Genomic DNA, 71,914 nt, shown 5'->3' on the forward strand with positions numbered 1-71,914 from the left:
ATTTTTCCTCGAGTTGGCACGCAGCAAAAATCATGTCCGCCGTCCCAAGTTCAGCACGGAAGCCGCACTGGCTTTCTGGGAGCAGAACTTGCTCAAGATGTTGGAGAAGGTGGTTGAGCAGGACGCGGGCCAGAATCTTCCCCGCAATGGACAAGAGGGAGATGCCTCGGTGGTTGTCGCAAGACTAGCCGTTGCCTTTCCTCTTGTAGATGTGGACTATGCTGGCATCTTTCAGCTGTTGCGGGACCTGTCCCTTTTTCCACATGGACTGGAAGAGAACAGTCAGCTTTTGCATCATGACAGGGCCTCCTGCTGTGTATACCTCAGCAGGGATTGCATCGGGTCCTGGCACTTTGCCACAGGAGAGTTGCTTCACTGCCTTCCTGACTTCATCTGCTGTGGGGAAAGTGTCGAGGTTTTTGTTGATCTCTACCTGGGGCAGGCGGGCAATGGCCTCGTCGTTGATGTCGGCAGGGCGGTTAAGGACGTTGTTAAAGTGCTCAGCCCACCGATCCAGAATCTGCTTCTTCTCTGTCCGCAGCTGCGTCTCATCTGCGTTGAGGAGAGGTGAGGAGCCGGAGGATCGGGGTCCGTATACAGCCTTAAGCGCATCGTAGAAGCGCTTTACTCGTGGCTGTCTGCATAGCCCTGGATTTCATCGGCCTTCTTGCTGAACCAGCTGTCCTGCATCTCGCGAAGTTTTTTCTGCACCTTTCTTCTTGCGTTGGTAAAGGCATCTTCCTTGGCTAGCGACGTGGGGTCGTTCTGATGCGCTCTGTAATGTTGATGTTTCTCCGTTAGTAGTGCCTGTATTTCTTCATCATTCTCATCAAACCAGTCTTGGTGGATACAGGTTCTCCTGGAGCGGTCGCAGCAGCGCTGAACGACGAGAAGCAGGCGTGGGATTTGCCATCAATTCTAACCTCGCCCGTAAATTCACCAAGCACCCAGAGAGCATCAACGACCGCCTGATGACACTTCAGCTCCCACTTGCAAACAAGAAGAGTGCTACGCTGATTAGTGCCTACGCTCCCACCATGACCAACCCAGATGACATTAAAGACAAGTTCTATGAAGAACTCGACGCCCTCATCTCAGCAATCCCACAGTCAGAGAAGCTCATCGTTCTCGGGGACTTCAATGCCAGAGTAGGGACAGACTACCAAACCTGGGAAGGGATCATCGGAAGACACGGCACTGGCAAGTGTAACAACAACGGCCTTCTGCTCCTCAAGACATGTGCCACACACGACCTTGTCATCACCAACACCCTGTTCCGCCTACCCACCCGCAAGAAGACGTCATGGATGCACCCACGCTGGAAGCACTGGCATCTGATTGACTGCATCATCACCAGGAAGAGGGACAGGATGGGTGTCAGAGTGACGAGAGCCATGTGTGGTGCCGACTGCTGGACCGACCACCGCCTCATTGTGTCCAAGTTCAGGCTTCACATTCTGCCCATGAGAAGACCCCAAGGGCAGAAGATTGCAAAGAGGCTGAATGTCTCCAAGCTGAAAAGTAGCAGGGTTGCAGAAGAACTCGTCGATGACCTTGAAGGCAGACTGCCAGACACACCACAGGATGACGGGACCAGCGTTGAGGAACAGTGGACGGCCTTCAGTGACGCTGTCTACACCACCACCCTCGAACACCTCGGATCAGCAACCCGAAGAAAGCAAACTAAGTCTCCATTAATTCCCACGTGGCAGACCAAATGCAAAGATTACTCGCATTGGCAGTCTTAAGACACAAAATGATTCCCAGAGACACAGGATCTACTTTTTACGATCGCAAGTGACCCTCAGAGCGTTATATTCGGGTTACCTTACTTCATAATTTCCATTTGCGCTCACCCCGCCATGTCCCCCCGCCCCATCTATCCCTCTTGCTGACAACTCCCCCTACCTGTCACTTTTCCACCTGGTTTTCACTGCTTTCCATGCGTGTGTTTTTTTCTTCTGTTGGGAACTTCAATACATGGACCGTGTGCAATCAATTTCAGATCATCATGTAATCTGCTCACGGGTAGTGTAGCCGAGTGGTTTCTGTCTCCAGTCTTTAAAGTGAAGGGGCTTCGAATCACAACACAGCCACGGCTCGAATGTCCCCCTGTGCTTTTTCGAGAAGCTGTCGTTGGGCGGATGGTCGCAACCGACATTCACCAACCTACAGTTGTAACAGAAATCTCTCATACCTCTGATGATCCCGTACATCGATTCTCCTTCCACCCCAGCGCAGTAAAACAGTGGCTAAGATTGTGTCACTAAATTGAACGTAGATTGTTTTTTACAAGTGGAGTCCTCATGTTGTAATTAATTTTGGAAAGAGCTGACCATCCACTCTCCAAACAGACTGGCCGGAGCTCTCATCATTGAAGCCAATCTGTTCTTTACATAGGTGAACCCAACGTAAAAGAACAGGTCGAGGAGAGAATCTCTCTGCCCACCAAAGTCCGCCCCTCATTGAAACATGCGATAGAAACACCATTACAGTTTCTCCACGTTGCTAAAATTACCTCTGCATTGAACGGAGTCACGTCCACGTTTCACTCACGTAATAAATATGTGCACTGATCTGCCAGCGTAAATTAAAACAATATACTATCCATAATCCCGATAAAACTGTTCCTGCTGTACATGACATTAAATCAAAGGTGGAGTCCCGGCCGATATGCAAGCTATCAGTTACCCAGCGAAACCGCGCGACATGCGATGTACCCAGCATACGCGCCGCGCCGCAAATGCTTGGAGGACAGTATCAAACTCCACCTTCCAGCACCCTGACATGGGGTTAAACTGGAGGAATTATCCATGTCATTGCGGCTGTCGTTACAAGACAAGGTGAGCGCACGGAATGAAAACTGAAAGGTCCGGAAATGGGCAGTTCCTTGGTTACTTTTCACACTAAACTGTTGAAACCTGAAGTTGAGACGATTCCATTCTGGAACAGAATTATAAATCAGTTCTTCCATGTCCAGTGTAATCCGATTTCTGACTTGCTTTACCAAGCTGCTGTTAAAGAATGGAGCCCTCCACCAAATCTACTGACACGCCGATTATCAGATCCTTCAGGCTCTCTGTGACCTGCGACCTCTGATGTGACCGACTCAGCGCTGCTGTAAAATGCTCACATTCCCGCTCTCCTGTCACACGGGGCTCGCTTCCTGATGGTTATTGTGATTAATATAATTTTCCATCCAAAAGAGGTTGTTTAATTATCCGCAGATGAGTGGGTCTGGTTCAGATACGACGGAACAGATTGGAAAATGAAGATTAAGATGGAATTAATGAAACATTAGTGTGATTGTGTGTTTAGTAATAGCTCGCGTGTGCACTAGGCGGGGCTAAAAAGACATTGGTTTCTGACTCTACAGATGCTATTTCCTCTTGTTTTCACTACTTCCGTTGTCTATGAATTATTTCCTTCAATTAACGTTCCGGCGAAAGTGACGAGAACGGAAAATTGGCGAAGACTGGCGAAGAACTAATCGATAGCGAGAAATGTCAAAATTACAGCTGAATTATCCTTGAGAGGCGGGGAGCCACCATGTGGTGACTGAAGGACATTGCAGCGGCCGATACGTTTTTTGTTGCAACACACATAAAAGTTGCTGGTGAACGCAGCAGGCCAGGCAGCATCTCTAGGAAGAGAACCAGTCGGATGTTGTTGGATGTTGCGCCCTGACCAAAACATCACAGCAAATTCGTCGTGAATTTAATAAATATGCCCTATAAAGTTGGCCCTTGTTCCTGAAGTGGGAACGAAGAGTGGGCAAAATTTCGTTTTCTATTGCTTGCGGGCAGAAAAAAATTGTCCTTAAGAGCAGAATGAATAAATAGAGAGTCGGAGGTGCAGGGTGTCTGGTCAGTGCTCAAAAGCGTAGAACATTGAGCTCCTGACAGCGTTTCTGTGGTGTAGTGGTTATCACGTTCGCTTTACACGCGAAAGGTCTCCAGTTCAATCCTGGACAGAAACACTCCTTAGGCTCCAGGATTTAGGAGGCATGTGATCTCAAAGATCCCGGGAACTTTTACGTTCGTATTTACATTTATTATCATGGGAATACCCCTGCGGGAAATTGAAAAGGAATGCTCAAAAATCTCGTGCATAATCTACAGAGCAAGGGAATTGGGAACCGTTTTGTTTCGAGACAAGATGATGATGCGAGATCGTATATCGGTATAGAGTTATAGTCAGTATATTTTAATATGTCGGTCTTGCTGAGTACTGATGCAACATGTAACTACTTACGGAATATCCCACGCGTGCATGCAGATGAGTAATTAACCAGTGATGTTTTTCTTTTCTTCGTCGTTAACGTCACGAATAAGTTTATATTTCGGTTTACACTTTGCCCTGTGACTCAACACATAGCTCCCGATGTTCCCTCGGCACCCTGTTACCTCTATTACATTATTAAAACATAAGGGTCAGTTATCCTCATCAAACCGGCCACTGTTACGTACATTATTCAATGTCTTGATGGCGGATTTACCACTGATGTTCCAGTCTGCCCACAGTCGATATAAAATATGTATCACTGAAGTTGCAGAAATGTCAGTCAAAATGTATCCGGAGGTATCAGCAGAATGGAAGGGAGAAAACATAAAACTGTACATCGGAAGTAAAGAGACAGATGGGTGGGGAAATCACGGTTTAATCGGTGCCGCCCACAGTATTCATGCGCTGTATGGAAATTCCTTCAGTTTGTGTCTTACTTGTAGATTCCTCGCCTGCGTGGCCGCGGTTGATGCATTTCACTTACTCGGTCCGGACGTTGTGCCGCTCTTCTGCTGTCTCCGGAATCGGATGACGAGAACATACTCCGCTCGATCTGTCTTTGATATCAGTTCGGTACACTCGAGTATTAATCGACACCGCGCTGTGTTTAAACGTTTCTGACGCGTGTTCTGCAGGAAGGTTTGAAAATCACCTGCTTCGGGATCTGTGCGCTCAACTCCCAGTTCAGAATTTCCGCATGCACCTCCATCCGCCCTTCATCGTTGCGAAGAGACGTAGGCTGAATGGGGAAACTGATAAACATCGCAACTTATAGTGACACTCACACATTTTCCCCTGTAGGCGCATTTGTACTGATCGTTCAAGGAACAGCAGACTTTGGAACAGTTCAGGAGAACTGGAAAATTGGAAATGTCTCTCCACTCTTTAAAGGGAGAGAAACAAAAGACAAGAAATTTTATTCCCATTCCCATTCTGAACACATCTTAATTCCACGTCCCATTCCCATTCTCATGTGTCTATCGACGCCCTCCTCTACTGTCAAGATGAAGCCACACTCAGGTTGGAGGAACAAAACCTTATATTCTGTCCGGGAAGCCTCCAACCTAATTGCATGAACATTGACTTCTCTAACTTCTGCTGACACTCTATCTCCCCCTCTAACCCCATCCGTTATTTATTTTTATACACACATTCTTTCTCTCACTCTCCTTTTTCTCCCTCTGTCCCCCTCACTGTACTCCTTGCCCATCCTCTGTTTCCCCCATCCCCTTTTTTCTTTCTGCCTAGGTCTCCTGTCCCATTATCCTCTCATATCTCTTTTGCCAATCACCCGTCCAGCTCCTGGCTCTATCCCTCCCCCTCCTGTCTTCTCCTATCATTTTGGATCTCCCTCTCCCCCTCCCACTTTCAAATCTCTTACTAGCTCTTCCTTCAGTTAGTCCTGACGAAGGTTCTCGGCCTGAAACGTCGACTGCACCTCTTCCTAGAGATGCTGCCTAGCCTGCTGCGTTCACCAGCAACTTTTATCTGTGTTACAGGAAATGTTAGGCCCGTTAGTCTTCTTCCGTGTTTAGGACGATGTTGCCCATTATTAAGGATGAAATTTCGGGGCACTTCGAGGCACATATTAAAATAGGGCAAAGTCAGCATGGTGTTCCTCAGGGGAAATTTAACCTGACAAATCTGTTGGAATTCCTCGAGGAAATAACAGACAGGATAAATGGAGAAGGGTCAGTGGATGTTGCTGGCCTAGAAAATCAGAAAGAATGTCACAGGGTGCAACTCTTGAGGTTTCTTAACAAGAGGAGAGCCGATGGTATTACGGGAGTTATACTAGCATGGATCGAAGATTGGCTGAATGGCCGGAGGCAGCGAGTGGAATTAAATGGAGCGTTTTTCTTGTCGGCTGCCGGTGACCAGTAGTTGTTTGGACCACTTATTTTCACGTTATATGTCAATAATCTGAATAAGGGGATTGATAGTTTTCTGGCCAGTTTGCAAACGGTATAAATATAGGTTGATGGTTATGTTGTGTGAGTGTTGATCAACAGGAACTTGGCAGAAGGAACTGAACTGATTAGGAGAGAGATGTAAAATTATATTGGGATGTGTATGGTCGTTCACTTAGGCAGAAGCTATAAAGGCGTGGTCTATTTTCTAAACGGTGAGCATGTTCAGAAAACAGATGTGTAGAAGGAAGCGGGAGACCTGGTACAGGATTCCCGAAAGATCAACTTGCAGGTTGGCTCAGTATTAACGAAGGGAAATGCAGTGACAGTTTACATTTCGAGAGAACTGGAAAAGGAAAACAAGGATGTAATGCTGAGTCTTTATAAGGCATTGGTCAGACCGCAGTTGGAATCTATTGAGCAGCGTGTGTTCCTTAACCAAAAGCGGGCGTGCTGGCATTGGAAAGCGCCCAGGAGACATTCGCGAGAATGATCCTGGGAATTACAAGGCGAAATATGCAGAGCGTTTAATGACTTTGGGACTATACTTGCTGTAGTTTCGGAGAATGACGCGGGTATCCCATTGAAACTTATCGAATAATGAAAGGTCTGGAGATAGTGGACATGGAGAGGATGCTTCTTGTCGTGGAGAAGTCTAAGAATAGAGGGAACTAACCCAGAATATAAGGAAGTCATTTTCGAACTGGGGTAAGGAGAGATTTCTGTAGCCTGATGGTTGTGAATTTGTGGAATTTATTGCTACAGATAGCTGTGGAGGCCACTTCATTCGATATATTAACAGTTTCATGATCAGTAAGGGGGTCACATGTGACGAGGAGAAGGCAGGAGAATAGGGTTGAAAGGGATAGTATATCAGCCTGCTGGAATGGCAGAGCAGACCCGATGGGCGGAATGGCCTAATTCCTCTCCAAATGACCAAATTTGGAGACAAATTCCAATTGTGAACATTATTTTTCATGACTCACAAAGCAAACTATCTGGCAAATATTGGAGACTTGGAAGCTTTAAAGTACAGTAATAGTTCAACAGATGGCCCCTCACATAAAGAGGTCTCGACGAGGATGGGATTCGAACCCACGCGTGCTGAGCACAATGGATTAGCAGTCCATCGCCTTAACCTCTCGGCCACCTCGTCTGTTCTTCTGTCTCTTGTGTTACAAAATTCTGAATTTCTTCACAGCACTTAGAAACTCCGCTTATGTTCGAAATATTTGTTTTCAGATACCATTTCTATTTACTTCGTCTGTAATGCTTACCAGAATTTCTGGATATTCGGAAGAAAGACTTAGTGGGATAGGTGCTAACCATAGGGAAAAACAGAACTCGCTATTACTGGCATTTCAGACACCACCGCCGTGCTATGCCGAATTGACCGATTCCGTGTGCTGTTGCTCTAAGAAATAGTGTGTTTTGGGTAGTGCAGTGAGATAAAATTATATCGAATTTAGTAAACGTCTAGTAACTTGTTTATCAAATTGTTTGATTTCAAGAAACACGTATTATTGTAAATTATCATCTGGCTCCAAAACAACGGCGTTTCGTGTATTGGCAATTATGAGAACCCGATAGCTATTAAATTACAGAAACGCTGAAGAGCACTTAGCTCTGTCTGCGGCAGCAGATCTGAATATCCCAACCTTAACCGACACAATGCGTGGCTGCTCGGTTCTGGTATATGCATATGATATATAAAAAGAAATCACGCCCGATGATGTTTTGAATGAACTGGACCGTTTTGCTGATTCCACTCCCAGAATTTAGGGCCGCCTCAAAAGTCAGAGGCGCGTGCCTTTAAGGATGGCTTTTTATGTAAGAGAAACAGAGATACAGAATATTAAATCGTTGTAAATGAAAGTCACAAAATGTAGTGATATGAACAACATTGGCCGAACGTTCATCTGGACGTGTGTAGCAGCATTGGGCCGGTACCGAATTTAAACGAGAGCCGATGGTGGTACGGCCTGGGGGAAGTATCTGAGGGTGAGACCCTCTTAGTGGAAGCTCCAAAATACCACGAGGGAGGGGAGTTGACCGCTGAAGACACCTCGGTGAGAGAGAGGTCGCGGCGACTGGCCCCTGCAGCCGTGAAGGACGTGTGTGTGGATTATAGGACTCTGACAAGGCGCACTGTCATTGACCTGAATACGGGTCTGACGGCCGAAGACGCGATGGTCTGTCTGAATGGTGCGATGTGGTTTAATGTGCTGGATCTGAGGAGTGGATGTTGCCAGATCCCGATGAGTGAGGCCAATGAGGAGAAGACGGCAGTTATAGGTCCCCTAGGATTCTTCCAGTCCGAAAAGATGCCACAGGGCATATCCGGAGCCCTTGCAACCTTCCCGCGGGGGACGGGGGATGTGGACTTGTTTGGAGTTTTGGTGTATTTGGATGATCTCCTAGCATTGGGATTCACCATGGAAAGCTATGAATTGAGGCGAGTGAGGGATCCCGGGCGACTAGGGATAAACTAAGTAAAACTTTCTTTGGACGAATGCCAGCTCTGGAGAAGGACGCAGATCCTGAGTGTTTGGCTGAGAGAGGAGATTTGTACCGCTGAACTGAACGCTCAGAAATGCAGGATGGAGACTGAGTGCTGCAATTTTGGGACAACCATTGAAGGATTGGAGTCCACGCTCATCAAACTGGAAACGGGGAAACGGTATTCCGAGCCGAAACTGCGGTCATTACTGATGAATTAATCCAAAGAGACGCTGCAATGACCAACCTTCGAAAGGATCAGCAGAAGCTCAAGAAATCGACCCAGAACAGATTGGAAGAAGCTGGTGGTGTAATTGCGTCCCAGATAGAGATGGACACGGAGCGTGGGTCAGAACTGCTGCGACTGCGGGTGGAGGTCGAGGAGTCAAAGAGTCAGAGGACGTCTCGATTGCCGGAGGTTGAAGAGGCCGCAGTGGCAGCCCAGGCTAAGTGCTTCCGTTTGGAGAGCATCAAACAGCATTTACCAATCGAGGAAATGGGGAAGAATATGGATTCGAAGGATGGTGTGCTGGTTGTGTGGCACATACTAGGTGAGAGTAAGCGTTCGGCACGGACTAGAAGGGCCGAGATGGACTGGTTCCGTGCTGTAATTGTTATATGGTTAAATGGTTATAGAAGGAGGTGGGACCATGAGGGAGGTGGTAGGCAGCAGGGGGAGGGAGCAGAGTAAAACTGGGATAGGGGAAAGGCTGGGGCAGGAATTTCGGGAAGGTGGGGAATTCAATGTTCATACCAAGGGGCTGGAGACTACCCAGACGGTGTATGAGGTGTTGCTCCTCCAACCTGAGTTTAGCCTCATCATGGCAGTAGAGGTGGCCATGTATGGACATATCCGAATGGGAATGTGAAGCAAAGTTGAAGTGGGTGGCAACCAGGGGATCCTGTCTATTGTGCTCGACGAAGCAGTCCCCCAATCTGCATCGGGTTTCACCGATGTAGAGAAGGCCGCATCGGGAGCACTGGATGCAATAGTTGACCTCTCATGGTATTTTCTAATTCAAATCAGCCCTGTGTTAAATGTTTAACCATCACGGTGACTGAAGGCAGCTGCAGGTTCATGAGGGACTGTTACTGTCAGATTCTGCAGTTCTTGCGGCTGCTTATCGCACCCAGGAGTGAACCCTGGTCACTGAGCATTGGAGGAGTCTGTTCTGCTGATGTTAGCCTTAAACTAGACTGATGTTTAATATTGTGGATCTGTGAAAGATAAATCAGTTCTGTATGAAATCCCGTGTCTCAGGTACTTACTGTATCTACCACACTCACAATGTACACTAGAGAGGTCAGTCGGCCCATCTGGTCCCTGCCCAGGTTTCTGTTCCATATCAGTATATGAAAATCTATCCCTGCCGTTCCCCTCTCACTCTCCCTGTGATGACAGGTTGCAACTAGTTACTACTCCGTGGGATAGGAGATTTTCTTTGAATTTCATGGAATCATAGAAATCTACAGCACATTACAGACCCTTTGGCCCACAATATTGTGTCGACCATGTAACTTACTCTAGAAACTGTCTAGAATTACCCTACTGCATAACCCTCTATTTTCCTAACCTCCATGTATCTATCTAAGAATCTCTTAAAAGACCCTATTGTATCCGCCTCTACCACCATCGCTGGCTGTGCTTTCCACACACACACCACTCTTTGTGTAAAAACTTAGCTCTGACATCTCCTCTGTACCTACTTCCAAGCAGCTTAAACCTATGCCCCCTCGTGTTAGCCGTTTCAGCCCTGGGAAAAGCCTCTGGCTATCCACACGACCAGTGCCTCTCATCATCCTATACACCTGCATGAATTTCCTGCATGCTTCTCTCCAGGCTGAATAAGAAGATGAGCTCACTGTGGTTTTGATGTCCTTTAGAGCTCTGAACTAAGGTGGTTAAACTCCTCCTTCCCCGCTCTTTTCAACGTTTTCTGTCATTTTCACTCATTTCAAAGGACTGTGCCATAGACAGCTGGGTTGCTGCAATGCACCTCTAAAGTCTGACAGCAGACCAGCGAGTGAATTTTCGATGGAGCAGAGACAGAAACCAAAGAGTTTCCAGCCTGAGTCAGGGCTTTGGGGCTCCAGAAAGAGATGGGGTCTAGAGTTTATGAGGAGGAGGAAGAAGAGGAATCAGACCAGCAGGATGTGGCTACAGAAACATTTGGAAGCTGATTGATTTTTAAAAAGGTGGTTAATGTCTGCAAAATACTGGAGAAAATCAACAGATGAGGCCGCAAATGTGGAGAGGAATAAATAGATAACGATTAGGCCGAGCCCCTTCGGCATGGCTAGACTGTGTACTCCTCTGCTTAGTTGCTGCCCGAACTGCAGAGTTCATCCAGAATAGTGTGTGTGTGTGTGTGTGTGGGTGTGTGTGTGTGTGTGTGTGTCTACATTTCCAGCAACAGCAGAATCTCTTGTGTTTTATATCTGCATTTTGTAAGAGGATTGTACCTTGGCTCCTGACACGCGAAATGCCTGTTGATATTGAGTATATTATTTATGGAAGCTGCTTTCTGCGTGAAAACAGCTGCTGAGTTTTCTACACACAAAACACAGTGAGGCATGGACATGGAACCGGTGCCTGCAGAAACCTAAAGTCACCGTGATCACCCAGAAAGCGGTGCCTTAAAAATAACGCCCGCGCTGCAGCACCGATTAAATGCGCAGGCGTCAGGGTTGTTGACGTTCCCGAATATCACGCATGCGCGCAGTACACAAAAGGCCGCGGAACAATCAGCTACAGGTAAGAGTATATACCGGGCGGGGGGTTTCGACTCTGACTGAGGGGCAATTGCTCCTGCCACCGTGGCCCGCAATCCCGGGGCAGTCCTGTTCTCTTCCCTCTCTCTCTCTCTCAGCCCCAGCATCCGTACACGGGCCCCGGGGATCTTCCGGCTGATGAGGGAGTGGGAACCGATGGATCTCTCAGACAGAACTGAGCTCCAGCTGTCTAAATACAAGGATTGGGAACTCGGGGAAAGGGAACAAAATCTTTTATATCAGTAGTTGAGAAAATCACCTTTGTTCTACCTTCAACCACAAACAAGAGAAAAGCTGCAGATGCTGGAAATCCAAGCAACACACACAAAATAAGTAAAACAGAATTATTTTCCATAGATGCTGCCTGGCCTGCTGAGTTCCTCCAGCATTTTGTGTGTGTTGCTTGTTCCACCTCCTCTTGTTCTGGATGTTTCTACCCGTGGGAACATATTTTGACCCGTTCTCTCCGGGTACACAATGATATCAAACACCTTTGTCCTGGGCAACATACTTTGACATAACAAACGTGCCAGACTCCAAAGAGACAGACTGCTGCCCTTCCCTTCATATTCATTGGCATTGCCATCAATGAGTTCACCACCGTCAGTCACCCGGAGGGTTCAGGAGAAATATTTATGTACAATACAGAAAATGGTGTTACCTGTGTGTATTGTGGCAATGCAAAAGTTGCTGGAGAATTTGCAAGTGGGAAGAAGTGGAGTGATATTGGGAAATCTGACTTTTTAAAGTATCATTTTGCAAGCAAATCAGATATAGACAGCGTGCAAAATTTCTGTTGAGAAGATCCTTCATTATCCGCTACAGGCCTGCTACATAGGTTGTGTGAGAGTGCAGATGAACATGATCAAACCTAGGGGAGATCAAAGTTCTCATTGATTGTGATTTGCTAGCTGTTAAAATCAATACCTCTCTATATAAAATTCAGTGTGCACATTTTTGTTACTGTTAACAATTGCACAGCACAAGATATTTGCACACACTTGTCATTACAAATTTGAGGGGGCATTGGTGGGAAGGTGGGGAGACCTCCAGTGTCCCTGACACCCTCACCTACAAGATGTGTATCCAGCTACACTTTAAGGAGTTGGAACTCAAAATCGATGAATTCCGGATCATCTGGGACTCGGAAGGGTTGATAGATATGACATGAAGAGAGGTGATTTACACCCAAGGTACAGGACAGAGGAAACTGGGTGAGAGTCAGGAAGGGGAATGAGGTTAAATAGCCATCGCAGAGTGCTCTTGTTGCCATCCCTCACAACAGCAGGTAGACCACTTTAGAAACTTATTGGGTGGGGAGGGGGGAATTACCTTGCAGAGGAAAGTCAAAGTGGTGATAGGGGATTCGTTAGTTAGGGAAATAAAACTAGCAGAGGTCTAATATCCTAGTGGTAAGGCTTGCTAGTGCTAGTGTGGGGGTGGGAGTGTTGGTTAAAGTTGCAGGGGGGTGGAGGGGGTGGGAGCCAGAATGATAGAACAGATAGTGGAGAGGGTGAATTGAATTGAATTGATATGATTACATACATCCTTCATATACATGAGGAGTAGAAATCTTTACGTTACGTCTCCGTGTAAATGTGCAATGTGTAATTTATAGTAATTTATAACAAATAGTTTGTACATAGGACAGTCTATATAACATAGAAATACAGTTCTATCAGCATGAATTAATCAGTCTGAAGGCCTGCTGGAAGAAGCTGTCCCGGAGCCTGTTGATCCTGGCATTTACGCTGTGGTACCGTTTCCCAGATGATAGCAGCTAGAACAGTTGGTGGCTGTTTCTGTAAATGTCCTGTCAGTGGAAAGTTCACATCTACAGATTCACTGGGCTGCCCGCACCACTCTCTGCAGAGTCCTGCAATTAAGGGAAGTACAGTTCCAAACCAGGCAGTGATGCAGCCAATTAGATTGCTCTCAATATTGCCCCTATAGAGTGTTCTTAGGATTTAGTGGCTCATAACAAACTTCTTCAACTGTCTGAGGTGAAAGAGGCGCTGTTGTGCCTTTTCCACCACACAGACGGTATGTACAGACTACATGAGATCCTTGGTCCCATGATCCTCTCATATCCCCTTTTGCCAATCACATGTCCAGCTCTTGGCTCCATCCCTCCCCCTCCTGTCTTCTCCTATCATGTTGGATCTCCCCCTCCCCCTCCGTCTTTCAAATCTCTTACTAGCTGTTCCTTCAGTTAGTCCTGACGAAGGGTCTCGGCCTGAAACGTCGACTGTACCTCTTCCTAGAGGTGCTGCCTGGCCTGCTGCGTTCACCAGCAACTTTGATGTGTGTTGCTTGAATTTCCAGCATCTGCAGAATTCCTGTTGTTTGAGATCCTCGGTGATGTTTATGCCGAGGAACTCAAAGCTGTTCACCCTCTCAACACCAGATCCATTGGTATCAACAGGGGTTAACCTGTCTCCATTCCTCCTGTAGTCCACAATCAGCTCCTTTGTTTTTCTGACATTGAGGGAGAGGTTGTTTTCTTGACATCAGACAGATGTTGTTCAGACCTATGACAAAGTCAGCAATCAGAAGGTTGAGCATGGTGCGATGGATGTGCTGAGCTGTGTATATCGCAATGCAAGAAGCATCGTAGGAAAGCCAGATGAGCCCAGGGCATGGAATTATAATATTGTAGGCATTACTGGGAGCTGGTTGCACCCAACAGTCTGAGGGATTTAGAGGAACAAATTTGTAGAGAGTTCACAGACTATACCAAGAAACAAAAGTTGATATTGTAAGTGATTATAACTTCCCATATGTAGCCCCCGGGTAAGCCTCAGGCTCCCTCAACTCACTTACATCTAGGGGAAGCGGCCTTCAGCCCCGCCAAACTGGGTTTGTGTGGATGCTGTGGCCAGTTAGAAGATGAGGTTTTGTTCCTTCAAATTAATCACGGAAATGGGCACGTGACCAGGCTCTTCTTGTAGCGTATGGTGCGCTGTCTTCTCCAGCATCTCCACCTCCACATTCAAGGATCAGTGGCATTCCCGCAAAATAACAGACAATACACCATATGCCATTAAATGATTACGATTTATAGATATTACTGGAACTATGTAATTAATAGAGATAAAATAAAAAAGGAAATAAAAGGCGCCAAACTTATCAAAGTTCAATCCCTTCATGCACAACAGTTGGGGCTCAAGTAGCGGGGTCTTCTTTCCACCATTCAATTCCCTCTGACCACCTCGACGCACTGCCCGGGACCAACCACAGTGGTCGACCAGACGCTCCACACGAGTCTATCTTCATCTCCTCTCCTCGCTGAAGACCCTGGGCCTCGAACTCTGGCTCGGGGTCCATCCTATCAGCCAGCTCACAGCATCGTGTCCACTCTCTCTGACCCCATTGTGCCTTCTGTGCCAAAGCCCGCGCATCACAATAGCTTACAGACACACAAGAAAGAATAACATCTATCCCAATTGGTTAGCAACTGAATACAACTCTCTTTATAACCCAAACAAGCTGCTAGAGAGAGAACTTTCTCAGCAGTTAACATAACAAAGAAGCCATTTTGATTAGCCTACATAGTAACATAAAAGAAGAAACCCCTTACACATATATTGACTGGGACTCCCATACTGTAAAAGGACTAGTTGAGGTAGAGTTCATCAAATGTGCATTAATCAGTACGTAAAATTTCTGATGTTGAAGTGTGCAGTAAGCTATTAGGAAATGGTCCAGGGTTGGTGACAGAAATTAGTGTATGGGAACATGTTGTGTCTAGTGATCATAGTGCCACGAGATTCCAAGTAAATACGGAAAAACAGAGGTATGGACCAGGGGTTGAGATTCTAAATTGGAGAAAGTCAATTTTTATGGTATTTGCAAGGATTTGACAAGTGTGGATAGGGACAGGCTGTTTTCTGGCAAAGGAGTACTTGGTAAGTGGGAGTTCTTCAGAAGTGAAATTTTGAGGGTGTAGAGTTTGTATGTGCCTGCCGGAATAAAAGTTGAATTGTAACTAGTGCAGGGAACCTTGGTTTTCAAGAGATATTGAAGCCCCAGATATCTTGTTCCCGTAAATGCCTCAGGCTGTTGGGTGCTACCAAAACACATTAATGACTACAATATCATATTTCCACACCCTGAGCTCACCTTTCTTTAGTTGTCTTCTGTTGGTTTCTGAAAGCTTCTCAATCTTTTTTACTCATTATTTGCCCTCTCTTTGTTTTTTATGTTGGCTTTGGCTTCTCATTTCAGCCATGGTTGTGGCCTCCTGCCTTTCCAATGCTTCCACTTCTTTGGGATGTGTCTATCACTCAGCTCCCGACTTGCTCCCAGAAACTCCAGCCATTGCTGCTCCATCGTCATTCCTGCCAGTTTCCCTTCCAAACAAGTTTGGCCAGCTTCTGTGTCACAGAAACATGGAGAAAGTCAGTGCAGAAACATGCCCACTCTGGAAGATCCGAATGGTAATTTATATGAGGAGACAAAATAGAAGTGGGAGATTTTACATAGTATTTTTGCATCTGTATTTACTCAGGAGATGGACACAGAGTCTATAGAAGTGAGGCAAAGCAGCATCAACTTCATGGAATCTGTGTTTGCTGTCTTAAGGCAAATAAGCGTGGATAAATCACCAGGGCCTGACAAGTTGTTCTCCTGGGACCCTGCGGAAGACAAGTGCAGAAATTGTTTGAGCCCAAGCAGAGATATTTAAATCGTCCTTAGGGACAGGTGAGGGACTGGAGGATTGGAGGACAGCCAATGTTGTTCTGCTGTTCAAGAAAGGCTTTAAAAATAAATAGGAAATTCTACATTGGTAAGCTTGACATCAGTTGTGGGGAAGTTATTGGAACGTATGTGCAGGAAATCAATATCTAAGTATATGGATAGATGTGGACTGATTAAGGATAGGCAGCATGGCTTTGTGCACGGTAGGTCATGTCTAACCAATCTTATAGACTCTCTCGAGGAAGTTATCAGGAAAGTGGATGAAGGCAAGGCAGTGGATGTTGTCCACATGGACTTTAGCAAGGCACTTGACAAAGTCTCATCTGGGAGGTTGGTCAAGAAGGTTCAGTCACTCAGCATTCAAGATGAGATAGTAAACTGGATGAGACACTGTCTTTGGGAGAAGCCAGACTGTGGCAGCAGATGGTTGCCTCTCCGACTGGAGGCCTGTGACTAGTGGTGTGCCACAGGGATCACTGCTGGATCTGTTGCTGTTTGTCATCTATGTCAGATATCTGGGTGATAACATGGTTAGCTGTATCAGCAAATTTGTGGATGACACCAAGATTGGGGTGTAGTGGACAGTGAGGAAGACTATCATGGCTTGCAGTGTGATCTGGACCAGCTGGGAAAATAGTTTGAGAAACGGAAAAAGGAATTTAATGCAGACAAGTGTGAAGTGTTGCACGTTGGTAGGAACAAGGTCTTACACAGTGACTGGTCGGGCTCTGAGGAGTGATGTAGAAGCAAGGGATCTGGGACTACAGGTCCATAATTCACTGAAAGTGGTGTCACAGTTAGATAGGGATGGAGAGAAAGATTTTGGCACATTGGCCTTCATCAGCCAAAGTACTGAGTACAGGAGATGGATGTTATGTTGACATAGTACAAGGCATTGGTGAAGCCTAATTTGGAGTATCGTGTACAGTTTTGGTCACCTACCTACAGGAAAGATGAAAGAGGTTGAAAGAGTTCAGGGAAAAATCATAAGGATGTTGCTAGGTCTGGAGGACTTGGGTTATAAGGAAAGCTTGAACAGGTTAGGTGTTTATTCCTTGGAATGTAAAAGATTGAGGGGAGATTTGATGGAGGTGTACCACAATTATGAGGGGCAAAGATAGGGTAAATGAAAGCTGGCCTTATCCACTGAGATGGGGTGGGACAACAACACGAGGCCATGGGTTAAGTGTGAAAGGTGGAATGTTAAGGGGAACGTGACGAGAAACTTCTTCACACAGACGGTCATCCGGGTGTGGAATGAGCAGACAGCACAAGTGGTGAATGTGACCTCAATTTCAACATTTAAGAGGTTTGTGTCAGTACCTGGATAGTAGGGATATAGGAGTAGAAAGTTCAAATAGTTCAGCACAAACTAGATGGGCTGAAGGGTCTTGTTCTGTGTTGTACTTTTCTATGACTGTGACAAAAACCTTAAATAGTATTAATATTCACTCTAATTCCTTTTATCAGACCGACCGTTCATCTCAGCAGCAAATTTTTATATGGCGTTAAAACTGTGGCACTTTAATCTAACAGTGCATAAAAAAAAGTCCCAGCTGCAGGTCAACAAAGGCTATTTGTGTGAGAGTGCTTCAGTCACTGTGGAACGAGACACCCATGTAGCTCGGTGGGAAGAGGGAATAATACCAATGGAGAGACTCAAACTGAGGCAAAGAACAGATTGGAGATGGCAGAAATGCCCCATTCTTATAGAGACAGGAAAGGCATCAGGGAGATTGATTCCAGTTAACATTTAATCCTAGATACCAGCACTGTGCCAGTTCGAAGATGAATTCTCTCTCCAACTTGGGTTGACCCTCACTGTAACAGTGTGATGTCAGATCACAGCTTGCTGACTAAAGTGATCTCATCTGAAATGTTGTCCTTCAGCCATTGATGGATTTTGTAAATGTTTTCACAGGTTAAAAACGACAAGGAATTTATCTGCAGGAATCTCGAACACAACACGCCAGATTTTCTGACACTGTCCAGATATTTAAGAATTGGAGCAAGGGCTTCACTCGATCGTCCTTCCTACTCAGACTGGGCAGGGATTCACTCGATCATCTGACCGACTGGCATGCCAGTCATTTTACACTGGGGAGAGGCTGTTCATCTGCTCAGACAGCAGGAATGGATTCACTCGGTCATCTCAACTGAAGGTACTTCAGCAAGTTCACACTGGGACAAGGCCATTCACCTGTTCTGTGGGTGAGAAGGGATTCAGTCGGTCTTCCCACCTGTGGACGCACCAGTCAGTTCGCACTGGGCAGAGGCTGGTCATCTGCTGAATTTGTGGGGAAGGATTCACTCAGTCATCTGACCTAATGGCTGATCAGCGAGTTCACACCAGGGAGAGACCGTTCACCTGCTCAGACTGTGGGAAGGGATTCCATCAGTCATCCACCCTACTGGTACACAAGTCAGTTCACACTGGGGAGAGGCCGTTCACCTGCATCAACTGTGGGAAGGGATTCACTCAGTCATCCAATTTAATAGTGCACCAGCGGGTTCACATCAGGGAGAAGCCATTCACCTGCTCAGACTGCGGGAAGGGGTTCACTCGGTCATCTGACCTACTGGTGCACCAGCGAGTTCACACTGGGGAGAGGCCATTCACCTGCTCAGACTGTGGGATGGGATTCACTCAGTCATCTAAACTGAAGGAACATCAGAGAGTTCACACCGGGGAATGGCCATTCACCTGCTCAGACTGCGGGAAGGGATTCACTTGTTTATCTAAACTGAAGGTACATCAGCGAGTTCACACTGGAGAGAGGCCGTTCACCTGCTCAGACTGTGGGAAGGGATTCTCTCGGTCATCCAAGCTACTGGCACACCAGTCAGTTCACACTGGAGAGAGACCATTCACCTGTTCAGACTGCGAGAAGGGATTCATTTGCTCATCTAATCTGAAGGCACATCAGCGAGTTCACACTGGAAAGAGGCTGTTCACCTGCTCAGACTGTGGAAAGGGATTCAGTCGGTCACCCGACCTACTGGTACACCAGCGAGTTCACACTGCGGAGAGGCCGTTCATCTGCTCAGACTGTGGGAAGGGATTCACTCGGTCACCCGACCTACTGGCACACCAGAGAGTTCACACTGGAGAGAGGCCGTTCAGCTGCTCAGACTGTGGGAAGGGGTTCAGTCGGTCACCCGACCTACTGGTACACCAGCGAGTTCACACTGGGGAGAGGCCGTTCACCTGTTCAGATTGTGGGAGGAGGTTCACTCAGTCCTCCACTTTACAGAGACACCAGTCAGTTCACACAGGGGAGAGGCCGTTCAGCTGCTCAGTCTGTGGGAAGAGATTCACTCGGTCATCCAACCTAGAGAGTCATCAGCGAGTTCACACTGGGGAGAAGCCATTCACCTGCTCAGAATGTGGGAAGGGATTCACTCATTCATTCACCCTACTCAGACATCAGCGAGTTCACACTGGGGAGAAGCCGTTCACCTGCTCAGAATGTGGGAAGGGATTCACTCGGTCATCCAGCCTAGAGAGTCATCAGCGAGTTCACACAGGGGAGAAGCCGTTCACCTGCTCAGAATGTGGGAAAAGATTCACTTGGTCATCCCAACTACTGGCACACCAGTCAGTTCATACGGGAGAGGCTGTTCCCCTGCTATGAATGTGGGAAAGCATTCACTCAGTAATCTAACCTTGTAACACATCACCGGGTTCACACTGGGGATAAAGTTTCAATAAGCTTCATGCTGGATATTTGTCCATCATTGTTTCTCAATGCAATTTTGAGAGCGACTGTCGGTGCTGAACTCTGCAATTATTGCTGCTGCTCACCACACCCAGTTCTGCACCCTGGTCACTGGGCATGGGAGGAGTTTCTTCTGCTGCACATTCACCTTTAATGGGACTGGAATTTAATATTCTGGATCTGACACAAATAAATCAGTTCTATTTTGAAGTCTGTCTCCGGTACTTAGTGAATTTATAACACACCTAATATAGAGTAAAGAGGCAACTCAGGCCGGCTGGACCCTGCCAGTGATTCTGTTCCACGACGGTCCTTTTAAATCCTCCCCTGTTGTTCATCTCTCGCTCTCCCTGTGGTGATGGGTTCCAAACAGTCACCACTCTGTGGATGAAGAGGTTTCCCTTGAATTTTCTGCAGACTGACGAAATCGAGCTGACTGCAGTTGGATGTTCAACGAAGCAGGGTCAGAAACCAGAGGCAGGTCTGCATCACATTGAATTAAACTGCTGCAGGATCCTGGAATGTATTGGATTGTGTCTGGTTTCTCTTGGCATTTTCTGTACTTTCTGCCTTGTTTGTTTGTATTTCATGTATTTTCGATTTTCCCCCCCTTTTTTTAAACCACCTTGTCCTGTATTTCTGCAAAGAACCCCTCATGGAGGGTCATACTCATTCCACTGGTTAATGTTTTCTTCCATAGTGGTGATTCATTTTTCTGAGTTGGCCTCTCATTTAACTTTTCTGGTCTGTATTTCTTATCACGATTGCATAGACACACATGGAGTGCTGAATTCTGTTCATTTTTGATGAAAATATATACTTTCTGTTGCGTGATTTTTTTTTTCAAGTGTGTTATTTCTCTACCTTATTCTGTCCAAGGTAGTGTTAATCTAAGTGTGTTTGAGTGTAAATAGTCTTTTCTAAAGTTTTCTAGAGTTATTTATCTTTGTAAAATTTACTGATTGAAATGGGGCAAAGATATTTTTATATAAAAAAGTCAATGTCGGTATTGATACAAGTGTTTATTGCCTTTGTTGTATTTGCTAACTTTGAACTTTGTTTGGCAGGTTTTTTAAAGCCTTGAATGAAATTTTGTCAAAGGTTTTCCCTATTTTGCACTACTTTCTATTTTCTTTGCTTGTTGATATTCCAGATACATGGATATCAAGAGTCCCGATGAAGGGTCTTGGCCCGAACTGATGATTCCCATCCATAGATGCTGCCTGACATGCTGAGCTCCTCCAGCACTTTGTGTGTAGTTCTCTAGATTTCTAGCATCTGCAGATCCTCTTGTTTCCCAGATACCTACATGCTTCTTGAAAGAACAAACTGGTAGTGGCTTTCTTTGGCTGTGTTTGTAAAATATTAAATAGAATCATTAGAAAGAGGTGGCATAGGGTTGGAAGGTGTAGAACCTGTGGGTAGAATTAAGGAACAGCAAATGTAAAAAAAAATCCCTGATGGGAATTGTATAGAGACCTCCAAACAGTAGTGAGTATGTGGTCCACAAATTACAATGGGAGATAGAAAGTGCGTGCCAAAAGGGCAATGTTACAATAGTCATGGGGGATTGTCATGCAGGTGATTAGGAAAATTAGGACGGTGTTGGTCTCAAGAGGAGGAATTCCTAGAATGCGTACAAGATGCTTTTTTAGAGCAGCTCGTGATTGAGCCCAGTTGGGGATCAGCTATTCTGGATTGGGTGTTGTAATGAACCGGATTTAATTAGGTCACTTCAGTTCAAAGAACCCTTAGGGGCAAGTGATCTTAATATGATCAAATTCACCCTGACATTAGAGAAAGAGAAGCTAATGTCAGATGTGCAATAAGCAGAATTAGAGAGGCATGAGAGAAGAAAAGATCAAAGTTGATTTGAAAAGAACACGGGCAGGGATGAAAACAGAGCAGCAATGGCTGGAATTTCTGGAAGCAATTTGAAAGGCCCAGGATATATAAATCACAAAGAGAAAGTAGTATTCTAAAGGTGAGGTGACAAAACAGTGACTGATAAGAGAAATCAGAGACAACATAAATACCAAAGAGAGGGCATGGAGCAAAAATTACTAGGAAGTTAAAGGATTAGAAAGCTTTTAAAAACCAACAGAATGCAACTAAAATAAATAAGTAGGGATAGATGGAATACATAGGTGAGCTAGCCAGTAATATTAAAGAGGATACCACATTTTTCTTCAGGTACATATAGTGTACAAGAGAGGCAGAAGTGAATATCAGACCACTGGGAAATGATGCTGGAGAGGTAGTAATGGGGTGGGGGTGCAAGGTGATGGCAGGTGAACTGAATAAGTATTGTACATCACTCTTATCTGTCGGAGACACTGGCAGGAATATGAAAGTCCCAGATGTCAGTGGTCAGAATGTGTAAAGTTACGTTACTCAGGAGAAGGTTCTTGGGAAACAGAGATGGTCTGAAGGTAAGTAGGTCACCTGGACCAGATGGTGTACACCCCAGAGATCTGAAAGAGGTGGCTGAAGAGATGTAGAATCATTGGCAATGATCTTTCGAGAATCGTCAAGGAAATGATATCCTAGAAAGTTTTTCCCTTCACTACTCCCCCTCTCCCAGTTTCACCTATCACCTACCACTTTTTCAACCCCTCTCACCCCCACACTTCTTCCTCTGACATCTCATCTTTTTTCTCCCCCAGTCCTGATAAAGGGTCTCGGCCCGAAACATTGTCTGTTTACTGTTTCCCATATATGCTGCCTGGCCCGCTAGATTCCTCCTGCATTTTGTGTATGTGTTGCTTGGATTTCCAGCATCCACAGATTTTCTCCTGTTTTTGATAATAAATGCAAAAGCGGGGTCATATGGTATAGCAAGAAAATAGTGGGAAGTTAGAGGATTGGAAACTTTTACATAACCAACAGGAGACAACAAAAAAAGACACACAGGAGAGACAAGATGAAAAATTAAGATAAGTGAGCCAATAATATCAAGTATAAAAATTTCTTTTTCAGATATATAAAGAGGAAAAGAGAGGCAAGTATGGATATTGTGCTGCTGGAAGGTGATGCTGGCAAGTTAGTAATAGAGCAAAGAAATAGCGGCCGAATGTAATAAGTATTTTGTGTCAATCTTCACTCTGTAGGACACCAGCAGTATCAGACCATAAGTCATAGGAGCAGAATTAGGCCATTCAGCCCCATCAAGTCTGCTCCGCCGTTCTATCACGGCTGATCCCGGTTCTTACTCAACCCCATGCACCTGCCTCCTCGGCATATCCTGTACTGCCCTGACTGATCAGGCAATATTTCCCTGCACAGAAGCTATGCTGGCTTTGACTTATTTCATCATAAGTCTCCTAGTACCCCAAAACCTCATCTGTTATAATAGACTCCAACCCTTCCCCAGCCACTGACGTTAGGCTAACAGGACTATACATTGCTTTCTTTTGCCTTCCTCCCTTCTCAAAGAGTGGATTGACATTTGCAATCTTCCTGACCTCCGGGACCATGCCAGAATCAAGTGATTCTTGACAGGTCATGACCAATGCATCTGTTATCTCTTCAGCAACCTCTACCAGGACTCTGGGATGTAGTCCATCTGGTCCAGGTGACTTATCCATGTTAAGAACCTGAGTTTGCCTAGCACGTTTTCCTTTGTAATAGCAATGGCACTCACTCCTGCTCCCTGACACTCACGGATCACTGGCACACTGCTAGTGTCTTCCACAGAGGAGACGGATGCAAAGTCCCTATCAAGTTCATCTACCATCTCTTCCCCATTTCTATCTCATGAGCATCATTTTCCAGCAGTCCAATGTCAACTGTCGCCTCCCTTTCACATTTTTATAACTAGTTTATATTATTGTCTAGTTTCCCCTCTTATTTTACCTTTAGCATTCTTATCTATTTTTCATTGCCTGTTTTGGATTTTAAAAGCTACCCAATTATCTAACTTCCTACTCACTTTTGCTACCTTATATGCACTTTACTTCACATTTATACAGTCCTTAACTTCCTTTGTCAGCCACAGTAGCCTAGCCCCGCTGTTTGAGAGCTACTTCGTCGGGACATATCTATCCTGTACATTATGAACTATTCTCAGAAACGTCAGCCATTTCTGCTCTGGCGTCATCCCCACCAGTGTCCTTCTCCAATCCACTTGGGAAATCACCTCTCTCATGCCTCTGTAATTCCCTTTGTTCCATTGCGATACTACACATGTGACCTATGCTTCTTCCTCAGAAATTGCAGTAGGAATTGAATCATATTATTGTCCCTGCCTTCTAATGGTTCCTTTACATTAACCTTCCTAATAAGATCTGGGTTATTACACAATACCCAATCAAAGATTGTAGTTCCCCGAGTAGGCTCCACCATCAGCTGCTCTAAAAAGCCCTTTTGTAGGAATTCAATACATTCCCTCTCTTGCGATCTGACACAAATCTGACTTTCTCAATTGTCCTGCAGATTGAAGTCACGCACTACAATTGTGTCATTAAATTTATTACATAAATGCCAACTATTCGGGAGTATCTGTGGCAGAAGTGAGGATACATGCTTTTTACCAAGGAGCGAAGGTGTTTTGGAAGCTGAAAGGTCTGAAGGTAGATAAGACTCCTGGACCAGAAGGTGAACACCCCAGGATTCAGAAAGAGGTAGCTGAAGAGATTGTGAAGGCATTAGAGTCATAGAACACCACAACATAGGAAAATGCCATTCGGCCAATCTAGTCCATGCCAAAGCATTAATCTGCCAAGTTCCAACAACTTCCACCTGGACCATAGCCCTCCATATCCTTCTCATCCATGGACCAAAGCAAACTTCTCTTAAAGGTTGAAATCGTCCCTGCCACTTGCTCTGGCAGCTCGTTGCACACTCTCCCCGCCTCTGAACAAATAATTCCCCCCTTAGTTTTCTCTTAAAGTAATGAGTAATGATGTATCACCAATCACCAGATTTTGGAATGGTTCTGGTGGACTAGTAAGTACAAATGAGAGGGAGACAAAAGAAAGAAAATTATAGGACAGTTCGGCTGACCACAGTGGTCAAGAAGGTGTTTGTGTGTATTAAGGGTGAGTTTTTTGGGTACTGTAATTGGGGACGCCTGATGAAGTAGGCCAAGGTCAGCATGAATCCTTTAGACGAAATTATGTCTGACAAATCACTTGGAATTCTTTGAGGAAATAGCAGGTAGGATAGATAAAGCAGAGCCAGTGGATGTTGTTTGCCTGGATTTTCAGATGATCTTTAACAAGGTACCCCATGAAAGGCTCACTGAGAAAGTAAGGAGGCAGGAGATCCAAGGTGACATTGTTTTGTGGATCCAGAACTGGCTCTCCCACAGAAGGCAAAGAGTGGTTGAAGATGGGTCATATTCTGCATGGAGGTCGGTGACCAGTGGTGTGCCTCAGGGATCTGTTCTGGTACCCCTATTCTTTTTATAAATGACCTGGATGAGGAAGTTAGTAAATTTGCTTATGACAAAAAAGGTTGGGGGTGTTGTGAACAGTGTGGAGGCCTGTCAGAGGTTACATTGGGACATTGATAGGATGCAAAACCGGGCTGAGAAGTGGCAGATGGAATTAACCCCAGATAAGTGTGAAGTGGCTCATTTTAGTAGGTCAAATATGATAGCAGAATATAGTATTAATGGTAAGACTCTTGGCAGTGTCGAGGATCAGAGGGACCTTGGGGTCCGAGTCTATAGGACACTCAAAACTGCTACGCACTTTGACTCTGTGGTTAAAAAGGCATATGGTGCATTGGCCTTTATCAATCGTGGAATTGAATTTAGGAGCTGAGAGGTAATATTGCAGCTATATAGGACCCCGGTCAGACCCCACTTGGAGTACTGTGCTCAGTTCTGGTTGCCTGACAACAGGAAGGATGTGTAAACCATAGAAAGGCTGCAGAGGAGATTTACAAAGATGTTGCCTGGATTGGGGTGCATGCTCTATGAGAATAGGTTGAGGGAACTCGGCCTTTTCTCCTTGGAGCGACGGAGGAGAGGTTACAGCGGGACTTTGACAGGGTGCAAAACTTGGCTGTGAAGTGACAGGTGGAGTTCAAGCTGGAGGATGAGAGGTGACCTGATAGGGGTGTACAAGATGATGAGAGGCATTGATCATGTGGATAGTCAGAGGTTTTTCCGAGGGCTGAAATTGCTATCACAAGAGTACACAGGTTTAAGGTGCTGGGGAGTAGGGACAGAGGAGATTGTCAGGGGTAAGTATTTTACTCAGAGAGTGGTGAGTGTGTGGAATGGGCTGCCGGCAATGGTGGTGGAAGCGGATATGAAAGGGTCTTTAAAGAGACTTTTGAATAGGTACATGGAGCTGAGCAAATTAGAGGGCTATGGGTAAACCTAGGTAATTTTAAGGTAAGGACATGTTCGGCACAGCTTTGTGGGCTGAAGGGTCTGAATTGTGCTGTAGGTTTTCTATGTTTCTATGAACACACATTTTGTGTCAGTAACAGATTTGGAAATGTTGGATTTGGTCTCTCAGCCAAATAGTTGACACAGTTTGGGAACAACTGGGTTCGAAGCACCGGTCCCAACAACACCGACTGGGACATCCTGCAGGCCCGGGGAGGGTCTGGTTATTCCTTGTATTTAGACACCAGGAACAGGAGCAGACCACTCGGCCCCTCCACACCGTCCTGTCATTCAATAAAACCTCGGACCGGTCCACCCGGGCCCCCAATGCGACTCCCATCCCCACTTTGCCCGGACCATTGGCCCCGCTTGCAGGGCAACAGTCTGCCGGTGTTTGCCCCCCAATGTGGTGAATCGCCACCACCGTGGGCTCAGACATTTCCACAGATGAGCCCCTCCTGTCCCCACCGGGACAAACATCCTGTCCGCCCCCTCTCTCACCGTCTTCATCCTCTCCCTCCCCGGGGAACCGGCATCAAACCGACGGGCCGAGCGGTCTCCTCCTACCTGTCAGCGATACATCAGACTCCGGCCGCAGGAGACGCTTCACAAACGCCCCAACTTCCCTCGGAGGGAAATGGAAATAAATCAGAAAGCGGACATTTACTTTGGGATTTGTTCCTCTTTGAGAAGAGATGTCAGCGGGGTAACGCCCTCTCGGCTGCTCCGCCTCCGCTATTGGGCGGAAACAATGATTGACATCGCCTCGGGCCAATGACTACAGCGCAGCGGAGGAGCTGGGTGGAGGGGTCTCGTGGTGGGTAGCTCAGCCGTTAAACCGCCTCAGCGCGAGCAGAACAGCGCGTGTGTGACGTCAGGTACGCGCGAGGGGAAACCATGTGTGACGTCAGGCGCGTGAGCGTGAACGTATTTAAAAACACCTTAATGGACGTTTCTTCTGATTTCAGTGGGACAACAACATTAATCACGGGTTTCATCACTGAATCCAGTGTTGTGAGATGTAAAGTCCCCTGTTATGTGTCCGGCTGTGCCGTGTTGTTGGTGGAGTGGGCAGCGTGGTGTTTGTCTCGATTCGGGTCACAACACCAGAATTGCCAGCGGGGTCCACACACAGTGTATTAGTGACCAGAAAACCTCCCGTCCCTGCAGTCTTTGTCTCCTGGTAAACTCAACACCCTGACAATGTGGATCATAGACACCCCTTCCTCTCAGAGTCAGGGAATCATTCAGATAGCTGATCAAAGAGAGGAATTATATTTATTGGTCATTAAAGTTATCGATGTTATTTTTCCCATTTGTGGGAGGGGTGGGTTTTGGGGGGGTTGATGATCGGGATGCCGTTCTTTTTTATACGGGGGTGGGGTGGGAGTCCGATTTTTTTCGCTCTGAAAGCCTTTTTCTTTCTTTGTTTCGTGACTCTCTGGAGGAGAAAAAAAACTCAGAGTTGTTTATGGATACCTGCTTTGATAATGAATTAACCTTTGAACTATCCGTCCCGAGCGGGACTTCCCGTGTCCAAACATTTTCATTCCCCTTCCCATTCCGACGTGTCAACCCATCGTCTCCTCTTGTGCCAAGATGTGGCCACCCTCAGGGTCCAGGATCAGCACCTTATATTCTGTCTGGGTTCTCTCTCTCTCCCCGACTGCCTGTCTGCAGATATATATATATATATATCTCCAACTTCCCGACTTTTCAGCTCAGTGCTTCAACTAATAAAGACAACCACGCCATTTGCCTTCTTAACCGCCCGATCAATCTGTGCAGTCTCTTTCAGGGAGCATTGAACTTGGAGTCTAAGATCCTTCTGATCATCAACACTGTTCAGGGTTTTGCATTTAACAGTGTACTGTCCAATACATTCGACCTACCAAGCTGCCAAGATGATCATCACTAATCAAAACTCACTGAGATTTCTCAGGTCGTCTTGAATTTATTGCCAAGTGCACAAGTACGGGAAGGTGCAGGTACAGAGAAACACTGACTTGTGGCAGCATCACAGGCAAATACATTCAGATAACACACGGAACACAAATTATACGATTCTCTGTCAGTCACAATCTATAAATACGTTTTATGTCATTAAAAGTATATAAAATACATTGTGTCGTGATCAATATTAAAATGTGCATTTTGTGTCAATAACAGACTTGGAAATGTTGAATTTTGGTCCCTGTCTCCATTCCTCCTGTAATCCACAACCAGCTCCTTTGGTTTTGTGACAATGAGGGAGAGGTTGTTTTCTGGACACCACTGTGTCGGGGTGATGACTTCTTCTCTGCAGGCTGCCTCGTTATTATTTGCGATTAGGCCAATCAATGTAGTGTCGTAAGCAAATTTAATTAGCAGATTGGAGCTGTGGGTGGCGACACAAGTCATGGGAATACAGAGAGTAAAGGAGGGGGCCAAGGAGACAACCCTGTGGGGTATGAGTGCTGAGGGTCAGAGAGACAGAGGTGAGGGAGCCCACTCTTTCCACCTGCCGGCGATCTGACAGGAAGTCCAGGATCCAGCTACACAAGGCAGGGTGAAGGCCGAGGTCTCTGAGCTCCTTGTTGATACCTCACGCCTTCGTATGGCTACTGCTCTGCCCGTGACTGCAAGGAACTGCAGAGAACTTTGGAGAGCAGAGAACATCAGAGAAACAAGCCTCCCCTCCATGGACTCCCCCTGCCTTGGAAAAGCCAGTCATATACTCAAAGATCCTCACAACCCGGACATTCTTGCTGCAAACCTGCTCCCCCATCGGGGAAGAGATACAAAAGCCTTAAAGCGCATACAACCAGGCTCAAGGACGGCTTCCTGTCTGCGGTTATAAGCCAAATGAATGGTCTCCAGTCCGATAAAATGGACTTGATCTCACAATGTAATTCGACATGACCCTGCACCATATGTCTATCTGCACTGCACTTTCTCTGCAGCCATAATGCTTTGTTACAGTTATTGTTTTGTCGTATATCAGATCAATGTACTGCCGTAATGTATAGATCTGTGTGGATGGTACGTCAGGCAAGATTTTCACTGTAGCTCAGTACATGATAATGATAAACAAATTCACCATTTTAATTGTGTGTAAATATTAGACAGACCGAGCTTCTGCTTTGGAATCACAGAAGGAAACTTAACTGAACTATTGTTATTTCTGAGGAATGCAGATAAATAGAAAAGGCTTCAATCTCGCATTACGATCTGCGGTAACAACTATGAATTGCAATAATGTACATATTAAATTGTTAAATTATATAACTGTTGTAAAACTAGAAATAAAAGATGTAATAAACTCTTTTAATTGTGTGGAAATTCTGGAGCAGAACTTAACTAAACTGTACACATTTATGAGAAGCTCAGAAAAATAGAAATGTCTAAATTCTCAACTGCATGGCTTTGTGTTAAATGTTTAACCATCACGGTGACTGAAGGCAGCTGCAGGTTCATGAGGGACTGTTACTGTCAGATTCTGCAGTTCTTGTGGCTGCTTATCGCACCCAGGACTGAACCCTGGTCACTGAGCATTGGAAGAGTCTGTTCTGCTGATGTTAGCCTTAAACTGGACTGATGTTTAATATTGTGGATCTGTGAAAGATAAATCAGTTCTGTATCAAATCCCGTGTCTCAAGTACTTACTGTCTCTACCACACTCACAATGCACACTAGAGAGGCCACTCGGCCCATCTGGTCCCTGCCCATGTTTCTGTTCCATATCAGTATATCAAAATCTATCCCTGCCGTTCCCCTCTCACTCTCCTTGTGATAACAGGTTGTAACTAGTCACCACTCCTTGGGATAGGAGATTTTCCTTGAATTTCATAGAATCATAGAAATCTACAGCTCATTACAGACCCTTTGGCCCACAGCGTTGTGCCGACCACGTAACTTACTTTAGAAACTGCCTAGAGTTACCCTACCACATAGCCCTCTATTTTCCCGAGCTCCATGTACCTATCTACAAGTCTCTTAAAAGACCCGATTGTCTCCACCTCTGCCACCGTCGCTGGCAGTGCATTCCACACACACACACACACCAAACACTTTGTTTATAAAACTTAGCTCTTCCACCTTCTCTGCACCTATTTCTAGGCAGCTTAAACCTGTGCCCCCTCGTGTTAGCCGTTTCAGCCCTGGAAAAAAAGCCTCTGGCTATCCACACGACCAATGCCTCTCATCATCCTATACACCTGCATGAATTTCCTGCATGCTTCTCTCCAGGCTGAATAACGCGATGAGCTCACTGTGGTTTTGACGTTCTTCAGGGCTCTGGACTAAGGTGGTTAAGCTCCTTCTTCCCTGCTCTTTTCAAAGTTTTCTGTCATTTTCACTCATTTCAAAGGTCTGTGCCTCAGACAGCTGGGTTGTTGCAATGCGCCTCTAAAGTCTGACAGTAGACTAGTGAGTGAATCTTCTATGGTGCAGAGTCAGAAACCAAAGAGTTACCACCCTGAATCAGGGCTTTGGGGCGCCAGAAAGGAAATGGGGCCTAGAATTTACAAGGAGGAGGAGGGAGAGGAATCAGACCACCAGGATGTGGCCACAAATGAAAGATCAGAAACATTTTGAAATTGTTCGATTGAAAAAAAAGGTGGTTAACCTGTGCAAAATACTGTAGGAAATCAACAGATCGGGCCGCAAATGTGGAGAGGAATAAATAGACAACATTTAGGCCGAGCCCCTTCAGTATGCCTAGACTGTGTACTCCTCTGCTTAGTTGCTGCCTGAACTGCAGAGTTCCTCCAGCATTTTATGTGCATGTGTCTACAGTTCCAGCAGCAGCAGAATCTCTTGTGTTTCATATCTGCATTTGTAAGAAGATTCTACTTCGGCATTAAACACGCGGAAAGTTTGCTGATATTAAGTGCATTGTTTATGAAAGCTGCTTTCTCCATTAAAAGAGCTGCTGAATTCCGCCCCCCCCACCAAAAAAAAACTGAGGTATGAACATGGAACCGGTGTTTGCAGAAATGTTTAATGGCACCGTGATTACCCAGAAAGCTCTGCGTAGGAATTGTCGCTGTCGCTGAAGCGCCGATCGAATGCGCATGCGTCAGGGTTGCGGATGGTCCCGAATGTCACGCATGCGCGCAGTACATAAAGGCCTCGGAAAATCAGCTCCAGGTAAGAGATATTCCCCGGTTGCCGGATTCGGAACAATTGCTGTGAGCTCCGGATACCGTGGCCCGCAATCCCGGGACAGTCGTGCTCTCTTCCCTCTCTCTCAGCCACACGATCCGTACACGGGCCCCGGGCAGCTTCCGGCTGATGAGGGAATGGGAGCCGATGGATCTCTCAGACAGAGCTGAGCTCCAGCTGTCTAAATGCAAGGATTAGGAACTCGGAGAAAGGGAACAAAATCTTTTACATCAGCTGTTGAGAAATTCACTTTTGTTCTGCCTCCAATCACAAATAAGATAAAATCTATAGATATTGAAAATCCAAGCAACACACACAAAATGCTGGAGGAATTCAGCATTTGTACTGTTTTCCATAATGCTGGCTGGCCTGCTGAGTTCCTCCATCATTTTGTGTGTGTTGGTTGTTCTACCTCCTCTTGTTCTGGACCTTTCTACCCGTGGGGACATGTTTTGACCCATTCTCTCTGAGGACACAATGATATCAAGCACCTTTGTCCTTGGCAACAAGTGCCAGACTCCAATGAGACAGACTACTGCCCTTCCCTTCATATTCACTGGCCGCCAGTCACCTGGGGGAGGGTTCAGGGGAAATATTTATGTACAATACAGAAACTGGTGTTACCTGTGTGTATTGTGACGATGCAAACGTTGCTGGAGAACTTGCAAGTGGGAGGAAGTGGAGTGATATTTGGAAATCTGACTTTTTAAAGTGTCATTTAGCAAGCAAATCAGATATGGACGGTGTGCAAAAGCTGGTGTGAGAAAATCCTTCATAACCCTCTACAGGCCTGCAACACAGATTGTGTGAGAGTGCAGATTAACTTGATGAAACCCAGAGGATATCAAAGTTCTTATTAATAGTGATTTGCTAGCTGTTAAAATAAATCCCTCTCTATTTAAAGTTCAGTGTGCACATGTTGTTGTCACTGGGTAAAAATTGCACAGCACAAGATTTTTTGGCACACTGGTCATTACAAATTAGAGAGGACATTGGTGGGAAGGTGGGGAGACCTCCAGTGTCCCTGATGCCCTCACCTGCAAGATGTGCATCTAGCTGCAGCTTCGACATACCCACCCCACAGAATCCACAGCCTCCCGTAACTTCCTGTCGTCTATCACGCAGGTCTTAGACGACGGCAAGCAGGAGAGTCTGGATCCGCCACTGACCCTGGACGAGCTGACAGGCTCCATCCGTTCCTTTGGGTCGGGTAAGACTCCCGGAAGCGACGGCCTACCGGCTGAGTTGTACTCGGCTCTGTGGAACTGGATGGGCCCAGACCTGCTGGAAGTGTACAACGCTATGCTTCTGGCCGGCAGTATGTCTGAGTCCATGAGGAAGGGCATCATCACCCTCATCTGCAAGCAGAACGGGGAAAGGGAGGACATTAGAAATTGGAGACCCATCTCTCTCCTGAATGTGGGCTACAAGATCCTGTCCAAGGCTATCGCCAACAGGGTCGAGTCTGCTCTAGGACAGGTGATTCACCCGGACCAAACCTGTGCTGTACTGGGCAGGAAAATCTCAGACAACCTCGCGCTGCTGAGGGACACCATCGCCTACGTGCAGGACAGTGGGGTGGACACCTGCCTGGTCAACTTGGACCAGGAGAAAGCCTTCAACAGGATATCACACACGTACATGGCGGACGTGCTTTCCAAAATGGGATTTGGGGAGGGAATCCGGAATTGGATTAGACTGCTCTACACAGACATCCGTAGTGCAGTCCAGGTCAACTGGTGGGAAACAAACAGCTTCCCCATCAGGTCGGGAGTCAGGCAGGGCTGTCCCCTCTCCCCTGTCTTGTTTGTCTGCTGCATAGAACCCTTTGCGGAAGTCATCGGGAGGGATGAGGGCATAAGAGGGGTGACGCTGCCAGGCAGTGGAGGGACCCAAGTGAGAACCTCCCTGTGCATGGACGACGTCACCGTCTTCTGCTCTGATCCGAGGTCAGTTCACAGGTTGATTGGCACCTGCGAACAGTTCGAGCTAGCGTCGGGGGCCAGGGTCAACCGCACGAAGAGCAAAGCCATGCTCTTCGGCAACTGGCCCGACCGATCCAGCGTCCCCTTCACCATCAGGTCTGACCACGTGAAGGTGTTGGGGATCTGGTTCGGAGGGGCTGAGGCATGCAACAAGAACTGGCAGGAGCGGACTGCCAAGGTGAAACAGAAACTGGGACAGTGGGGAGGGCGCTCCCTGTCAATAACGGGCAAGAACCGGGTCATCAGGTGTGAGGTGCTCTCAGGGCTGCTGCACTTGGCGCAGGTGTGGCCCGTCCCCCGCTCCAACAGCTCGAAAATCACCCGAGCTGTCTTCAGATTCGTCTGGGGATCCAAGATGGAGCGGGTGAGACGGACTGTCATGCACAAGTCCCTGGACAATGGGGGCAAGAACGTCCCCAATGTCGCCCTCACCCTAATGGCCAGCTTCGTATGTGGCTGCATCAGGTTGTGTGTAGAACCCAGGTATGTGGGCACCAAGTACCACTATGTGCCCAGGCTCTACCTGTCGCCCTGGCTACGAAGGATGGGTCTGGCCCCACTCCCGCACAACGCCCCAGTCAGCTGGTTGTTGCTGGCATACCTGTCGTACGTAGCAGAGTTCTTCCAGGAGAACGCCTTTGACCACGGGGCCATCAGGCAGTGGTCGGCACGTAATGTCCTGCAGGCACTGCAGGAGAAGGACGTGATGGACACAGTGGTGTGGTTCCCTAAGCAGACCGTCCAGTTCATCTGGCAAAATGCCTCATCGCCAGATCTCACCAACAGGCACCAAGACCTCGCCTGGCTGGCGGTGAGAGGGGCCCTCCCAGTCAGAGCCCTCCTATATGCCCGGAACGTCGTCTCCGCACCCCACTGCCCACGGGAGGACTGCAGTGAGGAGGAGTCTGTGACAGTTCGCAGAGAGGGTGTGGAGGAGGATGGACGGGCTAGTGTCACGTTTCATCCCCAGCAGCTGCGTAACAGAGGACTCTCTGATCTACGGGCTGTTCCCGGGGACGCACACGGAGACCAACATCCGGTGCTGCTGGCAGATCATCAACTCGGTGAAAGACGCTCTTTGGTCGGCCCGAAACTTGATGATCTACCAGCACATGGAGATGTCCGTGGGAGAATGCTGCCGACTGACACATTCTCGGCTGCAGGAGTACGTGCTGAGGGACGCACTGAAACTTGGTGCAGCCACCGCAAGGGCCCGGTGGGGAAGGACCACAGTATAGAGTTCTTCTCCCGTGGGAGTGGGAGGGGCCGGGTGGCGGGGAGTATACCCCTCAACAGTGATGTGGTAAGGTGAAGAACTGGAGTGCCACGTGGGTGGCTATAAATATGGATATGTACAGACTATAATGGAAACGTATGTAAAGGATGGGAAGTTATTGAATGGTTTATTGTATATATTTATTTTTGAATACAGTATATTTTGAAACATAAAAAAAACGCTGCACTTTCAGGCATTGGATCTGGTGTTTTATAAGGAATAGGATGGGAGGTAGAAAATAGCATTACTGGTCAGGGATAGTATCACGGTTGTAGGAAGGGAGGATGCTGCAGAGGGAGTGTCCACTGAGTCGGTGTGGCTGCAAGTCAGGAATAGGAAGGGATCAATCACTGTGCTGGGAGTAGTCTATAGGCCCCCAAATAGCCCTCGGGACACCGAGGAGCAGATAAATTCCATATCATCCAGGAGTTGGATGGGTGATAGATATGTCACGAAGGGAGGTGATTTAAACCAAAATGCAGGACATAAGAAACTGGGTGACAGTCAGGTAGGGGAATGAGGTTAAATAGCCATTGCAGAGTACTCCTGTGGCCATCCCACACAACGACAGGTAGACCACTTTAGACACAGTTATGGAGGATTACCTAGCAGAGGAATGTCAAAGGGTTGATAGGGGATTTGTTAGTTAGAGAATTAAAACTAGCAGAGGTCTAATATCCTAGTGGTAAGGCTTGCTGGTGCTGGTGTGTGCTGGGGTGGGTGGGGAGGTTAAGCTCAGGTTGCAGGGGGGATTGGAGTCAGAATGCCAGAAAAGGCAGGAAGGAGGTCCCAGTGCAGGTAGTTACATTAGACAGCCTGAATGTTTTTTCACCATTGACTAGGTGGGCCCCTGTTTCTGTACTGAACTTCTCCAAGTTTGGGTACTGTTGATGGGGATGACCTGCCAGGGACAAGTTGTAGTGGTCGCGTCTCTGGCACTGAGACCGGACCCTTACCTCAGAAAGGAAGGAGTGAAAAGAGGAGAGCAGTAGTGATAGGGAATTTGATGCTATGGCATGAGTTGGTGAGGAAGGACAGGCAGGGGACAAAACATAAATGTAGCCAGTTAAAGGGGTTGAAGTGTGTCTATTTCAACAGTAGGCGTGTTAGGAATAAAGGGGATGAACTTGGAGCATGGATCAGTACATGGAACGATGACGTTGTGGCCGTTACTGAAACTTGGCTGGAGGAAGGGCAGGATTGGCTGATGCAGGTGTTTTATAAGGAATAGGGTGGGAGGTAGAAAAGGGGGGGAGTAGCATTACTGGTCAGGGATAGTATCACGGCTATAGAAAGGGAGGATGCTGCAGAGGGAGTGTCCACTGAGTCAGCGTGGGTGGAAGTCAGAAATAGGAAGGGATCAATCACTGTGCTGGGAGTAGTCTATGGCCCCCAAATAGCCCTCAGGACACCGAGGAGCAGATAAGCAGACAGAGTTTAGAATGGTGCAGATTTGTAGTTATGGGTGATTTCAACTTTCCTCGTATTGACTGGCACCTCTTGACTGCAAGGGGGAGAGGTGGGGCTGAATTTGTCAGGTGCATTCAAGAAGGATTCCTGACACAGTACGTGGACTGGCTGATGAGAGGAGAGGCTATACTGGATCTAGTTCTGGGTAATGAACCTGTTCAGGTGGTAGACCTCTTGGTGGGGGAGCATTTTGGTGAGAGTGACCACAACTCCCTTAGCTTCAGCATAGCTATGGAAAAGGATAAAAACAGACAAAATGGGAAAGTGCTTAACTGGGGAAGGGCTAACTGTGAAGGGATGAGGCAGGAACTAGCGAGAGTAAATTGGAAACAGATGTTCAAGGGTGAAAGCACAGAAGTAATGTGGAGGAAATTTAGGGACCACTTGTGCTGGGTTCAGGATAGGTTTTGTCCCTCTGAGACAAGGAAAAAATGGTAGGAAAAGGGAATCGTGGCTGACGAAACACGTGAGGCAACTCGTCAAGAGGAAGAAGGAAGCATATGTTAGATATAAGAAGCAGGAAGCAGGAGGGGCTTATGAGAAATATAGGGTAGCCAGGAAGGAGCTTAAGGACTTAGGAGAGCTCGAAGGGGGCATGATGAGAAGGCCTTGGCATGTAGGATTAAGGAGAACCCCAAGGCGTTCTATGCGAATGTGAAGAACAGAAGGATGGCAAGAATGAAGGTGGGGCTGCTCAAGGATGAAGAAGACAACATGTGCCTGGAGGTGGGGGAGGTTGGGGAGGTCCTAAATGAATACTTTGCTTCAGTATTTACAATTGAAAAGGATCTTGATCAGGGTGAGGTCAAGTTAGAACAGGCCTGTGTGCTGGACAATGTGGAGTTTAAGGAAGAGGGAGTGTTGGATCTTCTTAGAAACATCAGTAAAGAGCTTTTCCAAATGTTCCCGTTAAATTTTCACTTCCCCACTTATCCATGACCTCTGGTTGTCATCCCACCCAACCTCAGTGGAAAAAGCTGCTTGCATTTACCCTATCTATACCCTTATAATTTTGTATACTTCTCACAAATCCTCAATGCAATGTATAATTTCCTTGTTTATGTTTAAAGCCATTTTTAGGTGTATAAGATGATGAGGGGCATTGATCGTGTGGATAGCCAGAGGTTTCTTCCCAGGGCTGAAGTGGCTAACACAAGGGGGCAGAGTTTTAAGGAGCTTGGAAATAGATACTGAGGGGAAGTCAGGGGTAAGTTTTTTACACAGAGAGTGCTGGGTGCGTGGAATGCACTGCCAGCTATTTGTGTGAGAGTGTTTCAGTTACTGTGGGGCCAGGCACCCATGCAGCTCAATGGGAACAGGGAATAATACCAATGGAGAGAGTCAAACTGAGCCAGGTCACAGATTGGCAGAAGTGCCCCATTCTTATACAGACAGGAAGAGCATCAGAATTTGATGGTCATTCCAGATACCAGCACAGTGCCCAGTTAGAAGATGATTTCTCTCTCCAACTTGGGTTGAACTTCACTGTAACAGTGTGATGGCAGATCACACCTTGACAAATCAAGTGATCTCATCTGAAATGTTGTCCTACACCCATTGATGGATTTTGTAAATCTTTTTACAGGTTAAAAATGACAAGGAATTTGTCTGCGGGAATCTCGAACACAACATGCCAGTTTTGCTGTCTCTGTCCAGATATTTAAGAAGTGGAGCAAGGGATTCACTCGATCATCCTTCCTGCTCAGACAGTGGGAATGGATTCAGTCGGTCATTTCAACTGAAGGTACATCAGCAAGTTCACACTGGGAAAGGCCATTCGTCTATTCTGTGTGTGAGAAGGGATTCAGTCAGTCTTCCCACCCGTGGACACCAGAGGCTGGTCATCTGCTGAATTTGTGGGGTAGGATTCACTTGGTCATCTGACCTAATGGCTCACCAGCGAATTCACACCGGGGAGCGGCCGTTTACCTGCTCAGACTGTGGGAAGGGATTCTCTCGGTCATCTTACCTAATGGTACACCAGCGAATTCACACTGGAGAGTGGCCGTTCTCCTGCTCAGATTGTGGGAAGGGATTCACTTGGTCATCTCAACTGAAGGTACATCAGCGACTTCACACTGGCGAGAGGCCGTTCACCTGCTCAGACTGTGGGAAGGGATTCACTTCGTCATCTCAACTGAAGGTACATGAGCGAGTTCACACTGGAGAGAGGCCGTTCACCTGCTCAGACTGTGGGAAGGGATTCACTCAGTCATCTGACCTAATGGCTCACCAGCGAGTTCACACCGGGGAGAGGCCATTCACCTGCTCGGACTGTGGGAAGGGATTCACTTGCTCATCTCACCTGAAAGTACATCAGCGAGTTCACACCGGGGAGCGGCCATTCACCTGCTCAGACTGCGGGAAGAGATTCACTATGTCATCTGATCTACTAAAACACCAGTCAGTTCACACCAGAGAGAGGCCATTCACCTGCTCAGACTGTGGGAAGGGATTCACTCGGTCATCTTACCTAATAGTACACCAGCGAATTCACACTGGAGAGTGGCCGTTCTCCTGCTCGGATTGTGGGAAGGGATTCACTTGGTCATCTCAACTGAAGGTACATCAGCGACTTCACACTGGCGAGAGGCCATTCGCCTGCTCAGACTGTGGGAAGGGATTCACTTCGTCATCTCAACTGAAGGAACATCAGCGAGTTCATACTGGAGAGAGGCCATTCACCTGCTCAGACTGTGGGAAGGGATTTGCTTCGTCATCTCCACTGAAGGTACATCAGCGACTTCACTCTGGCGAGAGGCCATTCACCTGCTCAGTGTGTGGGAAGAGATTCACTTTGTCAACTGATCTACTGAGACACCAGTCAGTTCACACCAGAGAGTGGCCATTCACCTGCTCAGACTGTGGGAAGGGATTCACTTCGTCATCTAAACTGAAGGTACACCAGCGAGTTCACACTGGGGAGAGGCATTTTTATGCTCAGACTGTGAGAAGGGATTCACATCGTCATCTAAAGTGAAGGTACATCAGAGAGTTCACACTGGGGAGAGGCCTTTCACCTGCTCAGACTTTGATAAGAGATTCTCTCAGCCAAATCAACCAAATGTGCATCATTGAGTTCACACTGGGGAGAGGCCGTTCACCTGCTGTGAATGCGGGAAGGGATTCACTCAGTCATCTATCCTTGTGTAAATCCCGTTTTGGCTAGCAGCTTAATATAGGGGGTGATAGCCCCGCAGCCTGGGAAAACTTAAGAAATCTCATTTGGTTGAATGCTGCGTGATGTGTCCCCTGTTACAAATCAGTACCCCGAAATAACAAAAACAATACAGAGTATGTGATTATACGATTGAGCTTTATAATTCTTACTTTGACTATAGGGTCAGGAAAGAAAACCAAAAAAAGAAAAGGGGCCCACTCTCTCCATTCGTGTCTTCTCATTTCTCCCCGGCAAAAGACTGGGAAAATCTCTCTTCCAGACTCACATGAAAGAACAACATTTCTCTCACTGGATAACCCCGCATTCCAAAATCCTGTTATCTGTAGTCATAACCTAAACATTGCTGCTACAGAGAAACCATTACCTCAGCAGTGAAACATTACAGAGAGGCCATTACATTAGCAGTGAAACTTACAGCTTATTCAGCATATTACACTTGTGACACACTGCCGGGTTCACACTGGGGAGAAAGTTTCAATCGGCTACATGCTGGATATTTGTCCATCACCATTGCTGAATGCAATTTCGAGGGTGACTGTTGGTGCTGAACTCTGTAATTATTGCTGCTGGTCACCACACCCAGTTCTGCACCCTGGTCACTGGGTACGGGGGGACTTTCTTCTGCTGCATATTCAACTTTAATGGGACTGGAGTTTAATATTCTGGATCTGAGACATATAAATCAGTTCTATTTTAAACTCTGTCTCTGGTACTTAGTGAATTTATGACACACCTAGTGTACAGTAGGGAGTCAACTCAGGCCGGCTGGACCCTGCCAGTGATTCTGTTCCACGACAGTCCTTTTAAATCCACCCCTGTTGTTCATCTCTCACTCTCCCTGTGGGATGGGTTCCAAACAGTCACCACTCGGTGGGTGAAGAGGTTTTGCTTGAATTTTCTGCAGACTGAACAAGTCGAGCTGACTGCAGTTCTGTCTGAGAGGTTCTTTGCCCCTCAAATCTCTGGGCTGAGGAAGAATGTCATTGGGAGTTAACCTCTTTATTCAGGGTTCATTCCCACATTATGGGTCATTTTCTCTGCTTCTGAAGGGTTGTAAGGAAATACCACTGTCCTCTAAAGACTGAAATCAGAATGGGAAACCATCAGTTGGATGCTCAACAGAACAGGGTCAGAAACCAGAGGCGGGTCTGCACAGGGCAGAGTTTGGGGCTCTGGACGATGGTCGGTGTAAGAATGTATGATGAGGAGAAGGGAATCAGCAGTGGGGCATGGCAACGAATGACAGAGTAACAACATTTGGAAGCTGATTGACAGAGAAAATAATTTGTTTGTCTGACTGGTGACACAAACAATGCCCGTGGTGAGGTGCTCCACTGGTCGAGGAACATGTGTGTGTTGGGAATGGTTTTATCTATTGAGGGAGTTGTTCCTGCTTGTTTATCCTGTAATATTATATCCGGATGGTTATTATGGGTTGTCTTATCTGTAATAATGTATTGATTATCATATAATTTGTAAGATTTGGACTCTAAAACTGGATCGGGCTTGAATTTATGGTGCCTTTATGAAGTGATGAAGGGCATTCATGAGTTTGTATTTTACAGCAAGATTTTGGTGAATGATATTTACCACTTGATTGTACCTTTGTAATTAATCAGATTGAGTTAAACTGCTGCAGGATCCTGGAATGTGTTGGATTGTGTCTCGTTTCTCTTGGCATTTTCTACACTTGCTGCCTTGTTTGTTTGTATTTCCTGTATTTTTGATTTTTTTTCCCCCTTTTGTTAACCAGCTTGTCCTGTATTTCTGGAAGGACTCCCTCTGTTTCTGGGAAGAGGTCTCCAACTCTCAGTCAGGTGCTCGATGCTTCCTTGTCACCATCTCATCTGCTCAGATCGTTGGGATGTCTCCCATGGAGGGTCATACTCATTCCACTGGTTAATGTTTTCTTCCATAGTGATGATTCCTTTTTCTGAGCTGGTCTCTCATTTAAGTTTTCCGGTCTGTATTTCTTATTGTGAATGCTGATTGGGTCTCCCATACTGTTAAAGGTCTAGACAGGTTAGAGCTTGTAATATGTGTTCTGGAAAGTTTTCTAAATCAATATATGGAGGTACCAACTAGAGAGGATGCAATATTAGATCTCCCATTCGGAAATGAGTTAGGACTGGCGACGGAAGTGTGTAGGGGAGCACTTTGGTTCCAGTGATCATAACACCAGTAGTTTCAACTTGATCATTGATAAAGATAGATCTGGTACTCGGTTTGAGGTTCTAAACTGGAAAAAGGCGAAATTTGAAGAAATGAGAAAGGATCCAAAAAGCATGGATTGGGACAGTTTGTTCTCTGGCAAGGGTGTGATTGGTAAGTGGGAAGCCTTCAAAGGAGAAAGTTTTGAGAGTGCAGAGTTTGTATGATCCTGTCAGGATTAAAGGCAAAGTGAATAGGAATAAGGAACCTTGGTTCTCAAGGGATATTGGAGCTCTGATAAAGAAGAAGAGAGAGTTGTATGACATGTATAGGAAACAGGGAGCAAATAAGGTGCTAGAGGAGTATAAAAAGTGCGAAAAAAACTTAAGAAAGAAATCAGGAGGGCTAAAAGAAGACATGAGGTTGCCTTGGCAGTCAAGGTGAAGGATAATCCAAAGAGCTTTTACAGGTATATTAAGAGTGAAAGGATTGTAAGGGATAAAATTGGTCCTCTTGAAGATCAGAGTGGTCGGCTATGTGTGAAGCCAAAAGAAATGGGGGAGATCTTAAATGGGTTTTTTACGTCTGTATTTACTAAGGAAACTGGCATGAAGCCTATGGAATTAAGGGAAACAGGTAGTGAGATCATGGAAACTGTACAGATTGAAAAGGAGGAGGTGCTTGCTATCTTGAGGCAAATTAGAGTGGATAAATCCCCAGAACCTGACAGGGTATTCCCTCGGATCTTGAAGGAGACTAGTGTTGAAATTGCAGGGGCCCTGGCAGATATATTTAAAATGTCGGTATCTACGGGTGAGGTGCTGGAGGATTGGAGGATGGCTCATGTTGTTCCGTTGTTTAAAAAAGGATCTAAAAGTAATCTGGAAAATTATAGGCCGGTAAGTTTGACGTCGGTAGTAGGTAAGTTATTGGAAGGAGTACTAAAAGATAGGATCTACAAGTATTTGGATACACAGGGACATAATATGCAGAGTCAACATGGCTTTGTGCGTGGTAGGTCATGTTTAACCAATCTGTTTTTCGAGGAGGTTACCAGGAAAGTGGATGGAGGGAAGGCAGTGGATATTGTCTACATGGACTTCAGTAAGGCCTTTGACGAGGTCCCACATGGGAGGTTAGTTAGGAAAATTCAGTCGCTAGGTATACATGGAGAGGTGGTAAATTAGATTAAACATTGGCTCAATGGAAGAAGCCAGAGTGTGGTAGTAGAGGAATGCTCTCTGAGTGGAGGCCTGTGACTAGTGGTGTGCCACAGGGATCAGTGCTGGGTCCATTGTTATTTGTCATCTATATCAATGATCTGGATGATAATGTGGTAAATTGGTCCGGGTGCAGGTCAGTGGGACTAGGCAGAAAAATGGTTCAGCAGAGCCAAGAAGGGCATTCTGTGTGGTAGTGTTCTGTGGTTCTATATGGTTAGTGAAGTAAACAAAACAAAAAGGGCCCACTCTCTCCATTCGCATCTTCTCATTTCTCCCCAACAAAAGAACACGAAAATCCCTCTTCCAGACTCACAAGAAAGAACATTTCTCTCACTGGATGACCTCGCACTCCAAAACCCTGTTATCTCCAGTCATAACCTAAACATTGCTGCTACAGAGAAACCATTACCTCAGCAGTGAAACACTGCACAGAGGCCGTTACATTAGCAGTGAAACCTTACAGCGTGTTACACTTGTGACATACTGCTGGGTTCACACTGGGGAGAAAGTTTCAATAAGCTGCATGCTGGATATTTGTCCATCACCGTGCTGAATGCAATTTCGAGAGTGACTGTCAGTGCTGAACTCTGCAATTATTGCTGCTGCTCACCACACCCAGTTCTGCACCCTGGTCACTGGGCATGGGAGGAGTTTCTTCTGCTGCATATTCACATTTAATGGGGCTGGAGTTTAATATTCTGGATCTGAGACAAATAAATCAGTTCTATTTTAAACTCTGTCTCCGGTACTTAGTGAATTTATAACACACCTAGTGTACAGTAGAGAGTCAACTCAGGCCGGCTGGACCCTGCCAGTGATTCAGTGCCACAACAGTCCTTTGAAATCCTGCACTGTTGTTCATCTCTCACTCTCCCTGTGGGATGGGTTCCAAACAGTCACCACTCTGTGGGTGAAGAGGTTTTGCTTGAATTCTCTGCAGACTGAAGTCGTCAAGCTGACTGCAGCTCTGTCTGAGATGTTCTTCGCCCCTCTAATCTCTGGGCTGAGGAAGAATGACATTGGTAGTTAACCTCCTTATTCAGGGTTCATTTCCACATTATGGGTCACTTTCCCTGCTTGTATAGGTTTGTTAGAAAACACCACTGTCCTCTAAAGACTGAAAGCAGAATGGGAAACTATCAGTTGGATGTTCAACGGAGCAGAGTCAGAAACCAGAGGCGGGTCTGCACAGGGCAGAGTTTGGGGCTCTGGACGATGGTCAGGGTAAGAATGTATGATGAGGAGAAGGGAATCAGCAGCGGGGCGTGGCAACGAATGACAGAGTAGCAACATTTGGAAGCTGATTGACAGGGAATATAATTCGGTTGTCTGACTGATGACACAAGCAATGCCCGTGGTGAGGTGCTCCACTTCGAGGAACATGTGTGTGTTGGGAATAGTTTTATCTATTGAGGGAGTTGTTCCTGCTTGTTTATCCTGTGATATTATATCCAGATGGTTATTTGAGATTGTCCTGTCTGTAATAATTTATTGATTATCATATGAAATGTGAGATTCTGTCCCGAACTGGATCAGGTTTGAATTTATGGTGCCTTAATGAAGTTATGGTGGTCATTCATGAGTTTGTATTTTAAAGCAAGATTTTGGTGACTGATATTTGCCATTTCATTGTGCCTTCATAAGTAATCAGATTGATTCAAACTGCTGGATCCTGGAATGTGTTGGATTGTGTCTGGTTTCTCGGCATTTGCTGGATTTATTGCCTTGTTTGTTTGTATTGTATGTATTTTTGATTTTTTTTTCCTTTGTTTAAACACCTTGTCCTGTATTTCTGCAAGGAACCCCTCTGTTTCTGGGAAGAGGTCTCCAACTCTCAGTCAGGTGCTCGATGCTTCCTTGTCACCATCTCGTCTGCTCAGATCATTGGGATGTCTCCCATTGAGGGTCATACTCATTCCACTGGTTAATGTTTTCTTCCATAGTGATGATTCATTTTTCTGAGTTGGCCTCTCATTGAAGTTTTCTGGCCTGTACTTCTTATCATGATTGCAGAAACACACATGGAGTGCTGAATCCTCTTCATTTTTGATGAAAATATATACTTAGAAGTTTTATCTGACTGTTGTGTTTTTTTTCATGTGTGTTATTTCTCTTCCTCCTTCTGTCCGAGGTAGTGTTAATCTAAATGGGTTTGAGTGTAAATAGGCTTTTCTAAGGTTGTTATTTATCTTTGTAAATTTTACTGATTGAAATGGGACCAAGGTATTTTTATATTTAAAAAAGTCAATGTTGGTTTTGATGAAAGTATTTATTGCCTTTGTTGTATTTGTTAACAATTGAGCTCTGGTTGGCAGGTTTTTTTAAGCTTTGAACTAAATTTTGTCAAGGTTTTCCCTATTTTTCACTACTTTCTATTTTCCTTGTTGATATTCCAGATACGTGGGTATCAAGATTCCAGATGAAGGGTCTTGGCCCGAAATGATGATTCCCATCCATAGATGCTGCCTGACATGCTGAGCTCCTCCAGCACTTTGTGTGTAGTTCTCTAGATTTCTAGCATCTGCAGGTCCTCTTGTTTCCCAGATACTTTCATGCTTCTTGAAAGAACAAGCTGGTATTGGGGTTGTGTGGGTCTGTTTTTAAAATATTAAATAACATCATTAGAAAGAGCTGGCATAGGGTTGGAAGGTGTGGAATCTGTGGGTAGAATTAAGGAACAGCAAATGTAAAAAAAAATCCCTGATGGGAATTGTATAGAGACCTCCAAACAGTAGTAAGTATGTGGGCCACAAATTACAATGGGAGATAGAAAGTGCGAGCCAAAAGGGCAATGTTACAATAGTCATGGGGGATTGTCATGCAGGTGATTAGGAAAATTAGGATGATGTTGGTCTCAAGAGGAGGAATTCCTAGAATGCCTGCAAGATGCTTTTTTAGAGCAGCTCATGGTTGAGCCCGCTTGGGGATCAGCTATTCTGGATTGGGTGTTGTAATGAACCCGAATTAATTAGGTCTCTTAAGTTTAAAGAACCCTTAGGGGCAAGTGATCTTAATATGATCAAATTCACCCTGACATTAGAGAAGGAGAAGGTAAAGTCAGATGTGAAATAAAGTGAACTAGAGAGGCATGACAGCAGAATTGGTCAAACTGGTTTGAGAAGAATACGGGCAGGGATGAAACAGAGCAGCAATGGTTGGAATTTCTGGAAGCAATTCGGAAAGCACAGGATATATAAATCACAAAGAGGAAGTAGTATTCTAAAGGTAAGGTGACAAAACCGTGGCTGATAAGAGAAAACCAAAAAACAACATAAAAACCAAAGAGAGGGCATGGAGCAAAAATTACTGGGAAGTTAGAGGATTGGGAAGCTTTTAAAAACCAACAGAATGCAACTAAAATAATTAGGAAGGAAAAGATGGAACACATAGGTGAGCTAGCCAGTAGTATTAAAGAGGATACCAAATTTTTCTTCAGGTACATATGGTGTAAAAGAGAGGTGGAAACCACTGGGAAATGATGCTGGAGAGGTATTAATGGGGTGGGGGTGCAAGGTGAACTGATGAACTGAATAAGTATTGTACATCACTCTTATCTGTCGAAGACACTGGCAGGAATATGAAAGTCCCAGATGTCAGTGGTCAGAATGTGTAAAGTTACGTTACTCGGGAGAAGTTTCTTGGGAAACAGAGATGGTCTGAAGGTAAATAGATCACCTGGACCAGATGGTGAACACACCAGAGATCTGAAAGAGGTGGCTGAAGGGATGTGGAGGCATTAGCAATCATCTTTCGAGATCTTACCCCCACTATCCGAAATGTCCTCTCCTCATCCACCCTCCCAACTCCAGTCCTGTCCCCGCTTGCAGGGCAACAGTCTGCCGGTGTTTGCCCCCCAATGTGGTGAATCGCCACCACCGTGGGCTCAGACATTTCCACAGATGAGCCCCTCCTGTCCCCACCGGGACAAACATCCTGTCCGCCCCCTCTCTCACCGTCTTCATCCTCTCCCTCCCCGGGGAACCGGCATCAAACCGACGGGCCGAGCGGTCTCCTCCTACCTGTCAGCGATACATCAGACTCCGGCCGCAGGAGACGCTTCACAAACGCCCCAACTTCCCTCGGAGGGAAATGGAAATAAATCAGAAAGCGGACATTTACTTTGGGGTTTGTTCCTCTTTGAGAAGAGATGTCAGCGGGGTAACGCCCTCTCGGCTGGTCCGCCTCCGCTATTGGGCGTAATCAGTGATTGACATCGCTTCGGGCCAATCACTACAGCGCAGCGGAGGTGAGGGGTGGAGGGGTCTCGTGGTCGGTACCTCAGCCGTTAAACTGCCTCAGCAAGAGCGCAGCAGCGCGTGTGTGACGTCGATACGCGCGAGGGGATCCATGTGTGACGTCAGGCGGGTGGTGGAGCGCTGGTATTTAAAAACACCTGAATGGATATTTCTTATGATTTCAGTGGGACAACAGCATTAATCACGGGTTTCATCACTGAATCCAGTGTTGTGAGATGTAAAGTCCCCTGTTATGTGTCCGGCTGTGCCGTGTTGTTGGTGGAGTGGGCAGCGTGGTGTTTGTCTCGATTCGGGTCACAACACCAGAATTGCCAGCGGGGTCCACACACAGTGTATTAGTGACCAGAAAACCTCCCGTCCCTGCAGTCTTTGTCTCCTGGTAAACTCAACACCCTGACAATGTGGACCATAGACACCCCTTCCTCTCAGAGTCAGGGGATCACTCAGACAGTGATCAAAGAGAGAAATTATATTTATTGGTCATTAAAGTTCACCCAGATTCGTTTGGACGGATTTGATGTGAGTTCGGGGGTCACAGTGAAAGGGCCGGACGGCCGAACTCTCTCCGTTGTCTAAACATCCTTCCAGGTGAGGCGACCCTTCACCTGTGAATCTTCCGGGGTCGCCCGTTGTGTCCGCTGCTCCCGATGCGGCTCCTCTACACCGGTGACACCGGCTCCTCCGCAGTTGTGCGGGGTCGGGTTGTTTTTACTGGGGGATCGATGTTATTGTTCCCATTTGTGGGAGGGGTGGGTTTTGGGGGTTGATGATCGGGATGCCGTTCTTTTTTTATACGGGGGTGGGGTGGGAGTTTGATTTTTTTCTCTCTGAAAGCCTTTCTTTTTCTTTCTTTGTTTCGTGGCTCCCTGGAGGAGCAAAAAAAAACTCTGTTTATCGATGCAAACAACAGGAAATCTGCAGATGCTGGAAATTCAAGCAACACACATAAAAGTTGCTGGTGAACGCAGCAGGCCAGGCAGCATCTGTAGGAAGAGGTGCAGTCGACGTTTCAGGCTGAGACTTTTCATCAGGACTAACTGAAGGAAGAGTGAGTAAGGGATTTGAAAGTTGGAGGGGGAGGGGGAGATCCAAAATGATGGGAGAAGACAGGAGGGGGAGGAATGGAACCAAGAGCTGGACAGGTGATTGGCAAAAGGGGATACGAGAGGATCATGGGACAGGAGGTCCGGGAAGAAAGACAAGGGGCGGAGGGGGGGACCCAGAGGATGGGCAAGAGATATATTCAGAGGGACAGAGGGAGAAAAAGGAGAGTGAGAGAAAGAATGTGTGCATAAAAATAAGTAACAGATGGGGTACGAGGTGGAGGTGGGGCCTAGCGGAAGTTAGAGAAGTCGATGTTCATGCCATCAGGTTGGAGGAACAACACCTTATATTCCGTCTGGGTAGCTTCCAACCTGATGGCATGAACATCGACTTCTCTAGCTTCCGCTAGGCCCCACCTCCCCCTCGTACCCCATCTGTTACTTATTTTTATACACACATTCTTTCTCTCACTCTCCTTTTTATCCCTCTGTCCCCCTCACTGTACTCCTTGCCCATCCTCTGTTTCCCCCATCCCCCTTTTCTTTCTGCCTAGGCCTCCTGTCCCATTATCCTCTCATATCTCTTTTGCCAATCACCTGTCCAGCTCCTGGCTCCATCCCTTCCCCTCCTGTCTTCTCCTATCATTTTGGATCTCCCTCTCCCCCTCCCACTTTCAAATCTCTTACTAGCTCTTCCTTCAGTTAGTCCTGACGGAGGGTCTCGGCCTGAAACGTCGACTGCACCTCTTCCTAGAGATGCTGCCTGGCCTGCTGCGTTCACCAGCAACTCTTATGTGTGTTGCTCTGTTTATCGATACCTGCTTTGATAATAAATTAACCTTTGAATTATCCGCTCCGAGCGGGACTTCCCGGTGTCCAAACATTTTCACTCCGATTCCCATTCCTGTTGCGACGTGTCAACCCATCGCCTCCTCTTGTGCCAAGATGAGGCCTCCCTCAGGGTCCAGGATCAGCGCCTCATATTCCGTCTGGGTACCCTCCAACCTGACGGCATGAATATCGATTTCTCCTTCCGGTGAACAAATCTCCCCGTCACCTCTCCATCCCACTCCCTCAATTCCTCTCTGACTTTTCAAGTCCTCTCTCCTGCTGATCACTTCTCTCTGGGTCCACTGCTCCAACCCTTTCTCCTATTCTCCACTCTCCTCTCCTATCAGATATGGGTTCTCGTTCTCTCTCTTTCTCTCTCTCTCTCTTTAGACTGGCCGACTGCCTGTCTGCAGACCGCTCTCTCTCTCTTATGGTTAAATCCACAGTTAGCGCTGTCAGCCTGTGACTGACGTCATAGTCCCGCCTCCTCACTGCGGCGCTCTTAAAGACACAGTCACAGTCCGACCGCAGGCTCGCAACAGCCGCAACACAACTTCCCGACTTTTCAACTCAGTGCTTCAACTAATAAAGACAACCACGCCATTTGCCTTCTTAACCACCCGATCAATCTGTGCAGTCTCTTTCAGGAAGCGATGGACTTGGAGTCTAAGATCCCTCTGATCATCAACACTGACATCTCCGCAGCCGCATTAAACTCCCCGTCCAAGAAGAACAAAACCCGAAGTAAATGTCCCGCTTTCTGATTTATTTCTATTTCCCTCCGAGGGAAGTTTGGGGCGTTTGTGAAGCGTCTCTTGCGGCCGGAGTCTGATGTATCGCTGAGAGGTAGGAGGAGACCGCTCGGCCCGTCGGTTTGATGCCGGTTCCCCGGGGAGGAACAGAAACATGGAGAAGTTCAGTGCAGAAACAGGCCCACTCTTGACGATCCGAATGATAATTTATATGAGGAGACAAAATAGAAGTGGGAGATTTTAAGTAGTATTTTTGCATCTGTATTTACTCAGGAGATGGACACAGAGTCTATAGAAGTGAGGCAAAGCAGCATCAACTTCATGGAATCTGTGTTTGCTGTCTTAAGGCAAATAAGCGTGGATAAATCACCAGGACCTGACAAGTTGTTCCCCTGGGACCCTGCGGAAGACAAGTGCAGAAATTGTTGGAGCCCAAGCAGAGATATTTAAATCGTCCTTAGTGACAGGTGAGGGACTGGAGGATTGGAGGACAGGCAATGTTGTTCTGCTGTTCAAGAAAGGCTTTAAAAATAAATAGGAAATTCTACATTGGTGAGCTTGACATCAGTTGTGGGGAAGTTATTGGAACGTATGTGCAGGAAGTCAATATCTAAGTATATGGATAGATGTGGACTGATGAAGGATAGGCAGCATGGCTTTGTGCACGGTAGGTCATGTCTAACCAATCTTATAGAGTCTCTCGAGGAAGTTATCAGGAAAGTGGATGAAGGCAAGGCAGTGGATGTTGTCCACATGGACTTTAGCAAAGCACTTGACAAAGTCTCATATGGGAGGTTGGTCAAGAAGGTTCAGTCATTCAGCATTCAAGATGAGATAGTAAACTGGATGAGACACTGTCTTTGGGAGAAGCCAGACTGTGGTAGCAGATGGTTGCCTCTCCGACTGGAAGCCTGTGACTAGTGGTGTGCCACAGGGATCTGTGCTGGATCTGTTGTTGTTTGTCATCTATATCAGTAATCTGGATGATAGTGTGGTTAACTGGATCAGCAAATTTGTGGATGACACCAAGATTGGGGTGTAGTGGACAGTGAGGAAGACTATCATGGCTTGTGGTGTGATCTGGACCAGCTGGGAAAATAGTTTGAGAAACGGAAAAAGGAATTTAATGCAGACAAGTGTGAAGTGTTGCACGTTGGTAGGAACAAGGTCTTACACAGTGACTGGTAGGGCACTGAGGAGTGCTGTAGAAGGAAGGGATCTGGGAACACAGGTCTGTAATTCACTGAAAGTGGTACCCCAGTTAGATAGGGATGGAGAGAAAGATTTTGGCACATTGGCCTTCATAAGCCAAAGTACTGGATGTTATGTTGACATAGTACAAGGCATTGGTGAAGCCTAATTTGGAGTATTGTGTACAGTTTTGGTCGCCTACCCACAGGAAAGATGAAAAAGAGGTTGAAAGAGTTCAGGGAAAATTCATAAGGATGTTGCTAGGTCTGGAGGACTTAGGTTATAAGGAAAGCTTGAACAGGTTAGGTGTTTATTCCTTGTAATGTAAAAGATTGAGGGGAGATTTGATGGAGGTGTACCACAATTATGAGGAGTAAAGATAGGGTAAATGCAAGCTGGCCTTCTCCACTGAGATGGGGTGGGACAACAACACGAGGTCATGAGTTTAGTGTGAAAGATGGAATGTTAAGGGGAACATGACGAGAAACTTCTTCACACAGACGGTCATCCGGGAGTGGTATGAGCAGACAGCACAAGTGGTGAATGTGACCTCAATTTCAACATTTAAGAGGTTTGTGTCAGTACCTGGATAGTAGGGATATAGGAGTAGAAAGTTCAAATAGTTAGCACAACCTAGATGGGCTGAAGGGTCTTGTTCTGTGTTGTACTTTTCTATGACTGTGACAAGAACCTTAAATAGTATTAATATTCACTCTAATTCCTTTTATCAGACCGACCGTTCATCTCAGCAGCAATTTTTTATATGGCGTTAAAACTGTGGCACTTTAATCTAACAGTGCATAAAAGAAAGTCCCAGCTGTAGGTCAACAAAGGCTATTTGTGTGAGAGTGTTTCAGTTACTGTGGAACGAGACACCCATGTAGCTCAGTGGGAAGAGGGAATAATACCAATGGAGGCACAGATTGGAGATGGCAGAAATGCCCCATTCTTATAGAGACAGGAAAAGCATCAGAGGGATGGATTCCAGTTGACATTTAATCCTAGATACCAGCACTGTGCCAGTTCGAAGATGAGTTCTCTCTCCAGCTTGGGTTGAAGCTCACTGTAACAGTGTGATGTCAGATCACAGCTTGCTGACTAAAGTGATCTCATCTGAAATGTTGTCCTTCAGCCATTGATGGATTTTGTAAATGTTTTCACAGGTTAAAAACGACAAGGAATTTATCTACAGGAATCTCGAGCACAACACGCCAAATTTTCTGACACTGTCCAGATATTTAAGAATTGGAGCAAGGGCTTCACTTGATCGTCCTTCCTACTCAGACTGGGCAGGGATTCACTCGATCGTCTGACCGACTGGCATGCCTGTCATTTTACACTGGGGAGAGGCTGTTCACCTGCTCAGACAGCAGGAATGGATTCACTCGGTCATCTCAACTTAAGGTACTTCAGCAAGTTCACACTGGGACAAGGCCATTCACCTGTTCTGTGTGTGAGAAGGGATTCAGTCGGTCTTCCCACCTGTAGACACACCAGTCAGTTCAGACTGGGCAGAGGCTGGTCATCTGCTGAATTTGGGGGGAAGGATTCACTCAATCAGCTGACCTAATGGCTGATCAGCGAGTTCACACCAGGGAGAGACCGTTCACCTGCTCAGACTGTGGGAAGGGATTCCATCAGTCATCCACCCTACTGGTACACAAGTCAGTTCACACTGGGGAGAGGCCGTTCACCTGCTTGAACTGTGGGAAGGGATTCACTCAGTCATCCAATTTAATAGCGCACCAGCGGGTTCACATCAGGGAGAAGCCATTCACCTGCTCAGACTGCGGGAAGGGTTTCACTCCGTCATCTGACCTACTGGTGCACCAGCGAGTTCACACTGGGGAGAGGCCATTCACCTGCTCAGACTGTGGGATGGGATTCACTCAGTCATCTAAACTGAAGGAACATCAGAGAGTTCACACCGGGGAATGGCCATTCACCTGCTCAGACTGCGGGAAGGGGTTCACTTGTTTATCTAAACTGAAGATACATCCGCGAGTTCACACTGGAGAGAGGCCGTTCACCTGCTCAGACTGTGGGAAGGGATTCTCTCGGTCATCCAAGCTACTGGCACACCAGTCAGTTCACACTGGAGAGAGACCATTCACCTGTTCAGACTGCGAGAAGGGATTCATTTGCTCATCTAATCTGAAGGCACATCAGCGAGTTCACACTGGAGAGAGGCTGTTCACCTGCTCAGACTGTGGGAAGGGATTCACTCGGTCATCCAGCCTAGAGAGTCATCAGCGAGTTCACACAGGGGAGAAGCCGTTCACCTGCTCAGAATGTGGGAAGAGATTCACTTGGTCATCCCAACTACTGGTACACCAGTCAGTTCATACAGGAGAGGCTGCTCTCCTGCTATGAATGTGGGAAAGCATTTCTGCAATCATCCTGCCTACAGAGACACCAGCGAGTTCACACTGGGTAGAGGCCATACACCTGCTCAGAGATTGGGAAGAGATTCTCTCAGCCATCTCCATCAAATGTGCATCATTGAGTTCACACTGAGGAGAGGCCGCTCACCTGCTGTGAATGTGAGAAGGGATTCACTCAGTAATCTAACCTTGTAACACATCACTGGGTTCACACTGGGGAGAAAGTTTCAATAAGCTTCATGCTGGATATTTGTCCATCATTGTTTCTCAATGCAATTTTGAGAGTGACTGTCGGTGCTGAACTCTGCAATTATTGCTGCTGCTCACCACACCCAGTTCTGCACCCTGGTCACTGGGCATGGGAGGAGTTTCTTCTGCTGCACATTCACCTTTAATGGGACTGGAATTTAATATTCTGGATCTGAGACAAATAAATCAGTTCTATTTTGAAGTCTGTCTCCGGTACTTAGTGAATTTATAACACACCTAATATAGAGTAAAGAGGCAACTCAGGCCGGCTGGACCCTGCCAGTGATTCTGTTCCATGACAGTCCTTTTAAATCCTCCCCTGTTGTTCATGTCACGCTCCCCCTGTGGTGATGGGTTCCAAACAGTCACCACTCTGCGGGTGAAGAGGTTCCCCTTGAATTTTCTGCAGACTGATGAAATCGAGCTGACTGCAGTTCTGTCTGAGATGTTCTTTGCCCCTCTAATCTCTCGGCTGAGGAAGAATAACATTGGTAGTTAACCTTATTGACGGCTCATTTCCACATTTTGGGTCATTTTCCCTGCTTCTAAAGGGTTGTTAGAAAACACCCCTGTCCTCTAAAGACTGAAAGCAGAATGGGAAACCATCAGTTGGATGTTCAACGAAGCAGGGTCAGAAACCAGAGGCAGGTATGGACAGGGCTGAGTTTGGGGCTCTAGACGATGTTCAGGGTAAGAACGTATGATGAGGAGAAGGGAATCAGCAACGGGGCGTGGCAGCAAAGAACAGAGTAGCAACATTTGGAAGCTGACTGACTGAGAAAATATCTTGGTTGTCTGACTGATGACCCAAACAATACCCGTGGTGAAGTGCTCCATTGATCAAGGAAAATGTGTGTGTTGGGATGGTTATATCTATTGAGGAAGTTGTTCCTGCTTGTTTATCCTGTAATATTATATCCGGATAGCTATTATGGATTGTCCTATCTGAAATAATGTACTGATTATCATATAATTTGTTAGATTTTGACTAAAACTGGATCAGGCTTGAATTTATGGTGCCTTTATGGATTGATGGAGGGCATTCATGAGTTTGTATTTTAAAGCAAGATTTTGGTGAATGATATTTGCCACTTGATTGTACCTTTGTAAGTAATCAGATTGAGTTAAACTGATGCAGGATCCTGGAATGTGTTGGATTGTGTCTGGTTTCTCTTGGCATTTTCTGCACTTGCTGCCTTGTTTGTTTGTATTTCATGTATTTTCATTTTTTTTCCCTTTTGTTAACCGCCTTGTCCTGTATTTCTGAAAGGAACCCCACTGTTTCTGGGAAGAGGAATCCAACTCTCAGTCAGGTGCTCGATGCTTCTTTGTCACCATCTCATCTGCTCAGATCGTTGAGATGCCTCCCATGGAGGGTCATACTCATTCCACTGGTTAATGTTTTCTTTGACAGTGGTGATTCATTTTTCTGAGTTGGCCTCTCATTTAAGTTTTCTGGTCCGTATTTCTTATCACGATTGCATAGACACACATGGAGTGCTGAATTCTGTTCATTTTTGATGAAAATATATACTTTCTGTTGTGTGATTTTTTTTCAAGTGTGTTATTTCTCTACCTTATTCTGTCCAAGGTAGTGTTAATCTAAGTGAGTTTGAGTGTAAATAGTCTTAGAAAAGTTTTCTAGAGTTATTTATCTTTGTAAATTTTACTGATTGAAATGGGACAAAGATATTTTTATATAAAAAAAAGTCAATGTCGGTATTGATACAAGTGTTTATTGCCTTTGTTGTATTTGTTAACTTTGAGTTCTACTTGGCAGGTTTTTTAAAGCCTTGAACGAAATGTTGTCAAAGGTTTTCCCTATTTTGCACTACTTTCTATTTTCCTTGCTTGTGGATATTCCAGATACGGGGGTATCAAGAGTCCCGATTAAGGGTCTTGGCCCGAAATGTTGATTCCCATCCATAGATGCTGCCTGACATGCTGAGCTGCTCCAGCACTTTGTGTGTAGTTCTCTAGATTTCTAGCATCTGCAGGTCCTCTTGATTCCCAGATGCTTCTTGAAAGAACAAGCTGGCAGTGGCATTCTGTGGGTGTGTTTGTAAAATATTAAATAAAATCATTAGAAAGAGGTGGCGTATTGTTGGAAGGTGTAGAACCTGTGGGTAGAATTAAGGAACAGCAAGTGTAATAAAAATCCCTGACGGGAATTGTATAGAGACCTCCAAACAGTAGTGAGTATGTGATCCACAAATTACAATGGGAGATAGAAAGTGCGTGACAAAAGGGCAATGTTACAATAGTCATGGGGGATTGTCATGCAGGTGATTAGGAAAATTAGGATGGTGTTGGTCTCAAGAGGAGGAATTCCTGGACTGCCTACAAGATGCTTTTTCAGAGCAGTACGTGGTTGAGACCACTTGGAGATCAGTTATTCTGGATTGGGTGTTGTAATGAACTGGAATTAATTAGGTCACTTAAATTCAAAGAACCCTTAGGCGCAAGTGATATTAATATGATCAATTTCACCCTGATATTAGAGAAGGAGAAGCTAAAGTCAGATATGGGATAAAGAAAATTCGAGAGGTATGAGAGAAAAATTGGTCAAAAGTGATTTGCAAAGAGCACAACAGGGATGAAAACAGAGCAGCAATGGCAGGAATTACTGGAAGCAATTCGGAAGGCACAGGATATATACAGTGGCATGTAAATGTTTGGGCACCCCTGGTTAAATTTCTGTTACTGTGAATAGCTAAGCGAGTAAAAGATGACCTGATTTCCAAAAGGCATAAAGTTAAACATGGCACATTTCTTTAATATTTTAAGCAAGGTTACATTTTTATTTCCATCTTTTATAGTTTCAAAATAATGAAAAAGGAAAAGGGCCCGAAGCAAAAGTTTGGGCACCCTGCATGGTCAGTACTTAGTAACACCCCCTTTAGCAAGTATCACAGCTTGAAAACGCTTTTTGTAGCCAGCTAAGAGTCTTTCAATTCTTGCTTGGGTAAATTTCTGTGTTCAGTCAATAGCAGCAAAGCACTGACTGTGGAAATTACAAATCAGAATATTATCAGAGTCACAGAGCCCAGCAGCACTGAAACAGGCCCTTTGGCTCTTCTAGTCAATGTTGACCTGTTTTTGTTTTTACTGCCTAGTTCCAACTACCTGCACCATAGCCTCCATACACCTCCCATCCATGTCATCACCCAAGTTTCTCTTTAGTGTCTAAATCAAACCCATATCCACCAGTTCCACTGGCAGCTCATTCCACACTCCCACCAAACTCTGAGTGAAGAATTCCCCTTCAGACTCCCCTGAAAGAATTCACTTTCACCCTAAACTTATGTCCAATGTGGGGGTGAGAGGGAAGACGGGGTGAAGAGGGAAGTCAGTAAGGGTAGGGGGTGGTCGAGTGCGGAGAGGGAAACAGAGCGGAGAGTTTATACTTAATATCTTTCAGGAAAAAGGGCTTGTTTAAACTTACTTGCTGCAAACCTACTCTCCATACCCTGTACATTCTCAACCAAATTATTGATCGAAATGACAAGTAGCAATGTTCAAACTTCAAAATAACTTTTATTATCAGAGTACCTATGTCACCACTTACAACCCTGAGATAATTTTTCCTATAGGATCACTTAGCAAATCTATAGAATAGTAACAGGATCAGTGAAAGATCAAGTAGAGCATAGAATTCAACAAACTGTGTAAATGCAAATATAATTAAATATCAATAAATAACGACAGCAATGGGATGTAACCCTGGGGAACCCCACTGGGCCGGGCCTTGAGTCCAATAAACAGCCTCCCACCATCACTCTCTGCTTCCTACCATCAAGACAACTGTCTTTACTTCAGTATTCACCAGTGAGAGAGATCTTAATGTTTGTGAGGGCGTTAACTGGGCTGATGTGCTGGAACATAACCAGCTGAAGAGAGAGAATGTGCTGGAAATTACACGAGCCTGCTTGAAGTCTCTGATGTGACAAAGCATATGATAAAAATAGAGAGTTTGATCTGGTGATATTTAATAAGATATTTGATAAGGTTTACCATGGTTGTGTCCTTCAGAAAGTAAGTAGGCGTGGTCTTCTGGGAATGATAGCTGCAGGATTCAGAATAAGTTTTGACCATAGAAGACAAGGGATGATTACACACAGAGGTGGTGTTCTGAAGAGATCTGATCTCGGACCACACCCACCCCCTCCACTTTTGTGATATTTATAAATGATTTAAATCAGGAAGTGGAAGGGAGGAATTAGTAAATTGGCGGATGATATGCCAGGTTGGTAGAGTTGTGGACAGTGTTACAGATTGTCGTAGGTTACAACAGGACATGGACAGAATGCAGAGCAGAGCTGAGAAGTGATTCACCATGGAAGGACAAATTTGAAAGCAGAGCACAGTGTTAATGACAGGAATGTTAGCCGTGTGGTGGAACAGAACAATGATAGGGTCCAGATCCAATGATCACTCTAAGCTTCTTAGCAAGTTGATAGGGTGATTAAGCAGGGATATTGGGAGTTGCCTTCATTTGTCAGGGGCTTGAGTTTAAGAGCCGCAATCTACTGTTGTAACTCTGAAATCCTGGTTAGATCACACTTGGATTACTGTCTTCAGGTCTGAACGCCTCGTTACAGAAAGGATACGGAATCTTTATACAGGTTGCATGGGATGTTTACCATGACGCTGCTTGGATAAGACATTCTGTACATTCTCTTTGGAGCAAAGGAGGTTGAGAGTCGACTCGATAGATTTGTACAAGATGCGTCTCTACCGAATCAGGGCCATGTGAAGCTGTGGAAGAATGTGGTGGATGGTAGCATGAGCAATCAACGCAGGTCTCAAGTTGTGCTTATGTGATCACTGACACTGGGCGGACAACATCTGAATAGCATTGATCATGGCTGGAGTCATTTGCCTTGTAAAGATAATCTCTGGGAGAAGGCAATAGAAAAGCGCTCCTGTCGAAAAAAAATTGCCAAACAATGAGCGTCATGGAAAGACCATGATCACCGATATCACAGCAAAGAAAGGAAGGTAAGCTGGGACATTGTTAGTACAAGTGATTTAGAGGCGGCATCCAGGTGGGTTTATCAAATTAGTATGTATATTGTCCAACAGGAGCAGAAGCTGTACTGGATCTGACGTTAGGTAATGAACCTGGCCATTTCAGACCAAACAGCTACCACATCTCCTTAAATTGTACGATAGCAACAGATAAGGATAAACATGGAGTTTGTGAAAGGATGTTAAAATGGAGCAAGTTACATTACGAGAGCTCCGTGCAGTACCAAGGGAGAGTTAATTGGGAACAGCTGCATTTGAGCAAGTCCACAACCAAATGTGGAAGGTAATTAATGTCTAACTGCACAGACTACAGGACAGGTATGTTCCAGTCAGAAGGAAGGACATGGATGGCAGGGTAAGAGAACCGTGGATGTCGAGGGAGGTCATGCGTGTAGTCCAGAATAAAAATGAAAAATAGGTAAAGCTGAGGAAGCTAGAATCAAAGGGTGTCTTGGAGGATTATAAAGAAGCCAGAAAATAACTTAGGAGGGGAGTTGGGAAAGCTAGGATGGGCAATGAAATGCCCTTGGTATGCTCTATATACATCAGGGGCAAGAGATAACAAGGGAGAGGGTGGGAAACACACAACGATAAAGTGAGAGGGTGGGGGGAGCATTTGCTTGAGTTCAAAGGATGTGGGTGAGGTCCAGAATGAGTATTTTACATCAATATTTACCAAAAAGAAGGACGTGGAGGATGCGGAGATCATTGCCAAGAGTACTATTATGCTGGGGCTTTTTGAAGTATAGGAGGAGACAGTGCTCGGTATCTTAAATAGCAATAAGTTGGATAGGTTCCGAGTGCCTGATGGGATATACCTCAGGTAATTGAGAGGAAAATGAAGAGATTGCTGGGGCCTTGACAAAATATACTTCTGTCCTCCGTAGCCACAGGCCAGGTCCTGGAGGACTGATGAGAATTTCATGTTGCTCCATTATTCAAGAAGGACATCAGGGATAATCATGGAAACTATAGACCGGCAAGTCTCACCTCAGTGGCAGGGAAGGTACGGGAGTATTGTGACAGATAGGATTCATGAGTATTTGGAAAACCTGATTAGGGAGAGTTAGCATGACCTTTCGTTTGGCAAATTGTGTCTTACTACCTTGATTGATTTTGTTGATAAGGTGACGAGGATGATTGATAAAGGCAGAACTATGGTTGCTATTTCACCTCATTTCAGAAAGGCGTTTCACAAGGTCCCACATGGGAGGCTCATCCAGAAGATTAAGATGCATGGCATCAGTGGTGATTTGGCCATTATTGAATTCAGAATTAGTTTGCCCTTTGAAGACAGAAGGTGGTGAATGAATGGACCTATTCTAGCTGGAGCTCCATGATTACTGGTGTTCCGCAGGGATCGGTACTGTGACCTCTGCAGTTTATGTTGTATATAGCCGACCTGGCTGAAAATGTACAGGGGTATGGATAGCACAGATGACTAGCAAAGAATAGAGTGGGATGTACTGCACATCAGTTGCAGACATGGACAGAGAAATGGCAGATGGGGTATAACCCAGGCAAATATGAGTTCTTGCACCTCGATATGTCAAATGTAAACATACAATACACTGTTAAGTACAAGACGCTGACTAGGTGTTAATGAACAGAACGATCTGGGATTGAAATTCAAACCTCCCTGAAATTGGCTATGCAGGTTGACTATTTGGTTAAGAAGGCATTTGTCATACTTGACTTTCTTACTCGAGACACTGAGTCCAAAAGTCAGGAAGTTATGTGCACCTGATAAAACTCTAGTCAGGCCATATCTGGAGTATTGCGAACCATTGCGGTTGCCTCACTCTTGGAAAGATTCTGAGGCCTTGGAAAGAGTGCAGAAGAGGTTTACCAGGCTATTAGCCCGATTAGAGGGCATGTGGTTGGACAAACGTATTGTTTTCTCTGGAGCGGTGGAGTGTGAGGAGCAGTATGATAGAGGTTTATAAGATTATGAGAGGTATATATATATAGTAGGTCGACTCACTTCACCTGTGAGTCGGCTGGTGTGATATTCTGCGTCCGGTGCTCCCGATGCGGCCTTCTATATATTGGCGAGACCCGGCGCAGACTCGGAGCCTGTTTCGCTGAACACCTACGCTCTGTCTGCCAGAGAAAGCAGGATCTCCCAGTGGCCAGGCATTTTAATTCCACGTCCTGTTTCCATTCTGATATGTCTATCCACGGCCTCCTCTACTGTCCGGATTAAATATATATATATACTTTCTCACTCTCTCCTTTTTCTCCCTCTGTCCCTCTGACTATACCCCTTGCCCATCCTCTGGGCTCCCCTCCTCCCCCTTTTTCTTCTCCCTGGGCCACCTGTCCCATGATCCTCTCATATCCTTTTTGCCAATCACCATCCAGCTCTTGGCTCCATCCTTCCCGCTCCTGTCCTCTCCTATCATTTTGGATCTCCCCCTCCCCCTACCACTTTCAAATCTCTTACTAGCTCTTCCTTCAGTTAGTCCTGGCGAAGGGTCTCGGCCTGAAACGTCGACTGTACCTCTTCCTAGAGATGCTGCCTGGCCTGCTGTGTTGACCAGCAACATTTATGTGAGTTGCTTGAAATTCCAGCATCTGCAGATTTCCTCGTGTCAGACGGTATCTTTGTTGAGTTGTTGAAATGTCTAATACCAAAGGATCTGCATTTAATGTGAGAAGTCGTACGTTCAAAGAAGAAAGGAAACCCTTGCGTGAAAGGCAAGCTCGTTTACACAGTTTCGGAGTGCCGAGGATGAGAGCCGAGTGTTTTGGTGGAACCATATACAGTAGAGACTTTAAAGAGACTCGTAGATCGGAACATGACTGTGAGGAAAATGGAAGGAGATGGATTTTTTGAAAGAATAATGGATTAGTATCCATAGCCGTTGGATTACAGATTTACTTGGCCACTTCCAGGGAACTATAAACATTGTGGGCCGAAGGGCCTGTTTCTGTGCTATACTGTTCTATGTTCTATGTCTATGTTCTATAACATTGTTCAGTCTGCAATGTTTCAATGCAATTTTCATTTCAGTGTGTTACACACCGAGCTCGAGAACTTCTTTAATCATTTTGTCCATCTTTACCAAGGCATTCCTCGTTTCCACAAAAAATTCCCACATCACTCCCTGGGACTGGGAAACTTTCTCCATTACCAGACTGAGAAAGTGTGGGGAAACCCTCCGTGTGGGTTCCTTTCTCTGTCAGTTCTGTGATTTGCTGTAGGCAATGAACTTGTTCCGTTACAGACTGAGAGAAAACGACTGGAGAAGACAATATCTTTACCGTGAAGAGACGTCCCAATAACATTGAACACAGGACTAGTCACTGCGCAACCTCTTCACCCATTCTGACATTTCTGGGTTCAGTCATCAGCAGTAAAGCACTGACTGTGGAAATTACAAATCAGAATACTATTAGGTTAACAGAGCCCAGCAGCACTGAAACAGGCCCTTCAGCCCTTCTAGTCCTGCTGACCTGTTTTTATCTTGCTGTTTCGATCCGCTGCATCATCTCCTCCACAAATCTCCCATCCTGTACTGATCAAATTTCTGCTAAATATTGAAATCCAGCCCCAATCAATCACTTCTGCTGGCAGCTCGTTCCCAAATGTCACCATCCTCTGAGTGAATCGCCCCTCAGGTTCCCTTAAACATTTCATCGTTCACCCCAAATCTGGGAACTCTGAAGGACAGAGAGGGACAGATGGAGTGGAGAGAGAAGACAGGTGGTATGTGGGGTGGAGACAGAAGGCGGGAGGGGAAGGGGGAGGCTAAGTGGGGAGAAGGAAACGGAAGGGAGTGTTTATACTTATTAGCTTTCAAAAAAAGTAATTGTTGGAACTTACTTGCTGCAAACTCACTACTCATACCCTGTACATTCACAACCAAGTTATTGATATAGTTGACAAGTTGCAATTGGCGTAACAGTGGGGACCAGCACTAGGCACTGGCCTCGAGTCCAATAAAGATCCTGCCGCCATCACTCTCTGCTTGCTACCATCAAGTCAAATGAGCATCCTGTTAGTCAGCTTTCCCTGGATCCATTGTGATCTAACTCTCCGCGGGAAATTACCATGCTGAACCTTATCAAAAGCCTCACTGATGCACATATAGGCCATGTTCCTGGAACAGGTGGGTCAAAGATCATATGGCACAGATTTAAGCAGAGCAAGAAGAGGTATTGAGGGACCTGAAGAAGAGATTTTTCACACAGAGGGTAGCTGAAATCTGGAACACACTGCCCGAGGTGGTGGTGGAGGCAAGTCCCTTCACAACATTATGAAGTGGATGAGCATTGAAACTGCCGAGATACAGTCGGATATGAACCGAGTGCTGATAAATTGGACCAGTGTAGACAGTGAGTGGATGGTCAGAACAGGTATGGCCGGCCAAAGGCCTGTTTCCGTGCTGTGTGATCCACCACTCCGGACATGCTTGATTGACGATGGTGGCACCGCAAAGCATTGATTTCACAACGCCTCACCCCTCTCCAACCTGAAATAAACCAGATGGCATCCCTTTGTCGCCATTGCGAATATCTGTTTTGTCAAGATAACGTACAGGTTGATCATTTCTGCTAAACAACTGTTAATTGATGACGCTTCCGTGTCTTCTTCCATTAACATCGCTTCCTTACAGCAAATCAACCCTCTCACTGTGTCAGAATCAGTGATTAAACCGGGCCTAAAACACTGTGCTTTCATTCCTGTACGTTGTAACTTGAAGCATCTCACTGGGGGTCTGATGGAGACGTACTGCCTACACACGCAATTACATCTGCCCTGCTTCTAACATATCAACCACCCTCGGATTTTTTTTTCTGATTCAGTCTGAAGGTGACGGATTATTCAGCTCGTTATAACAGCAACTCACATCATTGTCACACTCAACGTTCAGAGTTCAAATTAATGTGTCATCGCCACACACCAACCTGAGATTCTTTTTTTTTTTACTTGCGTGCTTACTCAATAAATCTATTATAGAATAATTTATCAATGAAAAAACACGCCATCGAGGGCGTACAACCAATGTAGAAAAGTCAACAAACTGTAATAATAATAATAATAATAATGATAAATATTCAGAACATAAGCTGAGGGACTCCTGAAAGTGAGTCCATTGGTTGTAGGAAATTTTCAATGATGAGGCAAGAGAAGTTAAGTGAAGTTTCTGCATTTGGTTCAAAAGCCTGATGTTTGAGGAGTAATAACTGTTCCTGAATCTGCTAGTTTGAGACCTGAGGCTTGTATACTTTCCTCCTGATGCTGTAGCAAGTGGAGAGCGTGGACTGTATGGCGGAGTTCTCTGATGATGGATGATGCGTTTCATGTAGATCTGCCCAGTGGTGAGAACGACTTTATTCCTGATGGATGGGGCCGTATCCAGTTCTTTTCATGTGACTTTCCGTTCAATGGCAATGGTGTTTCTATAACAGGTTGTGTTGTATCCAGCCAATGTGCTGTCCACTACACATCTATAAAAGTTTGTCAGTTTTAGATGTCATGCCAAATCTCCGCAAACTACTCAGGAAGTAAAGGCACTGGCATGCGTCCTAGGTAACTGCATTTACATTCTGGGCCCAGTCCAGGCCTTCCAAATAATAACGTTAAGGAGCTCATGGACCTCTGGTTTCCTCCTCTTGAATTTATAAGCAGCTCCTTGGTCTTGCTACTTGGTCAATCTCCTTCCCGTATGCTGATTCGTTACCACTTTGGATATAATAAGCCTATTTAGTGCAATGTTAATTTTCTCTTCAACCTACGAACAATTGGCATGTGTCATTGATTTCCTTCTGCACATACTAATGCGCATAGGCCACTCACGCTACTCCTGGCGGTAAACTGATTTAAACTTTGCTTGTCAGATTCCCACATCCAGCACGCCCGCTCCATAGAGCTCTTCACCCCCACGTTTATCGATCATCTGGCCCTTGAATGTAATCGAAAACTTTGCTTCCATTGGCCATTGTGAGATATTACAAACGCTCACAATCTACCCAGAATATATATTCATGTACTCATCTGAAATGAGATGTTTTCAAAATCTAGCGGGCGTTGGCTATTGCCCAAGAATATTCTGACATTGTCGATGTTTTCAAGTCGTGGATTTCAACTCGCCCGGCTCACTGCCCCACAGGAGTCCTGTCGGGGTTATTTTGCAACCACGGCAATACACAGTATACTGTAAGAATTCAGTAGGTCAGGCAGCATCCATGCATGCAAGTGAACAGTCGATGTTTCAATCCGATAGCTTTCGTGAGGACTGGAAATGAAGAGGGAAGAAGGAGAATTGACTGATTTTTAAGGTGCAGGTTGTTGTTCTGTAAGACTCGGAGTTCAGGTTCTCTCGTAAGCAGCTGCGTGTTGTAGCACATTTCTGAGAACAGGGTGCGGCTTTCCGACTGAAATCATGTCTCATCCGTTCCTCAAAACACTCACCTTCAGATGTGAGCAAAGTCGCTTTAATATTGTAATTAACCATTTCTGCTGCAGGGACTAACACTTCATACTCTAACATACATTTTGTTTAAAACGAGTCTTTAATTGATGTTAGACTCCAATTTTCTCAACAAAATATTCTTCACGATTCTTTTTGGTTAATCAGCCCATTGCGTCTCAACAACAACATTCTTTAATATATAAAAAAAACAACAACATTATCTGGAGAATGGAACAGTTAAAATTTCCACTTACATTTTCAATGCTCTATATGTAAGTGTGAGGGTGGGTGTGAGGAAAAGGGAGAGAGTGAGGGTAAGCATTGGGCTACAGTTTATGATGAGGCGAGAGCGAAGGTCGGAGTGAGTGTGGGGGGCTGTGGTAGTGAGAGTAAGAGTGAGTGTGGGGGGAGGGTGACGACTTTGAGGATGAGGTTTAAGCTGAGGTTTAGAGTTAGCGGTGAGAGAGGGAGAGGGCGATGGGGAGTGTAAGCGGAGGGTGAGGCGGAAGGAGTGGAAAAGTGAATCTAAGAACGGCCTCTAGGGGCAAAGGAGGGACGAGGAGAAAGTTGACGGGATAGGTATGTGGAAAGTTGATGCGGTTGATGACATTATGGTGAGAGGGAGAGTGGGGAAAAGAGGGAGTGAGGGTGGGAGTGGGTGGTGAGTGTGAGTGTTTGAGGAAGCGAGGAGAAAGGAATGGTGAAGATCGGTACAGAGGAGGGATGGATGAAAGGGAAGTGAGGAGTGGAAGAACGGTGATAGATTTGGTAGGGCAATGAGGCAGTCGGTGTGAGGGAGACGAGCGTGAGGCAGAAGGAGTGAAGGAGTGGGGTAAGGACGAAGGGCTGAGCATGCGCGATCGGTGAGTGAGAAGAGCAGGTAGAGGAAGGAAGGAAACTTGGGCGAGATAGGAGGGGTGAGTTGAGAGGAATGGAGAAGAGGGATGGGTGAGAAGGGGCAATGAGGAGAGACGGCTGGGAGAGAGACGCAGCAAGCAAGGAGGGATGAATATGGCGAGGAAGGGGAGGTGATGGCAAAGGGCAGGTGGAGGGAGGTCTGGCCAGTATTGTTAGACTAACTATTTATTCATTCCACAGCGAGAATGAAGTTATTCCCCGTTGTTCAGAAGTCACCGAACAAGTTCACAGTGAGATTATATTTCCTTGTCTCTGTATCGCAAACCCGGGGGTTTGCCACGCACTGTTCCCTTTCTCCATGTCCCACATCGATAGTTTTACCTCACACGATTACCAGTCTCTGTAGCCCACCGCACACCATTTCCAGTCTCCGCATGCTACATGGGAGTTTTACTGCGCATAATTCCCAATCTGCCACCTTGAGAGGTTTAATGTGCACGGTTGCAGATCTCCGTGCCGAACCGTTAAACTACCGAGACCCATTACTTGGTCTCCCTACTCCTCCCATCCCACTACATATCCAAGTTTCTCAAACAGATGTTAATATCTCTGACATGTCGGGAATGAAAAGATTAAGTTTGGTACGACTAATATTCTGAGCTGCGTGCATTCCATTCCAAGAAGTATTGCATAAAAGGGTATGGGGAGAAAGGGACGTAGAAAGAGTGGGTGGAGGAGAGGGGGGCGGGAGAATGAGAAGGTTGGAGGAGTGGTATGAGACAGATGGAGAGGTGGGGAGGTGGAGGGAGGAGAAAGGGCGAGCGGTTTAACAGAGAGAATATGAAAGGAAAGAAAAAGGAAGGAGAGAGGCGAGAAAAAAGGAAGGGGAGAGACGATCTACAGATGAGAGAGCAAGGATTATCGCGAAGGCATAGACCGAGGGTGCTGAGAGAGAGATAGAGAGAGTGGCATTGAGCGGTACGGCGAGGGAGAGAGGGAAGACACAGAGCTTGAAGGACGGTTTATTATCTTCTTTACCTCTGTCCTCCCTTTTGTTGGCAAAATCCCTCACTTATCTCTGAACACTACCACTCTCTCCCCACACCTGTGTCCCTACAAAAGATAATGGGGCTCCATGCTGTCCAGCTCGCAATCGACACCTCGTCTCTATTTGTCCAGCAATTCTGAATCCCACTGCCGCCTTTGCTGGCCAATTTGACAACATCCTTCCCGCTTCACAGCCTGGAGCTGTCCGGTCCTATCCTCTGAGAGGGCGGGAAATCTCGGGACGGGGTTTGGAGACGAGATAGGGAGGGGGCAGCTCCTCCTCATAGCAAACTTCTTCCACGCGCGTTCCACAATTTGAGTACACCATGACGTGAGTCGCACACAACCTCACCATCCCGTCAGTTATAACTTCCTCCCTCGGTAAAACTTCGGTCCAATTGGAATAGGCGACTTTTAGCAGCGACAGACACCACAAATGTTTCTGGCGGGATGTGGATCAGCAACCATTGCTCGTGAAATGAAACTCGTTTTTCAGCGTGGGCGAGGGAATTCAGGTGGCAACAGCTGCCCGGATGGAAAAGCAAAAATCTCTGAATGTTAGTGTTAACAAAATAATATTAATAAATTGTCCTAAATCGAGAAGCTCACTGAAAATCTATGACAAAAGTTGTTCAGATTTCCTCTGGGGGCAAATTGTCGAACGTGTTTGGTTTTGATTTCAGCAGAAAGGCGACTCCCTGTACCGGGGTAGGTGAGGGATGTTCCAGCTGAAACTCGTCCTGCACTGGGAAGCTCTGTTCTCACACAGGGTGGAGTTCAGAACCTTCCAGAACCCAGGATGGATCAAATCCACAGCCTGTGATTCGCTGAATTAAATAAAGAATCTCCGTCCCTTTGGTTGTGATTGAAGAGCAAGGAGGGAAATCGTGAGATTTACACGGAAATCCAGACAGGAGCATAAGGCAGCCTTTGATATTCCTGTCTGTGTTTGCTCCACTTGCCGCAGTCCTCTCTCCTCCCGCGGTCGGACATGTCCCGGGCCGCCGAGGGTGTGCAGACCAGAACTGCGGCCGTGTGCGCGTATACCAGCTCAATCAGATCAGTGTATCTGTAATGAACGACGGAGACTATATAACCGAATAAGCTCGGGGGTAGCAGCTTGGACTGAAATCTCTGTGAACGGTAAGCACACTGCTCACCCGGGACGGCACTGAACTCCGTCCGGTTTCAACATCACAGTAAGTGTTGTCTCCGACTCTTCAGAGTTAGGGGGCGCTTACAGAGGGGCTCGGCTGTTTTCCGGACCGGGAAGGAATTCAGTGAGAGAAAGAAGCTCTGAAATGCTTAAGTTAACGAATGAATTATTTACCAAATGGGTTAGGGGAAACGATGTTGTTACCTTCAATCACAAACATAGTCCAGTCGGTTTCTACTGAGTCAGTGCAGAAGAAACTTTCACACCGATAGTGATATCCGAAATGTACCATAGGGCAGGGTGCCGTCTCCGATCTCCGATCTCTCCGTCTCTCTCTCTCTCTCTCTGTCTCTCTCTCTCTCTCTCTCTCTCTCTCTCTCACACACACACAGTAAAACTAACTACTCAAAATAACAGAGATCCGTGAAATTTTACTGTGCGAATTGTCCCATTTCAGAATGCCGCAGATCGCTTTATGAAATTACATTAAAAATAATAATACTAAAGCCACAGATGATCGGATGTTGAGGTAAATTAAAATACTGGAAACTCACAAAGTCTGATAGCAATTGTAACAAGGAAACCTGCAGACTGCAGACACCAGGGAACTTTTTTTATATATTATCCTGCACCAATAGTTTTTTTCTTCTGTAACAAAAGTATTTAAATACAGCTTTAAATTAGCTTTGTTCACAGTTGTATGTGAGGGCGAAATGTCGAACTGGCTTGCTTGTCTTCAGCCGTGAGGCCGCTCCCTGCTCTGAGGAATGTCTGCGTGTCGGAGTCCGCCCGGTTGACAGGCAGCCGCTTGCACACAGAAAATCGCGCTGTGAGTCTCACAGAACAGCAACACCGGCCCCTCCCCACAGCTACTAACTGAACTTCACCTGATTGTCTGCTATGCATTTGGAAGAAAAGGACTTGTAAATATATCCACACGGAAACTGAACATTCCATATAACCATATAACAATTCCAGCTCGGAAACAGGCCATCTCGGCCCTTCTAGTCCGTGCCGAACTCTTACTCTCACCTAGTCCCACCGACCTGCACTCAGTCAATAACCCTGCATTCCTTTCCTGTCCATATAGCTGTCCAATTTAACTTTAAACAAAGACATCGAACCTGGCTCAGCCACTTCTGCTGGAAGCTCTTTCCACACAGCTACCACTCCCGGAGTAAAGAAGTTCCCCCTCAAGCTGCCCCTAAACTTTTCCGCTTTAACTCTCAACTCATGTCCTCTTGTTTGAAGCTCCCCCAATCGCAATGGGGGGAAAAAAAAAACTATCCACGTCAATTCTATCTATCCCCCTCATAATTTTACATACCGCCCTCAAGTCCACCCTCAACCTTCTACGTTCCAAAGAATAAAGACCTAACTGGTTCAACCTTTCTCTGTAACTTAGGTGATGAAACCCAGGTAACATTCTAGTAAATCTTCTCTGTACTCTCTCTATTTTGTTGACATCTTTCCTACAATTCGGTGACCAAAACTGTACACAATCCTCCAAATTTGGCTTCACCAATGCTTTGTACAATTTCAACATTACACCCCAACTCCTATACTCAATGCTCTGATTGAAAAAGGCCAACGAGCCAAAAGCTTTCTTCACCACCCTATCCACATGAGATTCCACCTTCGGGTAACTATGCACCATTATTCCTAGATCCCTCTGTTCTTCTGCATTCTTCAATGCCTACCATTTGCCAAATATGTCCTATTTTGATTACTGCTACGAGAATATAGCACCTCACATTTATCAGCATTAAACTCTATCTGCTATCTTTCAGCCCACTCTTCTAGATGGCCTAAATCTCTCTGCAAGCTTTGAAAACCTACTTCATTATCCACAACTCCACCTATCTTAGTATCATCTGCATACTTACTAATCCAATTTACCACCCTATCATCCAGATCATTAATGTATGTGACAAATAATATTGGACCCAGTACAGATCCCTGAGGCACACGACTAGTCACCAACCTCCAATCTGACACACAGTTATCCACCACTACTCTCTGGCGTCCCCATCCAGCTACTGCTGAATCCATTTTACTACTTCGATATTAATACCTAACGATTGAACTTTCCTAAGCAATCTTCTGTGTGGGACCTTGTCAAAGGCCTTACTGAAGTCCATGTAGACAGCATCCATCGCTTTACCCTCGTCAACGTTCCTAGTAACCACTTCAAGAAATTCAATAAGATTTGTCAAACATGACCATCCCTGCAGGTCCATGTTGACAGTTCCTGATCAGAACCTGACTATCCGGATAATTATATATACCATCTCTAAGAATACTTTCCACCAATTTACCCACCACTGACGTCAACCTCACGGGCCGATAATTGCTATGTTTACTCTTAGTGAATTAAGAGTAAACCTGGCAATTATCTTGGTGAATTAAGTTGAGAATAATTCAGTTTCTGATATTTATTTCCGATCTTTGTTTCAATTTATTACGGCTGTAAGATGACCGGGTGGGTGCTCATTGTTACAGATCACAAGAATGCTGTGTGTGAACAGCAGCTCAAAAGCAAAGAGGCGACGTCGACGTTAAGTGAGGATTCCGAATGTTTTTTTTCAATTTTGATATAAGTTACAAGTAATGCAAAGAGGGTGCGATTGTAAATCAATGTTAGCAGGGAAATCGTGCTACGAAAATAGTGAACACCAGAGAGTCTGCAAGAGGTGGATGAGATTAGGAACAGTTCTCTAACCAGGTGTTACAATTGCAAAGCAAGCGTGCGAAGAGCTGTTCAGGCAACATGAGTTCCCTTTTAGCAAAACTTGCCGTTTCAGATGAATGATGTTGGTTTTTGTTTGAGACTGTGTTTATTGTGGGTGTTTCTGAGCTGATGTCCTGAAAGTCCTGTCGAAGCAAAGACTTTGTCTGTTCAAGGCCTCGATACATAGCAAACAGTGGGGGGTGACCAGTTACAGAAAGCGGCGGGCGGCATTCGAAGGGTCTCGGCCTGAAACGTCGACTGTACCTCTTCCTACCGATGCTGCCTGGCCTGCTGCGTTCACCAGCAACTTTGATGTGTGTTGCGGAACGAAAGCTTGGGGCAGAAGGCTCAGTGGACTGGTGGCAAATTTAATCCTGTTATTTTACAAGAAAAGCTCTGACTACAGAGTGATTGCAAACCAATTTAATGAGGTCGGACCAAGACTCGCGGGTATCCTTCTAGAAGCCTCAATAGTTTTCTTTACTATTCAGAAAGCGTTATGTCTGAATCCGGCCAAATAGCGCTTACAGATGACTGGGTCTGGGTGCTCATTATTACAAATTGCAGGATGCTGTGAAAGAACAGAAGCTCAAAGGGCAGAGCAGATGTTAAGGAAGGAATCCGAATATTCTTCAGTCTTGATATAGATGTAGCGGTAATTCAGAATGGGCGTGATTTTAAAATCAGACTATCGAAATAGTAAACACAAGAGAGTCTGCAGGTTCTGGAAATTTAGAGTAACACATGCTATTTGCCGGAAAAATCCAGAAGTTCAGACACCATCTATGGGAAGGAATTTCTCGACGCGAAACATCGACTGTTTATACTTCTCCGTAGATGCTGCCTGCCCTGCTAATTTCCTCCGGCATTTTGTGGTTGTTATGGGAACAGTGTCAGAGAACCCAAACTCAGATCTCTCGATTGGACGAAGGTAAATTGAATTTGAGGGTATGCATTTTATATTGACAAACGAGCAATTGCCAAAGCTTTCACTGCTGATAGAGTCTGGCTTATCGCTTCTCAGTGTGTATGTTGCTAACCTACCAGGAAAAAGTTTGTTTGCGTTTGCTTCGCCCTGTGAAACAAATAAGAAATATTGTGAATGTCTCTATGCTGCTGGGTGAGGGATCAGGCTCCTCCCAGTGTGGCTAAGTCAACGGGCCTCCAGCGATCTGCAGCCCCGTCACGGCATTAGCTGGATCTGGAGCGACAGTATGTTTGTGAAACAGGACTGGCGGGGATGCTGTGCGCAGATTTCGGAGTGTCCTGATGTGGGCGTTAATACCAGAGTCATGCGGGATTAG

At 45.9% G+C, this 71,914-nt stretch overlaps 2 protein-coding genes and 2 non-coding genes across 7 annotated transcripts; 3 read left to right on the plus strand and 1 right to left on the minus strand.

Moving 5' to 3' along the window:
- The first annotated feature begins 3,906 nt into the window (after positions 1 to 3,906).
- Positions 3,907 to 3,979, plus strand: trnav-uac (transfer RNA valine (anticodon UAC)). The gene has a single exon. It is a non-coding gene; the product is annotated as a tRNA-Val (tRNA).
- A 3,289-nt stretch (positions 3,980 to 7,268) lies between these two features.
- On the minus strand, positions 7,269 to 7,350 carry trnas-gcu (transfer RNA serine (anticodon GCU)). The gene has a single exon. It is a non-coding gene; the product is annotated as a tRNA-Ser (tRNA).
- Positions 7,351 to 11,426: 4,076 nt separating this feature from the next.
- LOC140206876 (uncharacterized) lies at positions 11,427 to 20,021 on the plus strand. Its single transcript, XM_072275140.1, has 2 exons — positions 11,427 to 11,448; positions 18,088 to 20,021. Exon 2 carries the CDS (start codon positions 18,494 to 18,496, stop codon positions 19,799 to 19,801), a length of 1,308 nt encoding a protein of 435 aa, XP_072131241.1. The 5' UTR covers positions 11,427 to 11,448; positions 18,088 to 18,493; the 3' UTR covers positions 19,802 to 20,021.
- A 25,038-nt stretch (positions 20,022 to 45,059) lies between these two features.
- On the plus strand, positions 45,060 to 53,409 carry LOC140207630 (uncharacterized). Of its 4 annotated transcripts, XM_072276182.1 has the most exons (3): positions 48,748 to 49,533; positions 49,815 to 50,008; positions 51,896 to 53,409. In XM_072276182.1, the coding sequence occupies exon 3, from the start codon at positions 52,302 to 52,304 to the stop codon at positions 53,103 to 53,105; it is 804 nt and encodes a 267-aa protein (XP_072132283.1). In that variant the 5' UTR covers positions 48,748 to 49,533; positions 49,815 to 50,008; positions 51,896 to 52,301; the 3' UTR covers positions 53,106 to 53,409. The 4 variants fall into 4 exon arrangements, with proteins under 4 accessions (XP_072132286.1, XP_072132283.1, XP_072132285.1 ...); XM_072276185.1 differs by lacking the exons at positions 48,748 to 49,533; positions 49,815 to 50,008 and adding an exon at positions 45,060 to 45,153; XM_072276184.1 differs by lacking the exon at positions 49,815 to 50,008.
- Positions 53,410 to 71,914: the final 18,505 nt, after the last annotated feature.

This window comes from Mobula birostris, chromosome 13 (assembly GCF_030028105.1).
Source record: "Mobula birostris isolate sMobBir1 chromosome 13, sMobBir1.hap1, whole genome shotgun sequence".
Classification (NCBI taxonomy): Eukaryota; Metazoa; Chordata; class Chondrichthyes; order Myliobatiformes; family Myliobatidae; genus Mobula; species Mobula birostris.

What these genes read in the sequence shown, in the direction of transcription:
- LOC140207630 (XM_072276185.1), top strand. Translation starts at nt 52,302, where the DNA reads ATGGCTGATCAGCGAGTTCACACCAGGGAGAGACCGTTCACCTGCTCA.
- LOC140206876 (XM_072275140.1), top strand. Translation starts at nt 18,494, where the DNA reads ATGGCTGATCAGCGAGTTCACACCAGGGAGAGACCGTTCACCTGCTCA.